This window comes from Vipera ursinii (genome assembly GCF_947247035.1).
Source record: "Vipera ursinii genome assembly, chromosome: 6".
Taxonomy (NCBI): Eukaryota; Metazoa; Chordata; class Lepidosauria; order Squamata; family Viperidae; genus Vipera; species Vipera ursinii.
The window spans coordinates 82,067,506-82,128,453 of NC_139515.1; the positions used below are offsets into that span (position 1 = coordinate 82,067,506).

A 60,948-nucleotide genomic window follows, 5' to 3' on the forward strand; every position below is an offset into this window, starting at 1 on the left:
ATTCCATTGACTATTTGTTCTCAGTGCCAGGAAAGTTCTCCATAGTTCTAGGTGGGATCATTCCTTAATGATCTTTCATTACTTCTTGTTCTGCTCTCACATGGACTGAAGAATAGGTTGACCCCCCTCTTCTCTGTTGCAGCACCTCTAATACTGGAAGGCTGTTATCAGGTCATCCTTAAAGGTAAAGGTAAAGGTTCACTTGCACATGCGTGCTAGTCGTTTCCGACTCTAGGGGCCGGTGCTCATCTCCGTTTCAAAGCCGAAGAGCCAGCGCTTGTCCGAGGACGTCTCCGAGGTCATGTGGCCAGCATGACTAGACGCTAAAGGTGCATGGAATGCTGTTACCTTCCCACCGTAGTGGTCCCTATTTTTCGACTTGCATTTTTACGTGCTTTCGAACTGCTAGGTTGGCAGAAGCTGGGATGAGTAACAGGCGCTCACTCTGCTATGCGGCACTCGGGATTCGACCCGCCAAACTGCCGACCTTCTGATTGACAAGCTCAGCGTTCTAACCCACTGAGCCACCGCATCCCCTTTTCACAACTGTACTGAGCCACAGTTTAGAAAACTATGACTTGTTGATTAACAACAACAAACTGCTAGGTTGGCAGAAGAGGTCATCCTTAGACTTTCTCTTTGTTAGACTAGAACAGGGGTCTTCAAACCTGGCCCTTTTATGATTTGTGGACTTCAACTCCCAGAATTCCTCGGCCAGCATCATTATTCATGATTCAGTTTAGTCTCCATATCCCTTATCACAGGGGTCTTCAGACTTGGCCCTTTTATGGCTTGTGGACTTCAACTCCCAGAATTCCTCAACCAGGCACGCTGGCTGAGGAATTCTGGGAGTTGAAGTCCACAAGTCATTAAAGGGCCAAGTTTGAAGACCTCTGCCTTATCATGTTTGTTGCTGTTATCTTCTAGGGTTTCGACATCTTTTTTGTATTGTGGTGATCAGAACTGGAGGCAGTATTCCAAGTGTGGTCTCACCAGTGAGGTATAAAGTGGTCCTACACATCCAGGCGATGCTGACAGCAGAGCTAATGTCTTCTAGACCGCAATCTAACTAACTGAGATCTGCTTCAAGTCCCAGCATTCCACAGGATCACAGGAATGGGTCAGAAAGAATGGGTTTTACCCCTTCTCCAAAATCTCCTAACTATCATTCCATCAAACTATTAAGAAGTGCTATCTGAGCATTCACACAATCCTTTTCTCACCTATTCTTTTTCTTTCTAGTTTTATCTCTTCGTTGATTTGTAATTCACACTTGGGGGTGGGTGGGTGAATTCCATTCACAGCTCTGATAAGAATACTTTAAAAAAAAAGCATGCCTAGTCAGAGTTCCATCCTTCTTTACAAGAGAGGAACAAAGCTAAAAAAAACGTTTTATTTTAAATGAGCTCTCCAGCCAAAATGTCATATGTCACACATTTGGAGTGTACAAAAACATGCAGATTCTTGCTCCTTCAATAATACAATTGTTGAAATGGACAAGAAATGGGTGGTAAAATCCCTAAACTGGCAAACCTTCATTGGCTCACTTCAAAAATGGGTTCTGCTAATGAAAAGTCCTCCTTCATTTTTTAAGAAAAAAAAATCAACCCATATTTTCTATTCATGAATATGGCCCCTTCAGTGGTTTAATTAGGAGCGTGGCAAGATCTGTTCCATCTCTAGGCCATCAAGTCTTGCCCTGCTACTGGTGCTCTCAAAACTGACATTCTGAAGGTATCATTCATTGGTTTAAATTATTAAGTTCAATTTTGAAAACTCCAGCACCAGCAATATTGATCATAAGGACATCTCCCCAAATATTTCTAGCAGATTTGTTCCAAAAATTAAGTATGAGCTAGAACAGGGGTCTTCAGACTTGGCCCTTTTATGAGTTGTGGACTTCAACTCCCAGAATTCTGGGAGTTGAAGTCCACAACTCATAAAAGGGACAGGTTTGAAGACCCCCTGAGCTAGAAGCTCAGATAGGTCTTTGAAGCAAACTGTCTACACTACAGAATGGGACAACTCGCCTCGGCCAACTCGCCTTGGCTGACTCGGCCTGGCCATCTCACCACAGGACAAATCGCCACAGCTGACTCTCCATGGGACAATTTGTTGTGGAACAATTCAGCAAAGGAAAACTCAAGAGAGGGACAAGTAAAATCAGTGCTAATATGGGACTAAAAAGTTTCATTTAGCATTTGAATAAGTAGCGGATATAATGTATAACTAGCTTGTAGTCATTTTATTAAGAGTTAAAGTGCGATAGAACTTAATATTTTATAGTTGTTTGCATATTTTAGATTATGTTTGTTTGTATTTTTATACCCTGTATTTTGCTCTGGGAAGTTGGGGAGGGGGGGAGGGGAGGGTTGGGGGGGGTTGGGGAGAGGGGAGGGGGAGGGGGGGTTGTATTTTTAAAAATGTATTGTAAAACTTTTCAATAAAAAAAAAAGTAAAATCAGTGCTATTTTTGTAAAAGAAAAAGGTGCCGGAACTCACACACGTCATACAACCCGCCTTGCCTACCCTACAAGGTTCCATCCCAAAAAGGTGCCGGAACTCCGTTCTGAGCGTTCTATGAGAAAAAAAGCCCTGAGTAAAATTGTAGCTTACCCCAGCCTTGAGGACTTCTAACTTGAGAAGGTTCAAACCTAAAGCGAGACAACGCCCACTGCAATTCCACTTGTCCCTCTCTTGAGTTATCTTGCGTTGAATTGTCCCGCAGTTAGTTGTCCCATGGTAACTCATCTGGAGTGAGTCAACTACAGCAACTCAGCCAGGGCGAGACAGCTGGGGGAGAATCGGCCCGGGTGAATTGCCTATGGAAAATTGTCCTAGATTCAACTGTCTATGTGGGCTAAGTTTGCTAAATAAGATGACTAATTAGAATCTAATTGCAATCCAAGGTGATGTGGCAGCACAAACAATTATCTGAAAATAGACATGGGTGGTGGGTGGTGGTTGCTAAGTAGTTCATGCTTAATTTTAAAAATAGAGTTAAAGCATCTGACTGACCAATGTCAGAAAGAGATTGTTAAATCTAAATCTCATGCAAAATGCAGTATAATGAATCTTTAAAAAAACAGTTTACTAACAAATTAAAACCTATAAGGATCTGTAGCCATAGAATTATTATTATTGTTATTGTTATAAAACTTTTATTCATACAACATGAAACTCAGTCAACTGAACACTCAAATTGACTGGCACTAATGGTTGACATGGGCTGCTGCCAGCATCCTAGGTATCAACCAGGAATTTCCTTAAAATGTAAAATGTTCCGAGTAGCGCAGTTTTTTATAGCTTTGCTGGAGTTATTGCAGAAAGCTGCAATTTCTTGATGTATTTTGCAAAGTTTTTGGACATAGTTCCCAGTGCCCCGATGACAATGGGTATCACTGTTACATGTTTCATCCATAATCGCGCAGTTTCGATGGTCAGGTCGCAGTATTTCGTAATTTTTTCCAGTTCTTTTTCTTCGACTCTGGCATCTCCTGGTACAATGATATCAATCAGCTGTACACTTCAGTTCTCTACAACTGTGATATCTGGCGTGTTGTGTTCCAAATGGCGATCTGTCTGTATTCGGAAATCCCACAAGATCTTCACCCTCTCATTCTCGACAACTTTTTCCACCCTATGTTCCCACAGCTTTTCGGACACAGGCAAGTTGTATTTTTTACACAATGCCCAGTGGATTAGTTTAGCAACTCGGTCATGTCTAGCTTTGTAATCAGTTTGCACAATTTTGCTGCACTCACATATTAAATGTGAAACACTTTCAGCTTCGTTGTTGCAAAGTCGGCAATTTGGATTGTCAGCAGATTTTTGTATCTTCGCTTTCATGGCATTAGTTTGTAGTGCTTGTTCTTGAGCTGCCAGTATTAAGCCTTCTGATTCTTTCTTGATGGTTCCCATCTTAAGCCATGCCCATGTCACATTTTCCTTCAATGTTTTTCAGATGTTCATGCAAAGCTTTGGTTTTCCATCTATTTAATCTACCATCCAGCCGTTTTTCCTTATATTTTGCCTTTGTTTCTGTTATTTTGATAATGCTCTCTGTCTTCACAGCCTGCAGCAGTTTTTCTGTACTTTGATTCACATAGTCATTCAAACTCCGTTTTTCTTCTTCTACAGTTTGGTGGATTTGCAGAAGAAGATTGTTGTTGTTGTTGTTGTTGCTGCAGTTTGGTGGATTTGCAGAAGAAGATTGTTGTTGTTGTTATGATGATGATGATGATGATGTTGGAAGGAACCTTGGAGGTCATCTAGTCTAACCCCGAGCTCAGGCAGGAAACCCTATGCCTATACCATTTCAGACAAACGGATGTCCAGTCCCTTCTTAAAAACCTCCACTGTTGGAGCTTTCACGGCTTCTGGAGGCAGGTAGTTCCACTGGTTAATTGTTCTGTCAGGAAATTTATCCTTAGTTCTAGGTGCTTAATATAATATTAATATAGTAAATGCTACCTGGAAGTTTTTAAACCTCTTCAGAAGCACAGAACTCATAATATGTTTGGGGAATGATGGCTAAAAAAAATTGGCTAAAATTGGTCATAAAAACCCATAATGGAGTGTTTGTTTTAAAAGCAAATTCAAATCCTCAGGATTTGCTGGTAGCTGATAAATTCAGCTCAATTCTACCTAAGGGGGGGGGGGGGGGAACACTGTGCTGTAAGATTGGTAGATTATCAGTATGAGCATCACCAATAAAATCAATTTCATAATGAGACCCAAAGGTGATATTTTAAGGCTAGCTGTTGCAAAGTGTTGCCAAAGCGGGCTACCATTTGCAACGCCCATTTAGAAAAAGTCAAACATCTCAGTTTTAACATTCCTCTTCAGATAATTTTAAACATCATTTCATTTGATCTGAAGATCTGGGGGGGGGGAAATATGCTGGTTTTACAGCACAACACAGTTGGCAATCGTTCACTTTCACAAAATGTGGGCTGGAACGTGTCTGACTAACGATTAATGATGCTCATTAAAAAAATGAAGTTCTGGTAAAATTCATTAATGCTTGGCTTGAGTCTTGCTAACAGTTACGCAACATTAGGAGCAAGGCAATTATAGATCTTGGCTGCAACTCACTGGGAGATAAAAGAAGGAAATAATACTGTCTTCTTAGTAACTCACCCCCAAGACCTAAGAGGCATCCTTTGATAGCAACTGGAAAGAGCAGGTGGCACGAAGCACATACAACTTACCTCTCCCAATTTCTTTCTACCTAGTGTCCTCAAAAGATTTTGGGATTGCAATTCTGGCTAGGACTCTTGGAGCACCTCAAGCAAAGAAATGAAACTCCTTATCCAGGAGAAGCTCGCTTTTCGTATTTTCGATCAGAGCTCGGCCGTAAAAAGTTTACTTCAATTTTCAACAATCCAGATTAACTCTCACCAGCCAGCAAGGAATCAGTTCAAGAGACTGAGAAGACACTTGCTCCTAAGTCCCAAAAGAATTTGTGTCACAATTTGCAAGCATTTGGTATGTACACATTCCCAAGGCTTCTTACAAGTGGATGTGAGGTTAGTATTGAGGGACATCTTTTGTGTCCCATATGTAGCTTTATGTGTTAAATAGCGGGTTCTTTGGCGCAGGAATGAAGACGCGGAACAGAGTACAGGGTAACTCATTGTTTATTTCGTGCAGAAACTGTACTGGGGGGAAATGGCTGCAACTAGCCGCAATATATAGTCTAGCCTCTAGGTGGCAGCCAATAGGTTTGAATCAACCATTGCCGCCTAGAGATAGCCAATTGCAGCACAGGAGACTTGTAGTCTGGGTTGTTGGAGAGCCGTTAGTTGCTCCAGCAACCCACGTGGTATTCCTCAATAGCCCAGTACATAACATTATGTATGCCTTATTTCCTGATGTAATCAGGAAAGAGAGATGGCCGGGAAAGGCCAGGGGTTCTCGATATAAATCTAATAAGAGGCCCCTGGTTAATTTTTTAGTCAAATTTTTTAGGGGGTTGGGGAGGGGGGTGGGGAGTAGTGGTTGTCTGGCGGTGGGGGGTAGCCAAACAACTTTGTTGCAGGCCAGGCCTGGGTCTGACGGCGTTCGGGGGGAGCGGGTTGTGGTTACATCTGGGGCTCATGAGCGGGTCGTGGGATTACCAATTCCCACGACGCGGAAAGGCAGCAGGCGGATAGACAGGGGGCCATATCGTTACCGGGAGGGCCGTCTCCGCTGTCTACAAGCGGTGAGGCGCTCCGACCCTCTGGTTCTTCCCCGAGGTCCCGGGAGCGGGGATGTGCAGCCTCCTGAGCTCCGGCTGGTGTACCTGAATGCCAGGTCCGTGGTTAATAAAGCTCCCCTCGTTAGGGATTTAGTTGAGGGTGAGCATGCGGACCTGGCTTGCATCACGGAGACTTGGTTGGGCCTAGAGGGTGGGGTCCCTTTGGTTGACCTCTGCCCACCAGGCTTCCGGGTGCTACACCGGCCACGAGCTCAAGGTAGGGGTGGGGGAGTGGCGGTTACCATTAGGGAGACCTTATGTCCGCGGGAGACCACCGTTCCTCAGATAGTCGGGTGTGAGTCTCTCTTTATGAGATTTGGTCCTGGGGCGCAGTTGGGCTTGCTGCTGGTGTACATTTCGCCTAGTCGCACAGCGGCAGCCCTGCCCGAGCTGCTCGATATCCTCTCGGGTTTGGTGGTTGAGTTTCCCAATCTTATAGTTTTGGGAGACTTCAATCTACCATCCCTGGGAGGTTCATCTGAGCTAGCTCGGGAGTTCATGGCTTCCATGGCGGCCATGGACCTGACGCAAGTAATTTCAGAGCCAACTCATGAGGGAGGCCACACCCTTGACCTGATTTTTTTATCTAGACGGTGGTTGGATGATCTAGGTGGGGGCTCTCCATTTATTATGCCCCTGTCATGGACCGATCATCATCTCCTGCGGCTGGTCTTCCGCTTTGCCACCCCCCGCCGTGGGGGTACGGAGCCAATTAGATGGTACCGCCCCAGACGCTTAATGGATCCTGATAGATTCCAAGCGGCGCTGGGGTCCCCACCTGCCTACACTGCTCACAGCTCGGCTGATGCCTTAGTGGAAGCCTGGGAAAGGGCAGCCGCTGAGGCACTTGACCGGGTTGTACCCTTGCGGCCCCTGACCCGGCGCAGATCCCAGCGAGCTCCATGGTTCTCCGCGGAGCTCCGGGAGATGAAGCGTCGGAAACGGGGCCTAGAGAGCTGCTGGAGGTCTAGCCGATCCGAACCCGACTGGTTGCGGTTAAGAACCTATATTAGGTCTTATCTCGCAGCGATGAGGGTGGCGAGGTGTAATTACTTCTCCACCCTCATCGCGTCCGCAGATAATCGCCCGGCCGCCTTGTTTAGGGTGACTCGCTCACTTCTTAATCAGGAGGTGAGGGAGGATCCCTTGCAAGGTCGTGCCGAGGAATTTAGTCAACATCTGTCGGATAAAATCGCTCGGATTCGGACCGGTTTGGACTCCAGCTGGGCAGAGTCAGGCGATCAGGACACGGGCGGTCTTGTCAATGTTATCTGGGAAGAGTTTGATTCTGTGACCCCTGATGAAGTGGACAGGATTATGAGGAGGCTGAGCTCCTCCACATGTTTGTTGGACCCGTGCCCTTCCTGGCTGGTTTATGCAGCTAGGGAGAGGACACGAGGCTGGCTCCAGGCGGTTATATCTGCTTCTCTGAGTGAGGGTTATTTCCCCACCGTCTTGAAGGAGGCGATGGTGAGACCTCTCCTCAAGAAGCCTGCCCTGGACCCAGCCGTTATGAACAACTTTCGTCCAGTCTCCAACCTTCGCTTTCTTGTGAAGGTTGTTGAGAGTGTGGTGGCGCATCAGCTCCCTTTGGTCCTGGATGAAGCGGATTATCTGGACCCCTACCAATCGGGTTTCAGGCCCGGGTACAGCACGGAGACGGCATTGGTCGCTCTGGTGAATGATCTCTGGAGGGCTCGGGACAGGGGATATTCCTCTGTCCTAGTCCTATTAGACCTCTCAGCGGCTTTCGATACCATCGACCATGGTATCTTGCTGCGGCGTCTCAGGGGATTGGGAGTGGGAGGCACAGTTCTTCAGTGGTTCTCCTCCTATCTCCTGGGACGCTCGCAGTCGGTGTTGGCAGGGGGGCAGAGATCGGCCCCTAGGTCTCTCGTTTGTGGAGTTCCTCAGGGGTCGGTTCTCTCGCCTCTCCTGTTCAACATCTATATGAAACCGCTGGGTGAGATCATTCGTGGTTTTGGAGTTGGGTATCATCAGTATGCCGATGATACCCAACTTTTCTTTTCGACCCCAAACCACCCCAGTGATGCCCTCGCCGTGATGTCCTGTTGCCTGGAGGTGGTTCGGGTCTGGATGGGGAGGAACAGACTTCAACTCAACCCTGACAAGACTGAGTGGCTGTGCATTCCGGCATCCCGGGACATTCAAAATGTTCCATCTCTTTCTATGGGGGGTGAGCTCTTACCCCCCGTGGATAGGGCTCGCAACTTGGGAGTCCTCCTAGATTCACGGCTTACCCTGGAAGATCATATAGTGGCCGTGACTAGGGGGGCTTTCGCCCAGGTTCGCCTGGTGCGCCAGTTGCGGCCCTATCTGAACCGGGATGCCCTGTGTACGGTCACTCATGCGCTCGTGACCTCTCGCCTTGACTACTGTAATGCTCTCTACATGGGGCTTCCCTTGAAGACCACTCGGAGGCTCCAACTGGTACAGAATGCGGCCGTGAGAGTTGTCTTGGGAGTTTCCCGGTACTCCCATGTTACACCTTTGCTCCGCGAGCTGCATTGGTTACCAGTTGTCTTTCGGGTGAGGTTCAAGGTGTTGGTTACGATCTTTAAGGCCCTACATGGCATGGGTCCGGGATACCTCAGGGACCACCTGCTGCCGGCATCGACTCCCCTCCGCCCTGTGCGTTCCCACAGAGAGGGCCTCCTCAGGGTGCCGCCAGTCAGGGAATGTCGACTGGTGGCCCCCAGGGGGAGGGCCTTCTCTGTGGGTGCTCCGGCATTATGGAATCAACTGCCGGTGGAGCTCCGGATGGCACCAGACCTCCGAACTTTCCGTCGGGGCCTGAAGACCCACCTGTTCGAATTAGCTGGTCTGGCCTGATGGGGGATTATGGGTTTTTAATTGTTTTTTAAATTTGTATTACTGTTTTTAATTGGGCATGGGTTTAATCCTTTTTTAATTTTTGTATTGTCTTTCTTTTTATATATGCCCTGTGAACCGCCCTGAGTCCCCACCAAGGAGAAGGGCGGTATATAAATCAAATAAACTATAAACTATAAACTATAATCAAACGTTTAGGGCAGTGTTTTCCAACTTTTAGCAACTTTAAGATATGTGGACTTCAATTCCCAGGACTCCCCAGTCAGCCATGCTGGCTGGGGAACCCTGGGAGTTGAAGTCCACATATCTTGAAGCTGCCAAGGTTGTGAAACATTTTAAGGCAGGGGTCTTCAAACTTGGCCCTTTTATGACTTGTGGACTTCAACTCCCAGAGTTCCTCAGCCAGGCACGCTGGCTGAGGAACTCTGGGAGCTGAAGTCCACAAGTCATAAAAGGGCCAAGTTTGAAGACCCCTGTTTTAAGGTGCCCCTGTGTTTATTACGTTTTGTGTCTTTTCACCCCCTTGAAGATGGGTGCTAGGGCAGACTTCAAATTATAGATTTCACATTATAGTTAACTCACGTGCAAAATAAAAACAGTTTGTTGAGCACGTAAATTAATTGCCTTAAATTTGTGATGTGGTGGATAAAATGCAATAGGATCGGGGAGACCCAGTTCTCAACAATGAAAATGTCTGGAAAACTGTTCACTTTCCCAGTCCAACTTAATTTTCAGGGTTATTGTAGGAAAAAAAAGGGAGACAGGAGTGTGTTGTATGCTATTTCAAGCTTCTGGGATGTATAAATCCAATAAAACACGCTGAACGGGTAGCGTGCCATAAAATACCCTTTTTTGTTCTTGTTTTGATATAGGTTACTTGCATGATATTTTATGAAGTATAATGATTTCTTGGCATCTGGTTAGGGTTTGGTATGTGCCCAAATTATGGATGATTAATGTAATCACTCAGGCAATATTCAAGAAGTATTCTGTTACTTGCAAATTATATTTATATCCAGAACTTTCTAAGTATTTAAGGTGGTATATATGATTCTCCTGATGGAAAGAAACGTTTTCTGTATGTTTTGAGCTTGAAATACTGTAGCAAATTTTAATGTTCCAGGCTGAAAATATAATACCTCAAGATCCTGATCTTTGTCCTGGGTTTGGAACAAATTAAGGCATGTTGTACAGTGCTACAATAAATTGCTTTAAGTGCTCCTCTGATTTAGCATTTGCTTTTAAAAGATATTATTCCAAGCCACAAACTGAGCTCTGGGTAAGTTACCAATTCACATTTGTAATAATATTAGTCTGGTGTAATACTTTTTCATAGGAGATGCCAAATGCAAAACTATGTACTATGTAGCTGCATGGCTGATAGTATCGCTTGGCTGTTGAGCTTTCAGCTTGCCAAATGTGAGACTGTGTTGCGTTGTTTGTTGAGTTTTAGCATCACACACAACAAATATCCATTATACATGGACACTAGGAAGTTCAAAATAGCCAGAAAAATTGTTGTTCATCGATTATATTGAGGTACCAGGCTCTCTTTCACCATAATTAAGTGACTGGATTAGAGAAAGGTCAGATTCTAGGCAAGCCTTGGCCATTGAACTGAATGACTATGGGATGGTTTAACTCCTTCTTAAACCAACCTACCTGATAAGGTTGTTGTGGGGAAAAATAGGAGTGCACTTATATTGTTCCTGATGACTGCTTTGTTTGGAATTAATTCCTCCCGAGTATTTTATCCTGTTTCCTGAGCTGCATTAGCTAACCAACCCATATACTAGATGTACATCAATCATAATTTATTTTATTTTATTTTTTGGGGGGGGAAGAAACCACTGGTAGGCAAAGGCATAATCACTCCTTTTCCCAATGCAGTCGGTTTTGAAGTGTGAGAACTTGGGGACCGAATTCAAGATGTTTATGCCATCAGTGGCCAATCTACATCCAGGCCCTGGAGAACTTTCCCCTCTATGGTTACAAAGCTATGGAACGATCTTGTATCTATAATACACATTTATATCTGTAAAGGTTAATGTCTTTTGCCAAGCTTTTAGTAGCGGTAAGACATTTTTGGTATTTTGAAAAAAACACCACACACAAATTGAGTAGAATGAAATATTTCAGCCGAAAGGCAGAGCTTAGGTCAAGTATTTTTAGGACGATTGCCTACTCTGGCTGATGGCTCCTCCCAAGATCTGTCCTTTCCATCGTAACGTTTCCCCTGATCAGTCAGGTCCAACTCTTAAGGGTGTTCATCTCCGTTTCCTAGCCAAGGGAGCCAGCATTGTCTGAAGACTCTTTCCATGGTCCTATGGCCAGCATGTCTATATGCCAAAGGTGCACGGAACGCCGTTACCTTCCTACCTATTTATCTACTTGCATTTGCATGCTTTGGGACTGAAGGAGGGTAGGAGCTGGGGCAAGAATAGGAACTCACCCCATCACGGGAGGGGGGTACTTTGGTCTTGAATTGCTGACCTTCCAGTTGACTCTGGGCCACTGCACCTAGCAAGTGTCACACCTTTCGCATGAGACACTCTTTGATTGAAGGTTGAGCCTTGTATGTGCAAAGCGTGCACTGAAGCTTTGAGTTACTGTTTCTCCCCAAGGAGGAAGTTGAGCCAAGCACGCTAATCGGATGAGCATTGAGTTGCTTGCGCAAGTAAAACAAAAAAAGCCTCCCGGTGAAGAACTGTTAGTTGATACAAATGCAAGAGACAATTTTACATTTGCTTATGGGGGAAAAAAATAAATAAGAGGTTACTACCAATATTTAAATCTGGGCTTTCATACCAGAAAAATACATTTCAAAGCCGACTAGTAAGCATGACTTTATTTTTCTGATATTAAAAATAACCAACAGAGAAGGCCTTAGGGGCCGCATTTGAGTCAAGGTGTCAATTTATTTCAGAACCGAAACTCTTAATCTTGAAAAAGATTCAGTAGCCAGAAAATGGTTGATTCTGAGAAACATATTTTTTTCTCTCCAAAAAATACAAAAAACTGAAATGCAGTTAAAAACCAGCTTTATTGTTACAACCAACTTTGAATTATTTACATAATATAAATCTCTTTGCAAGATACATTCCTTCATTGAAATCAATGATAAAGGCCTTAATATAGAGCTTCAACAATGCTTAGCTAAAAAAAAAGTTCACTCCAGTACAAGCCAATGAACAGAAAGCACAATTTTTAGTTCCATTCATAACATACAGATGAGGGATTTTTTTCTCTCCCTTTCATTGGACAGGCAACCCTTCACAGGACAAGACTCAACAAACAAAAAAGATTTAAAATGCAAGGAGAGAGAGGAGAGAGACAAAGTGGGGGGAGGTCTCCTCCTATACTTTGTTGTTGTTGTCACACATGGATGGTCAGCCTCAAGAAATGAATCCTTGTAAATGCAAAAAAAAAATAATAATAATTACCCCAAGATGTTAAAAATATTTTACCCCGCTGACACAACTGACAATGAAGGATAATTGCAACTTATGCAACTAGGATCTACCGCTGAAAATAGGTTATTTATCAGAAACACAAGAAGCCACTTTGATAGTTAATTAAGCCCAGCAGTAAATGTTGCGGCTCCTTGTGACTGATATTTTTAATCGGTATTTTCACAGTTGAGCCACTGGGTTTGCTGGTCTGCGTTAGTATTTGTCTTCAAACTGCGAGAATTGCTTTTACTGTCATTTATAATTTATACAGCACTTTCCATCCACAGTCCATACAACTCATTTAAGTGCTTATTTATCATCTCAATCAACCTATTAATTAGCACTTGTAGTATGGGGATGGAGAGCCAAATTGAAAAGAACGTGCTCCAGATTGCCCACCATACTTTGACTGGGTTTCAGAATGCTGTCAAAATGGCAGGCTCCCCCAAAAGGCTTAAGATTTTTTTTTATTTTTTTTTAAATCCCAAATACACAAAATATCAATTAATCATTTAAGCACATCGGATATCAATGTATTCTACCACATGAAGATCTTATATAGCAATATTTCAATAGCAAAACCAAAGTAAGGACTTTCTTCTTTGGAGGCTGGGCAAGGAAACTTTTAACTTTGTTGGAGAAAAATCACCAAAATCAGAATTTGTTTTCTTGCCAACTCATTTAAAACAAGCACGGACTTGGCAATGCATCACTATGGCCATATTTATTAATTTAGCTAACGGGAATATCAACTTTTCTTAGTATTGTCATATGCAAATAATTCTTAGGGATCTTCTCTCTGCCCACCCGCCCACCCCTTCCTAATCTGCATATATAGCAGTAATTGGTAGGCACCATCAGGTGTTTCAAAACTACTTTGTTGTTTTTTGCAACCTTGGCAACTTTAAGATGTATGGACTTCAACTCCCAGAATTCCCGAGCCAATCGAATGCTAGAAATCGAAGTCCACGCATCTCAAAGTTGCCAAGGTTGAGAAACATTGCTCTATCACCTATAATGATGCAGCAGTCAACAATTATTTGTTCCGATTCCCTGTATGTGGCCAATCCAATTAAACAGAAACTGAACGCCAGGCCAGCTCTGCAGAAAAGCTACAGATTAACTATTCATTTCAAGCCCTCACAACTTTTGTAAGTGTCCGTGTGTCGAAAATTTTAAGAAGCACAAGTCAATTCATTTTAAAAAGTAGGCTCAACGGAATACAACTTTTCAGGAACATGTACTAGGACTGACAAGGACAAAATTTCACCTTTAGGTGTAGGGTTTACTTTAAACCAAAAAGGAAATTAGAGAAGAAAAAAAATGTTCAATTTCATCGGTTTTACAGAAGCAGCAAAAGGCACCCTTGAATGCTTGCAACTTTTAACAACCTTCAAGGATGTCCACAAATGCTCTTGCTTCGTATGTACAAGACTTTTTTTTTTTTTTTGAAGAATGTCAATGAATCGGAGGGTGCAAATCCAGATTTTATGAAAAGCTCAGTGTGAAACAGGAGTAAACCATAGTTCTTTTAAGCATGTCTTAATTGAAATTTAAGGATTTGACTGTATCTTTTGCTGCTGCTGCAGGTTTATACTGTATATGTGTATCTTCCTTTTGCTTGAGCTATTTCTATACACAGGTTTTGATGTTGTTGTTGTTTAATTTGCAGGAGCCTCTACTGAAAGGAAAGGAATATGTACAAGGGTTTTTCAAAGCAAGAGTTATCTGTGCAGAACAAGCCGAAATCGGAGTGGACCTTCATTATATCTCAGGAGTCAAAACCGTTTGTCTTCTAATTAGCCAACCTACTTCCTACTAGAAGAATGGATATTGTCACTTAAAAGCAAGTGTTGTGCTAACTCAGGTTTAGATTGATTGGCTCTTCCAACAAAAATGTATAAATACTAAGGCAGACACTACAAACACAATGAAAAAGACACCTTATGTAAGCTAATATTATCCTCAGGTTCTGCACCCTATTTGTTTTCCAACTGGGAGTTCCCTTGAAGGCAGCCCATTTAACAAAAAGAGTTCAACAGATGTCAAGAACTGGATGGATATTGGTTTGCATCCAAATTCTACAAAAAAAGGAACATACAACGAAAATACATAAATTCGTAAATGCGAGGTACCATACAATTCACACTAATTTACAAATGGTTATTTACACTATTATATATACACAGTCAGACCCGGTTACCATAAATTGATTAGCTGATCCTACAAAATTCACATTAAGAATCCCAGGCCGAAAGTTCAAAACAATGCCAATTTTCTTTTAAATCCCCCACCATTACAACCAAAGAAGCTTTGATGTCTGACTCCCATCCGGTAGGTTGATGAAGCTGGTCTGATTGCCAGTGTGATGAAAAATTCACGCATTTCTGCTTTACAAAAGCTACTAGGCCACTATGGTCTGTAGGCTTGTGTTTTTACAGTGTTGAATGCTGTTTCTAGTAACTCCTTATTTTCACTGCAATGTCACTAGTGATGGCATTAGAATCTTTAGCTTAAAAGTACAGGCAACAGATTAGCTTGTTGCCAAGTCACAACCAGAATTACCTGAGGTTGTTTTCTTAGAGCTCTGGAAAATAAAAGTCAAGTACTTGAAAAATGAGAGCAAGATGGAACGTGTGACAAAGCCATCTCAAAAATCCAATAAAACAGGAATAAAAGAGCAGAGAGAAGAAAACGAGAGTTCTGAAATAACAAAATATTATATTAAGCTTTCATGTACTGCTCTTTAAGGTAAATGGACATTTTCTCTTAAGATGATTTAAAACCACTAATTATTTTTATACATCTTTTATGTATTCAGAAACACACTGTGCTGGAATATGTTCAATCTAACACAATTCTGGCAAAAATGGAGACGTGATTGAAATCCAGCCACTTTGGAGACTAAGCCAAAACACATCTCTTCTAAAGAGCTCATTATTTTTTTAAAAGAGAAAAAAACTTTTAATTGGTTCACATTAAGCTCAGTAGAAATGAAATAAAAGTTTATCAATATTTGCAGATTCATCCAGTGATCGTGGAGGCACATTCTTCTCTATCCAGCTCAATAGAGGAGCTGAACCAGCATACTTTGGATATCATTTTTTGATGTAACAAAAAATAAGGAAAATGATAACAATCATTATAATGATGAAGTAAAATAACCTTTCCAGCGTTAAGCCTTGCCAGGATAGGGGGGGGGGGGGGGAGAAACCAAACTAGCTTTAAAAGTAACTTTTACTTTTTCAAACATTCTATAAAGGTTTAATTCAGAGAGTATTTTGAGCAAAGCAGTTCCAGGCTTTTGAAAATCAAAAGCTTTCCATAACTTAATTCCGCCTAATTCCTAAGGGCCTCACTGTAAGATGGCATTAAAGAATATGTAAAATGAATACAAAGAGAAAAAAAAGGAGTTTTCTTATTTTCTAGAGCTCAAGCAACACCCTTCTTTATCCGATAAATTACAAATTTCCTTTAATAATTGGCTCAACACTGATCATCCAGAGAAGCTGCCCAATTTATGTACAACTGTGGTAAGAGCTGAAATGTATCTTAAAAGTCAAACTACCCTTCTCCATGTGAAAGCTTTAAGCATGAGTAGAATATAATTCCTGTTACCATCCAGATCACCTGAAGCTCAGAACTAACCACGCAGTTATGTTCCTCACATCCATACAGCACCACATGGGGGGAAACTGGCCACAGAGGACAGATTCTATCCTATCTTTTCTAAACTAATTTCATTGCTGAATAGTGGGACATCTGAGGTACCGCTATTCTAATTTGGGGGCATTTGAGGACAATGGTTTTAGAGATATCTCAAAATGTACCTTGTCACGTTTTTATTTCTGTAAACAGATGTTGGCAGTGACTGTGGGCTAAAATTTTTATTCATTATCCTACATTAAATCAAATCAGGTTTATTTATTTTTTTTAGCCAAATTTTTTTAGTTTATTTTGGAATCCTTTAAAATATTTCTGAATAAATATTTTTACTGACTCTGGGCAACAAGATTTCCCCACTTCATCACTATTTAAGGTATGTTTGCCTTTACACATAATGCATATGAACACATAAGGTTTCGCATATATGGGCACTTAAGTGACCAAAATGGGACAACAAAATTAAGAGCAACAGAAGCTATTGCTGAACTTAACACCGCAACTTTCAAAGTTTAAAGCAACTTCCCCATTCTTAAGCACACTTACTCTCGCACATACGCTAGCTAAGTAAACATTGTGTTTCACATTTCACATTTTTTAAAAAAAAATTAAACCATTCTCGAGAGGATGGCTTTTGGAAAAAAAAAAAGATCTGTGACCAATTCTCGTTTTTTTCAAATGCCACTACCGTTCACTAAAGAAAGGAGGACGAAGAAGGTGGAATCAAGACAAGGAAGTCAACGAAGAAAATTATGAGCACTCACCAAGCCTAAAGAAATAAAAATTAAGTGATACACTTTTGCTTCCAATTATTACAAGACTGCTCAACAAAAACCCTGTTGGTTTTTACCTACAGTATTTATCAAAGTTTTAAAAAAAAACTTGTTAGGGAGGAAAATACACGACACCTGGATGAGTAGTCATTTAAAGCTTACATTTCAGGGTAAGATCCCTCTTCAAATTTAAAAGCCAAGAGAAAGTGGGTGTCATTTCCTTAATTAATTTTGTGAGCAGGCCTCCAGAAAATTTTTGCTTCCACTATATACAAGAACGGTCATTTCCACCCCCCCCCACCCCCCACCCCCGCCCCAGACAGTAGCTTGCTAGAGCTGAGAGAAACAAAGAGAATGAAAATTATTTTGTTTCCACCCTGATATAATCTCCAGTCAGCACTAGTGGCTTAACTTGAGTTACAAACTGGGATCTGTTGTTATGTAGATTCCATGTAGTTTACTGTTAAACAAATGAATGCTGTAACCAATTTGAGATGTAAAAAAAAAGTTTACAGGATGATCACCTGCACCCTCCTGTCCCTTCAGGAGAGCCGATAAAACAGCAGCAATGGAATGTTAAACTCGTAATAAATAATTCATGTCTCACATTAAAAAAAAAATACAAAAAGGATTAAATTTGTGTTTCAGAAAGCCATTAGCTTCTAATCCTTCCCCAATATCAGAAAAGACCTTCATTTGAAGTTTACCATTGAAAGATTGTTACTTAGAGGTAATGAAAAGCAAAAAAAGAAGAAGAAATAATAATAATACAAATGTAGAGCTGTTCCTATTATGTGCTCATGACAAAAACAGTAAGGAATCTTCTCAACAGGCGGGTAAGCGAGTTCTCAAGTTCTACTCAGGAAGTTTTAATGCCATTACTTCATTCTTCATTTTGAAGTACTGGTTGAAGCGAACAACCGCGTACCTGTGTGACCAAACAAAAGCCTTTGGTGAAATATGATTTCGGGTACAGCTTTTTTCTATGAATCCTAATTTTTTAACTGTTAGGCTCACTTACCTAGTTTTTCCTGCCATCTAGTGGCTATGCGATGTTCTTGTAAAAATTGTCAAAGACAGGCAGATAGCTTTTCCAACTTATTTTTTAAAAAAATATTTTGGGCCAGCTTATATAATATGGATAGTAAATTAAGGTTATATTTCTACAGACCTTTCACTCGGCCAGAGGTCAAATTGGTTAGCGAATCTCACCCATTCAGCATTTATGTTTTGATTTCATGTAGCCAAAACTATTAGTACTATACATTTTTAATTGGTATTTATAACCAGCATGCTTTACCAAGCCTTAATAAGGTTAGGATTATGGTACCAGTAAGCATGGCATATATCTGGGGCTATATTTTGAGACTTCAATTCCCATGTCACTTTCAGCTAATGTGGCACATAATCATGCTGGCTGGGGTATTATGGGAATTGAAATAACACATCTAAGGGATACCTGGTTAGGAAAGGTTGAAGCACTGGATTTATTGGGGGTGGGGGTGGGAAGAAGCATGAAAATTGGACACTTCCTGCATTCTCGCTCTTTAATCTATTTAAATTAATTCAAAATGATTTAAATTAGGCTCCACTTATTGTTGTAATGGGTTTTTAAACATTCTAAAAGTTAATTTGGTTGAGCTGCAATTCTCTGAGAGGGAATAAAAATAGTTTGCATTCATAAATCATTAGCACTTGATCACAAGCACTGTTCATCAAACTTTAATCATTATAATCAAAGAAGCAGCTCTTTCTTTATGTGTTTATGCTTTATTATACTTTTATGCAACCAACTATTCTGGAAAAAAAATATTTGTATCAACAAAAATCTATTTCGCAGTCAGTTACAGTTATTTCAAATTTAAAGATCTGTATTTTAAACCCAAAAATGTTTTTAAAAAGTATTACTTGAAAGCTGAAAACAATATTAATACAGAATCTTGTGAATACAGAAGATTTTTTTATATAAGATAGGATGACTCTGTTACTTACCCTAGAAAATCGAAGTCAATAGTCGAGTATTTGGCTTGAATTAGGGCCCACAATCCCCAGAAGAAATGAGAGGCCTGCAGAGGAAGACAAATAAATCCTGGTCAGTGAAACTAGTCAGAATAGTCTTGTTTTCAGAGACTACTTAGAAAAAGCAGTGCAAGAATAATGAATGCTCAAAGTATGACGTTAATATTGCATTCCATTGTATTTGAGTATATGATGATTTGAGTTTATGGCAATTTGGGCCAACAAACTTCTAAGGCCAAGATTTATAACAGTCTTCCCCAACCTCAAGTTCTGAAGGCTCCCATTATACTATACTTTTGTTTCCTTTGAAGAATGATTTAATACTTCTACAAAGAAAAAAATACAGTAATATGTAATTTAATGTAAACGTTAAAAAACACATCTATTCTATGAATTTTCAATATCAAACCACAATTTAACAGGTATGGTTAACGAGTTTTAAACACAATAATGAAAATAATTCTGTAAACTTAAAACTGAAGAGGTATATTCCATTGGTATGCATAAATATTAAGGTTGCAATATCTAACACCCAAAATATGTTTTGAAAGATATCAAATCTCTCTTATTTACACAGATGATGCATTTGTTACCACTTTATTTTATAATTGCTTAATAACAGTTCCTGTTTTTTCTACATTACCCTACCGTGTGATACCTCATAAAGATCAAAAACAACTTAATTTCTCTAAATTTGTTCACGTGACTTGCAAATTAGACCTCATGCATAATAATCTGAAGTGGTAACATGGCACATATTAAAGCCCTTTACACATACTATACTAAATAATCCTATTCAATTCTACAATCTGACAGCTCTTATAAAATTTGTAGTTCAAAATAAAATTGAAAAGCAATCGAAATCAAATCAAATACACACACACACACACACGTACGTATTGAGCTTATGTAGCCAATAAGCTGTTTTTATGGGAAATATTTTTAGCCAAGCAATTTATTAAAGTCACATCTAAGTATTAGATCTCACATGAGTAGAGTAGTGGTTAAAATTCTGTGAACCCTCTTGAAGTTTTAATAGTTCTCCATAAATATGACCTAAAACAGAGGTCCCCTATCTTTTGGGCACCGGGGACTGTTTATGTCAGGGGTCGGCAACCTAAAAAAGAAAAAGAGCCACTGGGAACCGGTTCCATCACAAATTAAAAAAAGAGGGAGCCGCGTGCGTGTGTCCATGCACGCGCATGCGCAAAAAGGTTTTTTGCGCATGCGCGGACGCACGCGGCTGCCATTTTTAAAAAAATGAGATGGAACCGGTTCCCGGTTGCCCGATGGCGACGGCCCGTCTGCAAAGCTGCCGCTTTCGGCAGCTTTGCAGACGGGCCGTGGCAGCTTCCGCAAAGAGCGGCGCCCCTGCCCATTCCGAGAGGTGCGCGCGCACCTCTCCGAACGACCGGAGGTGCGCGCGTACCTCCGCGCGAATGGGCAGCGGTGCCGCTCTTTCAGGAAGCCCGCCGCGGCCCGTCTGTGAAGCTGCCGAAAGCGGCAGCTTAGCAAACGGGCTGCGGCAGCTTCCGCAAAGAGCGGCGCCCCTGCCCATTCCGAGAGGTGCGCGCGCACCTCTCCGAACGACCGGAGTTGCACGCGCACCTCCGTGCGAAGGGGCAGCGGCGCCGCTCTTTCAGGAAGCTGCCGAAAGCGAAGGGGCAGCGGCGCCGCTCTTTCAGGAAGCTGCCGAAAGCGGCAGCTTCCTGAAAGAGCGGCCCGCTGCCCGTTCGCGCGGAGGTGCGCGCGCACCTCCCCAAAGGTTTGGGGAGGTGCGCGCGCACCTCCGGTCGTTCGGAGAGGTGCGCACGCACCTCTCGGAATGGGCAGGGGCGCCGCTCTTTGCGGAAGCTGCCGCGGGCCCGTCTGCTAAGCTGCCGCTTTCGGCAGCTTCACAGACGGGCCGCGGCGGGCTTCCTGAAAGAGCGGCACCGCTGCCCGTTCGCGCGGAGGTACGCGCGCACCTCCCCAAAGGTTTGGGGAGGTGCACGCGCACCTCCGGTCGTTCGGAGAGGTGCGCACGCACCTCTCGGAATGGGCAGGGGCGCCGCTCTTTGCGGAAGCTGCCGCGGCCCGTCTGCTAAGCTGCCGCTTTCGGCAGCTTCACAGACGGGCCACGGCGGGCTTCCTGAAAGAGCGGCACCGCTGCCCATTCGCGCGGAGGTACGCGCGCACCTCTCCAAAGGTTTGGGGAGGTGCGCGCGCACCTCCGCCCATTCGGGGAGGTGCGCGTGCACCTCTCCAAATGGGCGGTGCCACTCTCCATTTGGAGAGGTGCGCGCGCACCACTGCCCGTTGGAAGAGGTGCGCGCGCACCGGGCGGCTGGGAGCCGCAAGAGACGGCTCAAAGAGCCGCATGCGGCTCCGGAGCCGCAGGTTGCCGACCTGTGGTTTATGTGGAGATTTTTTTCGTGGACTGGAAGAGACATGGTTTTGTGTGCTGCCTGCATCCTGCAGACAGGATTTTGCTCATTTGTGTAGCCCTGTTGCTGGCATGCCACGACCTGGTACCGGTCCACGGACCGGGGGTTGGGGACTCCTGACCACATTATTTGTTCTCCAAACAAGTCCTAAAACTAGAGACAACCCAATTAAACAGAAGACTCAAAAACGTATTTGTTCATTTCTTTATTGAAGAAAATGATCTGAAGTTACATATCTGTGAGGGGGCAAACATATGTAAACCTCTAGGATTATCAATTTATTTGAATGGGAAATTATAGCCAAGTGTTTCAATTAATGGGGGGTAGTAATCAGAGCAAGTGTGGGAGGTCCTACCTTATCAGGGGAGCTAGAGGCAGTCCCTTACCTCTTCGGGGCTGGGAAGGGCCAGGCCTGGAATGGCTTAGTGTGGATACGTGGCTAACGATCAGTAACATTCGCTTAACAAAACTACAGTTAATGCGGTGGCTAAGTTGTGTGTTCATGTGACATCTTATTTTATGACAGCACTGTTAGTGAGACCAAAATTCCACCCCAATTATGGTTGTTAGGATTACCTATACAAATTATGTTACAGGACCTGAAGGAGGCAGCTCACGCAAGGAACTCAACCAACATCTGTGTTCAAGCTGTTCTGTAAGGAGGAAGGGATTAAATCCCCCTATGATGAGGTCCACGTCTGATCAACAGACACTGGAAATGATTAATTGAAGTTATTGTGACCCAAAGTGCTGTGCCACTTACTGAAAACAAAGCTTTTGCCTCACACAAACATGTAGCTTTGATCACTTTCAATAAATAAGTGAAGACATTTGATGTCTTTGACTCGATTTAATTGGATTCTTTTCTGCCTAGCTTTAAGGCCTGTTTGGGGAAGAGATCATATTTTAAGTCAACTTGATGCAGAAGTATTGAAAATTTAAGAGTTCACAAACTTCTAATCATCTCGGTATGCTAGCACTTGATAAATCATCTTTCCTAGGAGTATCTGCATCCTTTGGCAGCCCACACAGCTGCTCTGCGGAAAGGGCGGGCACAATCGGCCACTTTGCTAGTGACCAACCGCTCGGATGAGGCCAGCTTTCATAGCAGCTCTGTGAGTCGCGAAAGGGATGGATTACCTCTTGGAGAGAGATAATTTGTGTCTTCCAACACACTAAGGAGAGCACCTCTTTAAAACCCTTTGCAAAGCCCTCATGTAAATGTACAACAAGATGTATTTTTAACAATAAAACAGCTTTCAAGTAGCAGAAAATATTCAAGTACTTCCCAGTATATGGAAATGACCTTATTTCTATAGCACTTTACTGTACAGCTCTTTTCCAGCGAGTCTGCGATGTTGAGAACTACCGCATTTTGTGGCATACTTTATTTAATGCTATATTTCAGTGTGGAAGATACGGGCAGCCTTTGACTCGCAACAGTACGTTTAGCGACTGTTTTGAAGTTACAGTAACCCTGACAAAAGTGACATATGACTGGTTGCCACACTTACAACCGTTGTAGCATCTCCATGATCACATCATCAAAACTCAAGACGCTCGGGAAGTGGTTCTTATTTATGAGGGTTGCCGTGTCCCAGGGTCACGTGATCCCCTTTTGCGACCTTCTGAACAAACAAAGTCAATGGGGGAAGCCAGATTCACTTAACTGGGTTACTAACTTAATGACCGCAGTCATCTACTTAACAACTGTGGCAAGAAAGGTCATAAAATGGGGCAACATTCATTGAACAAATGTCTCGCTTCGCAACAGAAATTTGGGGCTCAATTGTGGTTGTAAAGTCGAGGACTATCTCTGACACTGCCTGTTTTATGAATAACTACATTCCAAGTACCGTAATTTGGTTCTGCTCTCATAATAATGGCAGAAAATAGAGGCTAGTTAGGAAGGTCGTCAGAAAACAAGTCAACATGGTTAACACTTGTGCATACCATCCCCAGGATCAACTTGGTGACACTTGATAAAAGCCCTAGAAACTTTTTTGTCTCTGCAAATGAACAGTGTACAGATGGTAGTAAGCAATTAAAACAGACCCATTCCTATTTTCTAAGGATACCTTGGTTTTGACTGGAAATAGGTGCTTTGGAACATATGGCAGGGTAAACACAATTGTCGGTGATTATCATTAAAGCAAGGGACGCGGTGGCTCAGTGGGTTGGGACGCTGAGCTTGTCGATCAGATGGTCGGCAGTTTGGCGGGTCGAATCCCGAGTGCCGCATAACAGAGCTAGCGCCTGTTACTCGTCCCAGCTTCTGCCAACCTAGCAGTTCAAAAGCACGTAAAAATGCAAGTCGAAAGATAGGGATCACTACAGTGGGAAGGTAACAGCGTTCCGTGCGCCTTTGGCGTCTAGTCATGCCGGCCACATGACCACGGAGACGTCCTCGGACAAGCGCTGGCTCTTCAGCTTTGAAATGGGAGATGAGCACCGGCCCCTAGAGTCGGAAACGACTAGCACGCATGTGCGGGGGAACCTTTACCTTTATCATTAAAGTAGCGGTCTCTGTATCCATACCCTGAAGCCTCACAGCAGGTGCACTGTCCCGGAGTCAGACACAGCTGCTTTAATGACCACAAAGCAGATCCTGCCTTCAAGCTGCCATGTACTCCTAAATTACCTCTTCCCAAACTGCACAACCCTATTTATTTTATATCTGCATACGACGCTGTAAAATGCTTGTGAGTTTACCTTTAACTGCCACTTCTTTTGAGTCATCTGTGAATTCACACGTTATGCCCAGTGCAAAAGTCTGTTTGACACTTTTTAGAATTGTTGGGAGGAGCTGACTGCACCATGTACCTAAATAGGACTCTTCCTGAATTCATTATCTAAGACTCACACAGGAGATCTGAAGGAGTGGTGAAATACGCCGAGACAAGTGGGGCAGGAAGATGTGTTGTCTGAATTCAAAAGGTAAGGACTGAGGAAAATGTGGTTATGGCTTAATAATAAGTTGTCGTCCCCTGTTACTTTGGTGCTTCACTAAGATGAGTCGCTAATAAACTGCTTACTTGGAAGAGAATTGTTGTTGTTGTTAGCTGCGAAGTCGTGTCCGACTCATCGCGACCCTATGGACAACGTTCCTCCAGGCCTTCCTGTCCTCTACCATCTTCTGGAGTCCATTTAAGCTCATACCTACTGCTTCAGTGACTCCATCCAGCCACCTCCTTCTCTGTCGTCCCCTTCTTCTCTTGCCCTCCGCCTTTCCCAGCATTAGGCTCTTCTCCAGTGAGTCCTTCCTTCTCATTAGGTGGCCAAAGGATTTTAGTTTTAGCTTCAGGATCTGGCCTTCTAAAGAGCAGTCAGGGTTGATCTCCTCTAGGACTGACCGGTTTGATCGCCTCACAGTCTAAGGGACTCGCAGGAGTCTTCCCCAGCACCACAGTTCAAAGGCCTCAATTCTTTGGCGCTCAGCCTTTCTTATGGTCCATCTTTCACAGCCATACATCACAACTGGGAAAACCATGGCCTTGACTATACGCACTTTTGTTGACAGGGTGACGTCTCTGCTTTTTAGTGTGCTGTCTAGATTTGCCATGGCTTTCCTCCCCAGGAGCGTCTTTTAATTTCTTGGCTGCAGTCCCCATCTGCAGTGATCTTGGAGCCCAGGAAAATGGAAGAGAATACGGTTGTATAATCAACCAAAGAGGGTATTTTTCATCTCAGTCAGGAAAGAAAGGCAGAGCCTATGTGTCTGCTTAATATAATTCAACTAGGAAAGAAGCTCAAGGTTGCAGATGCACACTTGTGGAGCAAGTATGGATCAGAAGGGAGCATTTCTGTTGGGTAAGTTCATAGTAAAGTTTGATTGTTACCTCTACTTATTTAGCAAGATGTTTGGAGAAAGATCACACTCTTTGGACAGACTTTGAAAAGTCTTAAAAATCAGGATTAAATGCTGGTACTGGTAAAAAAAAAAGTATCATGTGATCACAATAAAAACAAAACTAAAACAGGCATATAAGAAATGAAACGATGCTTCCAACGCATTGCAAGTAGTCCTTGACTTACAGCCATTTGTTTATCCTAGTGCTTCCGCTGAGCCCTGACAGCCCCGTAGCTCCAGCCATCTGTCGCTCCCACTACTACTTTTCTAGGATGGTCGCGTACCACCTGCCAGGTGCCAATGTACCACAGGTGGTACCCATACCACTGGTTGAAAAGCCGTGATAAAAGGGGCAAGTTTGAAGACCCCTGCCTTAGGGTCTTCAGCAAGACTGAAAGCACTAGAATGTGGACAATGGGAACAGTATCATCTTAAACTTAGCATTTTATCATCAGAGGAGACAGTAAGAGAATTTGCTATCTCATTTGTTGTAGGAACATTCTAATTTAATGGATATAGACCAGGTGATCAGCAAGGTTCTGCTTAGAATTTAATGGAGCAGATACCATGGATTGATGGCAATAGTAAGAATTTAAGCTTAGTAGTTGCAGCCTTCACTAAGAATAAGACAGTAATCTTGGACCAAAAGAATGTTGGTTGTATCTCAAATATGGGATCTGCCTGAATAAAAAGTCTTTAAGAATATTCCCGTGACTAACGGAGAGATACTTGGAAAAGGGATCCAGTGGTTGATCACAGACATGATCGGGCAGCAGTCATGCCTTTGACCAAGAATATGGAAGGAAAATAGTACACACCTGCTTCTTTCTATCTTAGGCTATTTCAAAGAGTATACTGTAGATCCACATTGGGATCATGAAAGAGGATCTGGTAGGCAGGGAGGCAATTGAACTAAGAGAAATGGAACCTTTGGAAGCTGAATACTCATGAGATGGCTATTTACAATCTTGATGATCTCTATATAACTTAAGGGAAAGGTCTCAATTTTGACTATCCTGATGAGTAAGACAGTAGTGCAAAAGAGATCACAGTTGTCTCAGACCTCTTTTCTCAAATCAACAGTCTAGGGGGGAAAAGGCTAAATGAGGATTGAATAGTATTAATTAGACAGTCTTATGGTAGAACTGGTGGTAATGGAGTCGGAGGTCATTATGAAGGGGCTAGTGATGACGAGCACTGATGGTATTACCTAGTTTGGGCAATGAAACATCTGCAAGAAAACAACCAAGCTCAGAGAGCACCAAGGACCCCTGATACAGCAGAAGGATGACCACCTCAAATATGAATGTGCTGAGAAAGTGGTGGTCGCAAACACACTGAAGTGTGAGTAGGAAGTGTGGAAGGTCCCTGCCAAATAATTTCATGAAAGCCAGAAGATTTTGGAGAAGGCTTAGCATAGATACATAAACAATGTGTGCAAATCACAGAGACCACGCTGAAAAACCTGCTTGTTCAATAAGTAAAATAGCTGAAGGGCACCAGGCAAGATGGGCCTCCTCTACACACACACACACACACACACACACACACACACACACACACGAACAAAATCATAGTGTTCTTGCCAGGAATGCCATGATTTAAAACCATTTCTCTAGGACAAAATCCCCAACTGAAATTTTATTTTTGCTCCTAAAGAATAAAAAAAGACCAGAATTTTCATAGAAATAGCAAAGATGACAAAAGCATAGCACTTGTGAAATTGATATGGTCAAAAAAAAGAGAGACAGAGAAATCACGACAATCTTTTTTTAGGCATATGTTCTGGAAAATTTGAGAATGTTTTATTTTGGCTTTGAACTGTCATTCTGGAAGTAATTGAGCAGTTTTCTGAAAATTATTTCCACAAAAACTCCACCAAAGAACCCCTTGCACAATGAGTATGATCTGGAGGAAAAAAAACCCAAACATTCCACAATCCTACAGAACATTTTTTTTTCCTCGTAGGTTTTGCATGTACCAACTCAAATCTAGGAGCACTGAATTTTCACTGCCACAAAAGAGGAACAAGAGGATCTAAAACCTTGTCAAGATCACTTGCACCCGGTCCTGGTGTTAGCAAAATAAAATCTAAACTTACCAGAGCAAACTGGTTCACTTGGACATAAAGCAGCTCAACTTCTTTTTCAGTGACATCTGTTCCAAATCCTTTACATTCCTTGTAAGCTTCCAAGTAAGATCTCAACCACTGTTCTTGCAGCTTTCTGCTTGGATAGAGGTTGTAGTCAACCTCACTCACTCCTACAAAACAGTAACTCGTTAAAAAGGAAAAAAAACCTGAAATTTCAAAATGTTTAAAACAAATTCTGCATTCCCGTGTTCTACTTTGCTCTTTTATCTACCTCGGAATCTGAAACAGAAATGATGCGCTCGTTTGATCCATGTCTTGGCACCTAACATTCTTTAGTGTTCATCACACTTCCCAGCCTATTTTATTTAACATTATTTGTATTTAAAAAGATAGGGGGGAAAAGCAAAGGAGTAGCATTAAGAGTACTCTTTTTTAAAAAAAATAATAATAATTCCTTAGGCACCCATGAACATCCAAGAAACATTTTTATAAAATGAAATTGGGAGATGACTAGCCAAAGCTTTTTTTTTGCCTCTTGGTGCATGGGGGGGGGGTCTGACTGTGTGCAAAGAAGGTGGGGGGGACAGAAGAGCAGTTGGGAGGCAAGTGCTAGACCAGGGGTAGGCAACCTCGGCTCTTTTATGACTCATGGACTTCAACTCCCAGAATTCCTGAGCCAGCTTGGCTGGCTCAGGAATTCTGGGAGTTGAAGTCCATGAGTCATAAAAGAGCCGAGGTTGCCTACCCCTGTGCTAAACACAAGAAAGGAATAGAAAGGTAAGTATATCCACAGCTACTCTTTAAAGATTCCACAGGCAGGGCTTAAATCCAAGCGCAATCTCATTTCCCGTTTCACTCTACAGTTTTTAAATATTAAATTATAATGTCCCACCAAAAGACATTTAAGTCATTTTAGTATGGCCTTCTCCAATAAACTAGTCTGGAATGACAAGGTCTTAACTGAGGAAATTTCTTTTCTTTTACAAGAACTGCCCCCTTTATTTCTCACCCAACATTCTTATTTGGAGGTCAGAGGGGGATAGCAAACTTCAGGGCCTTTCTGAAGGGTTCAGGGGTTCATAGGGAATAGAGAGGTCTGCCAGCTTTTTATTTTACCTTTCATTTTCTCCCTGCCTTCAACTTGTGCTCTTGATACTGCTGCTCCTAAGCCCCAGCCATCTTTTCAAAGTCTCTATGGTCATCAGGCTAAGAGGCTCAAAATATTCACCCCCTAAAGATGAGGTTTCCACAAAAGGAGCTAGTGATTTCTCTTCAACACACGGCCATAATTATCACAGCAGCCGTTTTATAGCAGCAATAGTACATCGCATGTTCTTTACAAAATGTTTTCTTAGTTAAGAGATGGAAACTAGGTTAGCAGCCTTAATGGAGCCTGCTGTCATATGCATCATTCCCTACTACACGCTATCAGTTAAGTTTTGACACAAATTGGCCAATATAGCACTACCAAAATTAAGCTTTACTCCAGGACTGCTTGCATATCCTTTGTAAGCTCTGTACTCTAAACTAGTGGGTACTTTAGCGGCAAAAAATAAAAAGGAAGGAAGCAGGATATGGATTTAGTGCCAGGATGGCTCTTAAAAAACATAATGTAGTGAATAGTATGGATATAACTAGGGACGCGGTGGCTCAGTGGGTTAGGACGCTGAGCTTGTCGATCAGAAGGTCGGCAGTTTGGCGGGTCAAATCTCAAGTGCTGCGGAACAGAGTGAGCGCCTGTTACTCATCCCAGCTTCTGCCAACTTAGCAGTTCGAAAGCACGAAAAAATGCAAGTAGAAAAATAGGGACCACTACGGTGGGAAGGTAACAGCATTCCGTGCTCCTTTGGCGTCTAGTCATGCCGGCCACATGACCACGGAGACGTCCTCGGACAAGCGCTGGCTCTTCGGCTTTGAAACGGAGATGAGCACCGGCCCCTAGAGTCGGAAATGACTAGCACACATGTGCGGGGGAACCTTTACCTTTACCTTTAGTATTGATATAAACTTGATTTAGGCACATTTTTCACACCTCATTCATTTTATTAGTTTCTCCAATTTGTGTAATACTGCATGGCAGGTAAATATACAGTACATATGCCGACAGCATACTGTCAGAATTCAAAATTGCCCAACAATACACAAGTTACATAGCAACAGGTGTGAGTATTAGTAATTAGTTTAAAAAGGCTGACCAAGTAACTTTAATAGCAATCCTTGTCCTACTGTACTGCATTTGTCATAACAATGTAATCCTTATCGCTCTTCACTTAGCAAAATACTCCAAGCAATTCTGATTTTATATTCAGCTTTTATTATCAAGCCAGTATGATTCAGCTTCAATGAGCATAGCCCAATTTTGCTACGCTGTTGGTAAAACCAGACAGACTTTGATTACATCGTGATCTAGCTACTGTTTTATTCTGTTTAAATTACTGGAAAATACTTGAATTTTGCTCAATGACCATAATAAAGAATTAAAATGCAGTTCTCTCAAGACTTTTTAAAAAAGGAATTGTTAAGGTCAATTCAAGGTGCCAATGCAAAATTATCTAAAAACACAAGGAGATTCCCCAGATACAGAAAACATTTTGGGATACATTGTACATTGGTACAAAAAGTACCCTAAAATATCCTTGTGACATTTTTAAAGAAAACACCAAGAGATGACATTTTACAAAAGCCGATCGGGACACTCTTTAACTATAGATGGGAACCAAACCCAAATATTTCAAGATGTCTCTCCAGCAATGCTAAGAAAAAGATTTTGCATTTCTCCCAGAAATACTAAGGAGCAAGCAAATCAGATATAAATGGAAAATTCCATTTGTTCTGTAAGTCATCTTGGAAATGGAAAAAAAGTATTAAAATGAATTTTTAAAACAGTTTTGTAACCCAGGTACTTCTTTTTTGCAGATTACATTCCTTCCTCTAAGTAAATGGAGCACAAAATGCAGATAACTTCCAATTTACATAATTTCACATGCATTATGGCACAATTTTCATACCTGAAATTGGGATATTAAACCCTGAAGAATACTTTGTTAGAATGTATTCATACAGACTTTCATATAATCATAATTAAGTTTTAATGCTTCAGCAGGAATATCTGCTACATTATCTCCCTGTTGAGGAGCAAAAAGGGAAAGGTATTCCTCCTTCTCATTTCCCCCCACAATTCTATGGGAGAGGGCTGATCTTGTGAGCTTCTGCCATCAAGGATGGCCCACATCCTCTCTTTTCCCAGGAATTCAAATTCTATACTAAATTCTAAATGGAGAACCCCACACTGCCACTATAGGCACAATGACGAAAGGGAAATGATGATTAGAGGTCTGAAGGCTAAAACATATAAGGGAAGGTTGCTGGAATTGGGTATGTGTAGTTTAACGAAGAGAAGGATGAGGGGTGACATGATAGCAATGTTCCAGTATCTCAGGGGCTGCCACAAAGAAGAGCAACCTAGAACTAAGGAGAAACTTCCTGACAGTTAGAACAATTAACCAGTGGAACAACCTGCCTCCAGAAGCTGTGAATGCTCCAACACTGGAACCTTTTAAGAACAGACTGGACAGCCATTTGTCTGTTTCCTACCCGTGCAGGGGGTTGGACTAGATGACCTCCAAGGTCCCTTCCAGCTTTATATTATTATTATTATTTATTATTATTATTATTATTATTATTATTATTATTATTATTATTATTATTATTATAAACTTTTATTCATACAATGTGAAAGTCAGTCAACTGAACACTCAAATTGACTGGCACTAATGGTTGGCATGGGTTGCTGCCAGCATCCTAGGTATCAACCAGGTATCTCCTTAAAATGTAAGATGTTCCGAGTAGTGCAGTTTTTTGTAGCTTTGCTGGAGTTATTGCAGGAAGCTGCAATTTCTTGATGTATTTTTGCAAAGTTTTTGGACATAGTTCCCAGTGCCCCGATGACAATGGGTATCACTGTTACACGTTTCATCCATAATTGCGCAGTTTCGATGGCCAGGTCGCAGTATTTTGTAATTTTTTCCAGTTCTTTTTCTTCGACTCTGGCATCTCCTGCTACAGCGATATCAATCAACTGTACGCTTCCATTCTTTATTATTATTATTATTATTATTATTATTATTATTATTATTATTATTATTATTATTTAAATCCAGGGATATTTCAGACTGACAAGAGAGAGGATTTATTTTAGGTCATTGAATCTTCTTCCCAGGAAAGTAGCTGTGTGTGTAAACACATAGAAGCTGTCAGAACATGTCTCAAAGCACCCGCGCAGGCCTTGCAAAAGATGCTTTAAGAAATCTGAGAAGTGGCTCTACTTGTACAGCCGCATATTATGAGGCACTCATCCAATCCTGATGCAGCTCTAACGTCCAAGCCATTAGCAGCCAGGTTACGACCATACCTGCAAACTCATTGAAGTGGTTCCCAATATCATAAGCGAGGTAATTATATCCGGAGTACTCGTAGTCAATGAACTGAACGTCACCTACACGAGACACAAAAATAAAAATTTTTAAGAGTAAGAGCAGAGCGCTGTGAATCTGCACTGTGCCACTTAATACCTGCCAGTGTGTTCCACTCTGCTGTGCTCTGTAGCATGCATTTTAGGAAATACCAAGATTGCTTTTGTTTTGTTTTGTTTGTTTTAACAAACATAATAAACTTCTTTACCAAAGATACCTGTTCTTAATTACTTAGGGAGAGAACCTCTGCTTTTGTACCACAGGGGGGCATCAGTTATCTTAAATTCCATTAGTTAGAGGGACTTGGTCTCCGAATATAACATTCAAATCATTTTTAAACTATTCCTCATCCAAAGTTAGCAGGGATGAATACAAAATAAGTTAGTACAGTTACAGACAGGAGGTTCTTTAACAGAACACTTATCATTTTGCAAAAGGGGGTATACGTGCTGTTATTTTGCTTCCTTTATATAAAACATGTTCATTTTGCTTACATTTACAGCACATCTTCCCCAGGTGTTTACCTACTGTCAGAACAACTGCAATAAACCATACAAGTTGTAATCAAATATGAATTCATATTGTCCTTAAGTCTATCCTCACATATATCTCAGATTAAAATGTATGAAAAGGAAGCAGGACTATATGTTTCCAAGCAATAGAGAACGGACGTTGAGCCCCTGAACAATTAAACTGCTTTTCTTCACCTTAAGTGTGTCTAATAAACATACGTGGCGATACAGTCATAGAGAGTAGTTTATATTATGCAGTGCAAGAAGAGGCATTAAATGTTCTCACTGCTAGAATATATTGCCAGCAATCCTCATCAGTCATTCCAAAGAAGCTCTGGGAAATAATTGTTCCCTAAGGCAGCTGAGGATATTTCTGTCTATATTCCAAATATTCTACCTACAGTTACTTATTTCAGGATTCTTTGTGAAATGCAGTTATAGTTCACTGAGAAAAATTCACATCAGATCCATAATAAATTTGTATCTTTAAGATGCCACAAGATGTTTTGGGGGCTTGGGTCATGGTGGAACAAATTAATATATAGTTAAAACATATACAGAGGCTTCTCGTAATAGTATCTTACAAGCCAGGGAGTAAATTTATACCATACAGGCAGTGGTGGGATTCAGCCGGTTCGCACCGCTTCAGCAGAACCGGGAGCTAATTTTTTGTTGCCCAGGCCCAGAATGGACTTCCGGATGTGGCATCCACACAGAGAACCAGTTGGTCACATATCTGAATCCCACCACTGCATACAGGCAGTTCAGAAAAAATATTTTAAGTGGCCTCTAAACAGATCCTGTTTCCCAAGTCACTCATCTTATAAAGATGATTCAGTAAAAACAGGCAGTTCAGAAAAAATATTTTAAGTGGCCTCTAAACGGATCCTGTTTCCCAAGTCACTCATCTTATAAAGATGATTCAGTAAAAAAACAAATGCACGCTCAGGTTTAAGTCTTCTTTTGCCATCCAAATACGGCTGACCTTTAACAGCACTCTACTTTTATCTGAATCTTTGCAGTTAAAAAAAAAAAACACCAATAAAGATAGCAGGTGAAAGACCTGCCTGCACAATACTAAGCAAATCAAACATTATTTGTATTCAAGATATACGTTAATTATGTCTGCAATGCTGTTATCACCATACGTTAACCCCCTTTGCTAACTTTCCGGTTATAATTAACAATATTACAAAACGAAACGAAAAAAGACAGAAAGAAAGAAAATGAAGCTAAGATACAGATGTGGCTGTTACCAGGCTCCGTGCTCTCCTAGGGGGAGGCGCATGCGAACAAGTGATGCGATAATACCTCCAGTCAGTGCCTGTAAGTAGCACGGTGCACGCCGCCACTTGGCAGCAACAATGGCATACCTAATCTGTAGCAGATGAAGAAAATTTGGCAAACTCATATTTGACAAGACACAAAACTTTAGAGAGAAAAGTTCTGCATTTCACCGCTCTTTCTTTGACAGACCGACATGACAGTGGAACTCAGCCTTAAATTTAAGTATTTTGCAAGAAATTCAATCCCCGCCGTCAAGGTGCACGGCTCCGTTTCGTTTTGGAGTTCAAGGAAATAAGGGCTGATGCAAGCAAAGTGTTATCATTTGGATGCAATATTCCTCTTTTTTTTATTCCTATAGCGAATCATCATTACGGGCAAAGGCGTTGTTTCCCAAATATTCATGGGGATGGTATGTAGTACAGTCCCCCAAAATTCCTCCAAGAGTAATTAGAGCCCTACTCCAAATAGGTTTTTTTTTAAAAAATCCTGATTAAAATTCTATTTATGGTGTGTGAGACATTCAAAGCAATATGAGCATCCAGCATGTAGCAAAGGTTTATGCAAAAACAGTTCGGGCTAATTGCCTTTGTCAATTTCCTCTTAAAGAGTAGGGATGCAAACAACTATACAAATAACATGCATTTGTAGTCAATGCAAATAAAATTGACAGTATTTCTTCAGGAAAATTAGAAAATGAATGTCAACATTACTCTATTCCCACTTCTTCAAAATTTTGAGTACTTGTTACTAATTGCGAAGCACTAATGCAGCTTTGCCTGTTATTTTTTAGAGATAATTATAGATGTATTATGTAAGGTAACACTATTTAAAAAACAAGGTTGCTGCTAGCTTGAATTCGTAAAGTACCAACAACCAGATTTAAAAGATTATGCTTGGTTTACTACATCTTTAGAGATCATTTAAAAAGTTTTAATTTTCAACTGAGTAAGCTACAATAACTAAATTTAAGAGCTTCACTTATATAAGTTTTTATATAAAAATGTAATCAGGAAAGAGGAATTTAGACTGTTAACATCAGATGTACTAGAACTGGAATTTTATTTGAACACTTTGTTATTATTAACAAGATAATGCAGTATCTTTACCAATAGCACTTTTTCTGTTTTATATAATTAAAAACTACAGGAGAATTTTTTGACATTAAAATAAAATAATCTTCCAGTAAGAAGCTTCAGAAAAATTATAATACAACTCAAACATAAGACACTGATTGCATATTCCTCTTTAATTCTATAGTTAAATTTTCTCTTCACATCTGCCATCTGCACCCTGTTTAACAGCCTATTAACTGGATTCAACTATAACATTTTGCAGGAATTATTTACTTATTTATCCAAAAGGAAGATTTACTTCCCCCTTGTCCCCCTAAAAAAATTAAACTTCCAAAAGGAAAAGTCATCTTCAAATTTGCTGAGATTATAGTAGCAGCCAATTAATTTTTTCTTCTTAATAATTGGGGCAGGGATTTCATATATCTTATAATCACTTCAGAAGTTGTGCTATACTTTTAAAAGGGTTTAGAAATTTTTATGGACAAAGACTAGATGAACAGCTGATTACATTTTGAAATGATCTAGTCACATTTTAAGTTCAGCTCCTTTGAGTACTAAAAACGAATAACAAGACTAAATTAGAAATTAAATGTTTCCTACAGTTGCTCTAATAAATGAGTCACAACAAATGTGTTTTGATTCCTTTTTCCTTGTTGCTGCACTACAGGACAAAGGAGGAAGCAACCAAATTAAGGTTTGTTTAGTATTATATCTGAATTGTTTGGTTCTGTCTCAATATGAGTTGGGACAACTAGTAATTAAGTTTAAAATGTGACTCGAGATCCGGACTTGTTTGCACAAAACTATAGATTAAACAAATCAGGGTTGTTGTTTTGTCAAATTCATACTCATCTGGAGACATTTCTTCAAAAAATTTCTAAACAATTTTCTCGGGAAAAGATTTGTTACTGACAAATTAAGTCAATAATAGTAATAAGGAGAGAGCAGTGCATCAAAACTTGATTTTTTTCAAGTCGCTTGCAAAACATTTCAGCACGAGTGATATATTAACAGCACTGTACAAAAATTTACCTTCTACTGCACAAAAAAACCCTTAAGTTTAAGTTAAAGTTAAAGCTGAGTTTCCACTGCAAAATTAAATGGTTCCTCTATAACACTGTTACGTACCAGTTTCATAAACACTGTTGCCAAGTACAAGACAATACACAGTTTTTGGTTGGGTTTTTTGGTCATTTTACTTATTCCACGGTTAAAGCAATACTCCATATTTCAAGCAATGCAGGAGTCTTAAGCACCATCAGGGGTTGCTCACAAGACCACTTAAAATCAGAACTAACAAATAATAAGTTATGCCTATTACTTGTTAGCTTCAACTGCCATCACATAATCAGCTTGTACTCTGCCCTAACTGTGTATGTGTTGTGCTGCAACATTTAAACACGTGGGTTTTAATGGTACACTCTACCTACTATATAACGCTTAGTACTTTTCCCCGCCCCCCCCTTTAAGAAGTTGCAAGCAATTTTACATATTGAGAATTCTCCCTCTCCCCCTCCCTGTTCCCAAATACTAAACACTCACACACGGGTTTTTGTAGAAATGCTCTTAAATGATGTACTGCTCTCACTGATTTATTCTCCATTCTGTTCACAAAACAAAATGACAGCAGATTTGTTTCAAAAGTAGGCATGCGACGCCTAGAAACTTTGATATCGTGTTCTGAACTATTTGTCACGATGCTTGTTTCAAAAAAGGTTCCATCAGCTCCACAGGAGACACTTTCCTCAGATCTGATGAGATAACTCTCAGTTACGTGAATTAAGTTTACATCTCTTATGCAAACATGCATTAGGACTCAAAAAGTCAAATCTAAGGAGAGTAATCTAGACAGGTAGCCAATAAGTCACATTCACATATCAACAGGTAAGTGTCTTGGCTGCAAGAGAAGAGCTATGAGGTACTTAAATTTCTGGCTGGGATTAAAATCTCACAGATGGGTCAAAAGAAAAAGCAATAATTTCACAGGTGTCTCTTTAATCTAGAGTTTGGATTGAACTGGGGAAAAATAAAATAAAATGAACATTACTGTCATTGTTATGGCTTGCTTTAAAAGTATAATTTCCAGATAGGAGAAAGTATAATTACTTGAATTATTTATAATTGCTGGAGAAAACTGAAGTCATATGATCGTCTAGGAATTTCATATACTACTTCAAGTTTTTAAGGAGCTGCTTGCTTCAATATCAGTAAAGAAAGAGAAAATATTTTTTTAAAAAAAGTTCCATGCACTTTAGTTATATCAATTTAAGGGGGACATTCTGTTTATTTTTATCCCCTGAGAAAGCAAGCATCAGCTTCAAGGCACAATGATCTATGATTTGTGTCATCCCATCTATTTCCTACATTCTTGAATTTTGTTGATGTATTTAATTCAGAAAAGGTCTTGGTCCAAGTTAATGCTGGTTAAACAGAAGTTGTATTTTGAACTTGGAAGGGAAATCAAATTCCCTCCATAGTAATTTCCTTCTCTATTCCAGTATGAACTACATTTGTATTGATTTTAATGCAAACAAAGATCTCTTAAATAGTCTTGAGAAGTCCAAACCATCCTTTCAGTCTTAGGTTTATATTAAGACCATAATCTGAACTGGTGTATATGTGATTCAAAAATACAATGAATATGAAGGGAGGGAAACAGGCATGCATTGCTAGCTTGTCCACATTATTATTAAATATTAAATATTATTAAATAACCAAGTTATGTCACTGAAAACAGTAAGCATTACAATGTTTTAACACCATTGGATCATGTTATAAATTATAGGCAATTCTGACAACATAATACTTTTCAGAAGTTGAGTGCCTCTGAAATTGATGGCAAGTTAAGTCAAAAAGCCAATTTTCAAAACACTTCCAACAGAAAATATATTTACAAACAGATGCTCAACGTTAAAGATACCTATGTACCTCATCGGCAGGTATAAACAGAGACTTGGAAAGTATCTTTTCAGATACTTCACCATGCAGAATTCCTCCAGGGCATCAATATATCTGATAATTCAGAATACAAAGATAATACACAATAACCCAGAGACATTTGCTCCCAAAGCTATCAGAAATAATAAGTCTGGATCAAAGATAGCTAAGACAACAATTTAGTCTTAAACTGCTGCTGCATACACACTACTTAGAATAAAAATAGCTCCATGGAAAATAATATTCTTTACTATATTATACATCTTCGTATATTAAAATATCAGTTACGGCTACTAAAGCAATGTATAAGCAACATTTAGAAATACTCTAAAATAGTTTTGAAACTATCCACCCCCACAACCTCTTGCTCTATATCAGGCAGTATAAAACAATTTTTAAAAAGTTACTTACAGCTGTGTTCCATACCTACCTTGTTTTCCATTGTAGATTATATTTTTACACAAGAGATCATTATGACAAAGTACCACTGGCGAACCCAGTTTAGACAGTCTGTCCTTCATCCATGCCATTTCATCCTGTAGAATTTGACGACTTGGCACGTCACGTAGAAACCTTTTAGAATTTGAGAAGAGTTAAGAAAAGTTTCAGTCATACTTCTCAGAACTTTACGAAGATTTCTCTTATTTCGGTGATGCAAGTTGAAACTTTCTGAACTCCACATAGTCTAAAACTATACTTTCACTTTACGTTTTTAAACTAGAGAGGAATGCTACTATATATATATTCATGTATGAGCTCGGAAATAATCGCCACAGCTATAGTTTAAAATACCTACCTCATGTGCAACTCCTCATCTGCAAATTCTGTAGGTGCAAGAGAGAAGTACTTTCCCATCTTTATCCATAAGTTCGACTTGGGTATCCATCCATTGTGAGCATGAATAGCATGTATTTTAGCAAGCTGTCTTGCTATCAGTCTGAAATAAAATGAAATTTACATTAAAAAATCATTGTAATTACACAGTGTCTTTTAGCGGTCTCAGCTCAGAACAATGAGAAATCAGTTAGCTGTATATTATTAGGACAGCAGTGGCACAGAAGAAGGAAATCAGCAAATTATTTTGTTTTAAATGAGAAACTTCACAGTACCATGTTATTTATTTTTTTAAAAAGAGTCTTGTACATATGACAGAAAGCGGTATGAAAGAGGATGTTGAACGAGAGAGGACTTTAGTTCAAAAGGATTAACTTCATAGCAGAAAGATATCTTGATGGCTGGAACATCACCTGTTCCATTTTGTGAAAGTTTCCATAATGTTCCAAAGGGTTCGGGTTATGACTGGTACCGAAAATTATTCTTCTACTAACTGCATTGCTTCTACACCAAATAGATGATTCTGTATTTTCAGCACCTGGCAGCCACCTAATAAAACCTGAACTATAGGCCTGTAAGTTTTTTGCAGAATGCAGATAGCTACAAAGGGGGACAAGAACACCATTTTTCTTCTTGTAAGAAGCAGGAATATTAACAAAAGAGCAAGGAGGATCCATTATATAATACCCCAACAATTCTACAAGCCACAAAACCCAAACTGACTCTTTGCAGTAAAACCTATATGACATTTATTTTTCTAAAGTCAGCTCATTCAATCACCTTAGCTTAGAAGAAATTGTATACAATTTACATCATGTTAACCAAGTATATTTTAGGAGAAGTATATCTTGATGTATGTTCCTAGGACAGGGGTCTTCAAACTTGGCCCTTTTATGACTTGTGGACTTCAACTCCCAGAATTCCTCAGCAATTCTGGGAGTTGAAGTCCACAAGCCATAAAAGGGCCAAGTTTGAAGACCCCTGTTCTAGGATAACTTAAAGCAAGCTGGAGCAAATGACTAAGGAAAAATATACTAAGAAGCCTTGAGTATTATAGAGAATTCAGACATGGTCTGAACAAAGAAAGCAAAAATATTTGGCAATAAAATTATATAAAAGGAGATACACTATCACTCAATCACAAAATAGTACTGCAGAACAAAAGTGACACTGGAATAATTGTGTAAGATGTTTCATCTATTAAAGTCTACATCATTAATTAAAATTTTAAGCTATTAACTAACTGGATTTTAGAACAATAATTTCTTTTCTCTGGAAATTGAGATTTATTTAATCAAAAAATACTGCAAACACAATGTTGTAGCTAACAACTTCTTTGAATAAATTGTTCATAAAAGAATTACAAAACGCTTACCGAAATATCTCTGGGTTGCAAACGTGTTCTGGGTCCAGAGCTTCTCCTTGCATGAACTCATAGCACAGGCCATTGCTGAAGGTGCAGTAAAGTTGGGGTGCACAACCATGGGCCTGCAGTACACGGAAGCTCTTCACTTCCTCTTCTCGATCAACTAAAAGTTCCGTCTTATTCCCGTAAATTCTAACAAGGACAACATCATCCATTTTTTCATCCACGTAACAGCCAATAAGTTTATTTGTGATTCCATCTGTAAATATCTGCAAAGAAAAAGCAATATGTTTGGTTTAGTGAAATAGCTGTTTATAATAATAATAATAACAACAACAACAACGATGATTAGGGGGCTGGAGGCTAAAACATAAGGATCAGTTGCTGGAATTGGGGATGTCTAGTTTAATGAAGAGTAGGTCTAGGGGGGACATGATAGCAGTGCTCCAATATCTCAGGGGCTGCCACAAAGAAGAGGGAGTCAAGATGTTCTCCAAAGCACCTGAAAGCAGGACAAGAAGCAACGGATGGAAACTAGTCAAGGAGAGAAGCAACCAAGAACTAAGGAGAAACTTCCTGACAGTTAGAACAATTAACCAGTGGAACAACCTGCCTCCAGAAGCTGTGAATGCTCCAACATTGGAGGTTTTTAAGAAGAGACTGGACAGCGATTTTTCCAAAATGGTATAGGGTTTCCTGACTGAGCAGGGGGTTGGACTAGATGACCTCCAAGGTCCCTTCCAACTTTATTATTAACAATAATAATAAAGTTGGGACCTTGGAGGTCATCTAGTCCAACCCCCTGCTCAGGCAGGAAAACCTATACCATATCTTAACTACTGTTATACTATGTTTGGGTGATGGCCTTGAAAGTAGTTTGCTTGGCAGAACCTGGTTGTAAACTGGATCGGGCCTGGCTAATACAGTTAATTCTTGACTTACAACCATTCATTTAGTGACCATTCAAAGTTATACCACCACTGAAAAAAGATGACTGGTTTTCACACCCATGATTGTTGCAGCATCCTCAAGGTCATGTGATCAAAATTTGGGCACTTGGTAACTGGCATTTATTTATGACAGCTGAACTGTCCCAGGGTCAGGTGATTGCCATTTATAACCTTCCCAGTTGGCTTCCGACAAGCAAAGTCAATGGGGGAAGCCAGATTCTCTTAACTACCACGATTCATATAACCACCGTGGCAAAATTAGTAAAATGGGGTACAACTCACTTGACAACCATCTTGCCTGCCAACAGAAATTTTGGACTCTATTGTGGTCGTAAGGCAAGGACTAACTGGGAGACTTTAGGTCATATGTTAACCAAGGTTGCATGTCAATCAGGAAAGTAAAAGCAAAACATTTCCATGCTCTTCTCAAGATGGATATGGATGGATATGGATGCGTCTGCTTAACTTGTCTAAAACTTAACTTTTCTCAATAAATAAATACAACCCACTTTGCAGGATACAGAACAGCTGAGTAAAATCACTTCCCAATTTAGAGATCTCAGCTAAATTTAAACATCTTTGTGAATGATGGCACTTTAGAGTCCAGTTTATCATAAAATTTATTAGCCTAATAGAATAACCCTAATCCAATAGCAACAAAATGTAATTAGAGAAAGATTCACTAAGTGTAAAAGTATGCTGTCAAGTAAAGAGAATTATTTTATTAAGAGCAAATCCGAGTACCGGTAAATAGAAAGAACAAAAGAAAAAAAAGAAAAGAATGCTAATAACAAAGTCATTAGGCAAGGATGAGAATGTAGTGAAATTCAATACTTGAATCAAACGTAAATCCAATATCTATGCCAGTTTAAGTTTTAATTTATTGGCTTTCAGCCAGCCCATTAACAAATTTAGATATCTATTCAAAAGAGCCTTATTTAGTTTAGATCAGGGGTAGGCAACCTTGGCTCTTTTATGACATGTGGACTTCAACTCCCAGAATTCCTGAGCCAGCTATCTGGGAGATGAAGTCCTCGTTATAAAAGAGCCAAGGTTGCCTACCCCTGGTTTAGATGAAAAGAAATAACATCAGGAACTATAAGGAAGCCACATCCCAAAACTCAGGACGAGATCTCTTCTCCAGTGGGTTCACGTATATGAGAAGCAGCACAGATAAAATAGAATCTAGCGGTCATCTACAACAAAATGTCAATGAAGGTTTAGTGACCATTTAGAAGTTACAATGACACTGGAAAAAAGTAACTTATGAGTTTTTCACACTTATGACTGCTGCAGCATCCCCATGGTCACATGACCAAATTCCAGACGCTTGGCAACTGGGCATGTATTTATGATAGCTGCAATGCCTTGGAGTCATGTGATCAGCTTTGCGACCTTCTCACAACTAAAGACAATAGTGAAGCCAGTTTCACTTAACACAACCACGTTACTGACTTAATTGTGGGTGATTCACTGAACAACTGTGGCAACAGAGGTCATAAAAATGGGGTAAAATACACTTGACTGTCTTGCTTAGCGATGGAAACTTGGGGCTCAGTTGTGGTCCTAAGTGGAAGAGTACCTGTACTCTACCTGCTTAATATAAAACATTTTTGTAATAGTGTCACTTTTCCAGAATATATTTCTGTATTCCACCTCCCGCCCGCAGTTAGGTCTTTTAGACAGCAGAGGCTGCTGTGGTGCTTTTCAGACTATCCCAGTACTATGATGTCAGCAAATCCAAGTGCGAGAAGTTCAAGAAATGGTTGCCAGGAGAGAATATTAATAAAAGAGGAAATGATGGGTTGATGGTATAACCTGCCTCATGAAACATCAATCTTGACACACCCCTATCTTTATGCTACAGACAGCAAGCATTTCCATAGGGACTTAGCTATTGCTCCGTCATACACACAGAGAAAATATAATTTCTTTTCACCCCTATTTAAATAACATAATCCCAGGCTTTATCGTTTTTAGTCATTTGCAGAAATGTCCTAGGTGTGAATGAGTTGCTTACAACTACTGTAATAACCGTATTTAGTAATTACTAGTGCATCCCAATAAGCTATATAAGAAAACTTATTCTCTCCCGCCTCCAATGAGTTCAAATTCTCCATTAAATTTCTATACAACCGTCTGGCATTAGCTCAAGTCAGTCGAGTGGGTTTCTTTGTGGCTCTAGTATATTGAGTTCTAACTACATTTTAATCTTACTATTGCGCTGCCAGGACTGCAATGAAGTGGGGAACTACACAGGCAGAAATATTTCCGCTTGTCAGGAAGAAAGCCTAACACAATTGTGATGCCTATCTATCGAATTATTTATAAATATAGCTTTAAGCAATTAAATGTGCAATTATGTTTCACTTGGATGCTTATGTTCCACATTTTGTATAGCATACCACGGATTTATGTCAATTAACAGTGAACAACGCTTACAAATGAACTATAAAGTCTGTCTCCAAAAATAATCTTTTACCCAAGGATGCAAAATTACAGATAAAGATGCTTGCATCAAATGAACTAGAAACTACCAAAATTAACACATTTTAGATATACAGACGCATTTAAATTATTAGTATTTCTAGTACTTGCTGCCTGTCCAATAAAAATAGGAAGGTCAAGTTACAAGTAACCCCTCTTGTATCCAGAGCACCTGGACACAAACCTTCTGCCCTAGAGCTCCTTCTTTGGATTAGCTTACCTCTGAAACGAAGATGGCCTTACCCCTCTTGAGGTACTAGAACACAATCCAGACCTGGCTCTTCTTCAGGACTTATGCAAGCTGTTCCTGAGGCTGGAGAGAGGGTGCTTAGTGAACCAGTTTACCACACCGAGTTGTTTTTAAGTCTAATTACTGTAACTGGAAAATTACAGTATTAGCTGCTCAGCACCGTTGGACTGAAAAAAGGGTTTATCAAATATCTATACAGATAACTGACTTATGATCACAATTGAACCCAAAATTTCTATTGCAAAGCAAGACAGTTAAATGAACTTTGAACCATTTTACGACCTTTATTGCCACAGTTGTTAAGTGAATCACTGCAGTTACTAGTAACATGGTTATGTGAATTCAGGCTTCCTCGACTGACTTTGCTTATTAGAGGGTCACCATGGGACAATGCAACTGTCATAAATATGAGTTACTTTCCAAGTGTCCGAATTTTGATCACCTGACCATGGGGATGCTGCAACAGTTGTAAATGTTAAAAATTAGTCACTTCTTTTTTCAGTGCTGTAACTTTGGTCACTAAATGAACTGTTGTAAGTCAAGGACTACCTGTATTGCCCATCTCACTTTCAGGACTCTGGGTACAAATCTTTACAAATAAAACGGGTAACTGAATAATTCGATTTTTGAATTATGTTCTCAGTTTGTGGTGTGTGCATATGGATAAACTCCCTGTGCTTCAGTGGCAAGAACTGCAGTGACATCTTGAGAAGATCAGGGCCAACTCTGTGGAATGCAAGTTTAAAAGCAAGAACGGTAGTTTCTCAAGGTGCTTATGCTTCCATTCCCATCTTTATATTGCAGTTTCTCTGACTCAACACCTTCCTGCTGAAATTTCCTATAATGGTGATGTGATTTAGGATCACTTTGAGATTCTTAAAGGCTGCTTTGCTTTGGAGAGTTTTTTAAAAAAATAATAATAAAACTAGTCTCTCATCTTGTATTCTTTCATCCTTAACCAAAGAATTTACTATAGCACTGAAATTGAAGGGTCATTTTGTCAAACCCTTCTCCTTCCCTTAAGGCTCCTTAATAATCTCTCTTCCATGCCATCAAGAAACTTAAAAGCTCTTATGATCCTTACAAGCCAATTTTTTCTATGTGTGTAAACTATTATTTACAGGGGTCAGGTCCCGTCCTCACCTCAGCTCCTGCCAACCTAGCAGTTCGAAAGCATGCAAAAGCAAGTAGATAAATAGGTACCACTTCGAGGGAAGGTAACAGTGCTCCGCAACGTCATGCAGGCCACATGACCACAGAAAAATGACTTCAGACAGTGCTAGCTCAATGGCCTTGAAACAGAGATGAGCACCACCCACCACCCAGTCGGCAACCAGACAAGTGGAGTAAAATCTGAAGGGACTCCTTTACCTTTTTTACACTATCATTAGTCCTCAATACAAAGCCACATTCGCTGATCGATCACCTTTGTGTATCAAATCTAAAAACCTGAAAGCCAACTAGGGCAGGGCTTTTCAACCAGTGGTATGGGTACCACCTGTGGAATATTGGCACCTGGCAGGTAGTACGTGACTATCCAAGAAAAGTGGTAGCAGGGGGAGGGGAATGAGCTGAACTGGTGGCAGCACCGCACAAGCCTGAGTGAGAGATAGTTGGAGCTGCAGGGCTGTCAGGGCTGAGTGGAAGCGCCAGGATCAGCGCCAGGCTCCAGCTGGAGCTCGGCGCTGATCCTGGTGCTTCCGCTGAGCCCAGAAGCGCCAATCAGCTGGAATGTTGCAGCATCTCCAGGGTCTTGTCATTTACATTCAGATGCTTGGCAACTGATTCATATTTATGACCGTCACAGAGTCCCAGGGTCATGTGAAGTGACCAAAACCTGCTGCAACCATCCAGCGGGGGGGGGGGAATAAAAACCAAACGCCCCACCACCACCACCACCACCACCAATCCTCAACAGAAATGCTCACAACAATGAAAACCTCGGACAGGAGGAAGAGCGCCGCCGGGCGGGCAGGCAGGTGTCTTGCTCGGCTGTGGCTTGGGGGAGGCACTTTTTTCAGTGCCAATGTAACTTCGAACAGTCACTAAGCGAACTGTTGTAAGTTTGCCAGGCGACTGGTGGTACTCAGATGTTGCCATATCCTAAAAGTGGTACAATGGGTGAAAAGGTTGAAAAGCCCTGAACTAGGGGATCTTAGACCAGTCACTCTCAATTCAACACATCTCACAGGGTTGTTGTTGTGGATAAAATGGGAGGAGGAGGAAGTATTAAGTATGCTGTCAGTTATTTATAAAAATAAAGGCGGGATACAAATAAATATTTCACATTTGTCTGATGTAGTAATGAGTAATTGATTGTCTGATACAACAGTAGATCCAGTAGATCCTCCAGACTGAGGGGTTTTAATTAATTTAATTGGGTTTTAGTTTAACTTCAGGGACTGTAATTTAATCATAGTTTTAACTGATTTTAATTTTGTATGCAATGTATTTTAATTTTCCCTGTCAACCGCCCTGAGTCCTACGGGAATAGGGCGGTATATAAATTTAAATAATAAATAAATAAATTGCAAAGTGACTATAATATAATGTAAAATACAAGTCAGTATAGTCAGCAATAGGTATGCTATTAATAGCATAACATATTTTCCATCGTTTTTGTTGCCCTAAGCATACACCTACTCGTAATGAGTAACTGGTGTGTCAAAAATTGTCAGCCTTTATTCACAAACAAGGTATTTTTTACTAATCCACTTAAATTCTTTGTGAAGATATAGCTTTATAGCTTAAAATACTTTAAGATACCAATATTATTAAAAGAGATATGTTAGTATAATGTAGAAGTGTATTTTACAGATTTTGAAACACTTCATTATGGTAGCTATAAGTTCCTGATGAGGACTAGTAAACATTTAAGAAAGTTTAAATGTACACAATATATATTTGTAATTTAACACAACTATAAACATATCAATTTGTATTAAAATATATAGCATAAATATTTGACCTAAATGAGGAAAAAAGGTTCTAAACATGTTTAAACAGTAATTCAATTATCCATGTTGAGTTGTAGGAAAACTTACAAGGGATACAGGTCTCCACCACTGCTTTAAATACATTATTGCTTCTTTTTCACTTGTTTATTGTGAATCTCAATTTTGTGATGACTTTCAATTTTCTTTTTGGCAGAACACACCTACAGTTACAATATGCAACCTATTTTTCTATGTTTATTATTTAAATGTATATGCTGCCTGACTCTCAGAAACAGTATGGTCAAAAATCTAGCTAAAACCAATAAAATAGGTAGCGCCCAAGTTCATAATAACACTCAGCTTCCTAAACTGATGTAATGTAGTAAATTATTCTTTTCCAAAGCAACCACATTATCGCCTAGCCCACGTATAAAAAAAATTATCTCTAGTCTTATCTTTTTCTAAATGTGGTCATTGAGGCATAGGAGCAATTCCCACTGAAACAGCAATATGAATGAACAAATGCAATTAGTGTTGGAACAGATATCTGCTTGTAAAATGAAGTACAAATGTATCTATTTCAAACATACCCAAACTTATACATGTTCAATTTTTAGCTGTAAGTGAAAGCCATTGTTTGGGATTATAATGTTCCAGGGTTTAGAATCAGCAGAAGAAATGTTTTGGATATGCTTTATAGAGTTTTACTTTCCTTGAGAGCACTCTAACTAAAATATTTTTAGCACTTAACAAGTACAAGAAATCAGTGCTCCCTATAATATGCAACATGGGTAAAAATCTCAGTATATTGGATGGTTAATTGACCACTTAAAGTCTACTATGTTAAAAATATTTTGTATTCGAAAAAAGTTCTGCAAATCTTGATATTAAAAATTCCATAAAAGAAAATTACTTTGAAACAATGTAGTGAAAAAAACAAGTGATTAAAAAGTTACCATAAAGCTCATCATAGTACCTTAAAAAATACAAGTTTTTGCATAATTTTTGTTGTCTATGAACTACATTTGTAATAAACCTTTTCACGGCCCTGAAAATATTTAGTGTAAACTGATTAATCGTATTCTTCTCAGAATTTTATTACGCATTACTTTTAACTTTCAAATATAATTGCTATTTAAAATGGATTATATCCCATTTAAAGTTTCATTATTATTACTTTAATGCGAATATGGAATTTTACTGAGAACAAGCCACATTTCAAGAAGTCTTTTATATATGCAGCACAAAAGAAATTGGATAAGTGAGGTTCTCTGAAAAGAAACTGAAGACGGGAATATAAGGCTACATTTACAGTCTGTTATTTTCCAGCTATGAAAGGCTAGGAATTCATCTTTAGTCAAGCACATCTGCAAGAGAAGAAATTTTATTGGAACAAAGGTAAATGGCCTAAGCTTGCCCAGGTGCTTTCCTCCTGGTGAATACAGCTATCTCTGGAAAGGCTAACATTTTATTTTAAAGTAAAATAATTAACACCTGCAGTTAGCATTCTAATACACATTATACCCATACTAATATACATGGTATACATTACACCATGACAACTTTAATATATAGGAGGATTTATTTTGTGGAGATAGTGGTGCTCTTTGAGGCTTGTCTGCTTGCAGATGTTTCATTACCCAACTATGTAACATCATCAAATCGCCAAGCCCAGAGAGCACCAAAACATATTTAAAGGGTACAATCAGGAAATCCTCCATTCTTCCTCATTCACACTGAGTTCCCCCCCAGATGTGCACGCGTATGACAATGGCAGAACAATAGCTTTAACGCTTAAAGATTAACGGGCACGAACCTAGAAGCATCTTAAAGATTAACAGAGCTATGATGCAAGCTCAGCTTCGGTAGGTAAGGGTAGAAAACCGTTCAAACTCGATCGGAACCAAATACTTCGAATGAAACAGGCGGCTAACCGGGACAATGGGTGCAAAAATAAAAGACTTGTGCTTTTAACACACCACACTTTTCAGTCACTTTCTCTGGAAAGAGATAAAATATAGGCTGCTGTCATGACACTCCCAGAAGCCGGGATGGCTAAGCTGCTTTCTCACCACTACAGAACTGGATGCTTTAGAGGGGTTGGGGGGGTGGGGTGGAGAGATGAGAAGCCCACATTCCTTCCGCCTAAACTTAGCTGGTGTGTGTGTGTGTGTGTGTGTGTGTCTGTGTATCCGTGTCCCAAGCCACTAGCCAGGGCACATCATCCTTTTCGAAATGGGTGGAAAAGCCGTGCCCAACTTCCAACCATCCCAGTTTGGGCGATTTGGGGGGGGGGGAAGGGGGAGGGGAGAGAGAAGAAAAAGAGGAAAATGATTTTCCTTTTTTCCCCCTTTGTGGGAAAGCAGCAGCAGCAGCAGCAGCAGCAGCTGAGAAACGGAAAGGCAGGCGAGCCAAGCCGCTCCGTTCCCCACCCGCCCACCCACCCATCCACCCGCCTCCAGACACGCTCCCTTGACACGCGTCGCAGGCGAGCCAGAAAGGCGACGCGGCGGTGCCTCCTCCTCCTTTCCCCCCCCCCCGCCACCGCCAGCCCAGCCCGGGTCGGCCAGGGGGCTTCCCGGGGAAAGGGGGCGCCTCCTTCCCTCCTCCATCTTCCCAAGGCGTTCTTGCCCTCCTCCCCGCCGCCTGCCAGAGGCGCCAGACGCCCGACTCCCCCCGCAGCCCACACTGGGCCGCGGCCGTCCGCGAGGGGCTTCCGACTGGGGAGCGGCGAGGCCTGGCTTGGCTGCTCAGCCTCGGAGCGACGAGAAAGACGACCGAGGAGGACGGTGGGTGGGTGGGTGGGTGGGTAGGTGAGGAGACTCGGCTTGGTTCAGCCCAGGCCCGACCGCCCCTCGCAGGCCGCCGCCACCGCCGCCGCGCCCCCTTCGCAGCCGGCGGGCCGCCGCCCTTGGGCTCTTTACCTTCAGCGTCACCTCCTCAGGCTTCCAGTCGGGCCTAAGCCGGCGGAGCAGTTCCAGGGCTCCGCGGCGGTAGCCCGGCTTGCCGCCGCCTGAAGGGTCCCTCTCGCTGACGAAGATGTCCAGCTTGGGTACCTCAGGCGAGCCCGACGGGACGTGGATGTAGTTGGCCATGGAGACGAGGAGGAAAGGGGAGGAAAAAAAAGAGAGAGAGAGCGAGAGCGAGAAGAGAAGCGAGCGTGTGAGGCGACTGAGGAGAAAAAGCAGCGGCGGCGACAACTGCGGCGTCACGCGAGCGGCGCAGCCGGCAAATGAAAGGCGCGAGACCGGCGGGGAAGGGAAAAGGAGGGGGCTCGCTGGTCTCTCCTGCCCCGCCCCCTTTGCGCTACCAGCGGAGGCTCCGCCCCTTTATTGGAAAGCCACCACGCAGGCGTCGCCGCCGCCACCACCACCATCACCACCACAACAACGTTCCGGCGCAAAGCAGCCTGGGAAAACGAGGAACGGAGCTCCAACCCGGGCTTCCCGTTCCTTGCTTTTTCTTTGCGGCAGAGGGGCTGCTTTTCGCCTGGAGCGGGAGGGGAGGTGGGGAGAAAAGGGGGGGGGAGGGTGTCTCTGAGATTGGTTCCCGTGCTAAAATGAAGAGGTTTGTTTATTTTTTTTTTCCTCCTGGCATTGGGAATGCGGAGCGAAACGTGCAATTCCGCTGACGGGCAGTGTTTCCCAGCCTTGGCTTCCCAGAATTCTCTAGCCAGCCGTGAATTGTTAAAGCAGCCTGGGAGAGAAGCTGTGGGTGGGTCCGAGTGATGATATAGCGCAGGGGTCTTCAAGCTTGTCCCTTTTATGACTTGTGGACTTCAACTCCCAGAATTCCTCAGCCAGGCACACACGTGCCTGGCTGAGGAATTCTGGGAGTTGAAGTCCACAAGTCATAAAAGGGACAAGCTTGAAGACCCGTGATACACTTATTATTTTTTTTATTTTTTTTTATTTTTAATGCCATTTATATCCCGCCCTTCTCCGAAGACTCAGGGCGGCTTACAAGCTTAGCAGTAGCCTTCATTCTATGTATATGCCTGCTTATTAGGGCTTTCACACACACCCCAAGCGGCATTATTACAAAGTCAGCTTAATTGCCCCCAACAATCTGGGTCCTCATTTTACCTACCTTGGAAGGATGGAAGGCTGAGTCAACCTTGAGCCTGGTGGGATGCGAACCTGCACTAATTGCAGGCAGCTGGGGTTACTTAAGGAGGCATTAGCCCACTGCTCCACCAAGGCTCTTATATAGCACTTTTTTGAGAGAAGGAAAGAGTCCCCCAAGCCTCAAAGCGGGCGGTGATAGAACTCAATTCTCAATTGTTATCCAGTTTCCTTTCTCAGCTCCTGCAATGCCAGCAAGTTATGGAGCTGCTCAGAAAATAGCTGAAGATGCCCAACTGTCTAGTGATGAGATGAAAATCGGAGCACGTCATAGTATGTCCAAAGAAAGGCATTGGTTGGATTGCGTTTCTGACCAAAATAGCATTCGAGGCATTATTTTTTTGAACTCCCTTTTGATTGATGAAAGTTTACCTGCTTCTCTGGTTTAAATGTCAGTCAGTATTCATCAAGCAGTGACAAAGTTTTAGGATTTCCAGCATCTTAGTCAGGGGTCTTCAAAGTTGGCCCTTTTATGACTTGTGGACTGGCTGAGGAATAAAAGGGCCAAGTTTGAAGACCCCTGAACTTAGGGTTTCAGCTTCTGAGCATTTTAGCCACAGGTGAACAGGTGTATGCTTTCGGAGAGGGCAGGAGAAACCAAATACAGTTGCAAGAAAAAGTATGTGAACCCTTTGGGATTACGTGGAGTTTTGCATGAATTGGCCATAAAATGCGCTCTAAACGTCATGTAAGTCACAACAATAGAAAAACACAGTGCTTAAAATAATACTACACAAACATTAGCTGTTATGTTTTAATTGAACATAAGATGGAAACATTCACAGTGCAGGGTGGAAAAAGTATGTGAACCTTTGGCCTTAATAACTCCCTCCTTTGGCAGCAATAACCTCAACCAAATGTTTCCTGTAGTTGGAGATCAGACCTGCACAACGATCTGGAGTAATTTTGGACCACTCCTCTGCACAAAACTGTTTCAGTGTAGCAATATTCTTGGGATGTCTGGTGTGAATTGCTCTGTTAAGGTCATGCCACAGCATTTCAATCGGGTTGAGGTCAGGACTGACTGGGCCACTCCAGAAGGTGTATTCTGCTCTGTTGAAGCCATTGTTTTGTTGAATTACTTGTATGCTTTGGGTCATTGTCCTGTTGCATCACCCATCCTCTGCGGAGCTTCAGTTGGCGGACAGATGGTCGTATGTTTTCCTGCAAAATGTCCTGATAAACTCTGGAATTCATTTTCCCATCAATGACAACAATCCGTCCAGGCCCTGAGGCAGCAAAGCAGCCCCAAACCATGATGCTCCCTCTGCCATGTTTTACAGTGGGGATGAGGTTTTGATGTTGGTGTGCTGTGCCTTTTTTCTCCACACATAGTGTTGTGTGTTTTTCCCAAACAACTCAATTTTGGTTTCATCTGTCCACAGTATATTTTGCCAGTAGTGCTGTGGAACATCCAGGTGCTCTTTTGCAAACTTCAAACGTACTGCAATATTTTTTTTGGACAGCAATGGATTCCTCCGTGGTGTCCTCCGATGTACTCCATTCTTGTTTAATGTTTTCCTTATTGTAGATGTGTCAACAAAAATGTTAGCATGTGCCAGAGATTTCTGTAGGTCTTTAGCTGACACTCTAGGATTCTTCTTTACCTCATTAAGCATTATGCGCTGTGCTCTTGCAGTCATTTTTACAGGACGACCACGCCTAGGGAGAGTAGCAACAGTGCTAAACTTTCTCCATTTGTAGACAGTCTGTCTTACCATGGACACATGAACATCAAGGCTTTTGGAGATACTTTTGTAACCCTTTCCAGCTTCATGCAAGTCAACAATTCTTGATCGTAGGTCTTCTGAGAGCTCTTTTCTGCGAGGCATGGTTCACATCAGACAGTGCTTCTTGAGACCAGTAAACCCAAAACAGGTGTGTGTTTTTAAAGGGCAGGACAGCTGTCAGCAACACATCCAATATCATCACACTGATTGGAGTCAAGATTGGCTCACTTCTGGCTCCAATTAGCTCCTGGAGAAGTCATTAGGCTAGGGGTTCACATACTTTTTCCACCCTGCACTGTGAATGTTTACATGTTATGTTCAATTAAAACATGACAACAGCTAATGTTTGTGTAGTATTATTTTAAGCAGACTGTGTTTTTCTATTGTTGTGACTTACATGACGTTTAGAGCGCATTTTATGGCCAATTCATGCACAAAACCACGTAATCCCAAAGGGTTCACATACTTTTTCTTGCAACTGTACACCAGTACTTCAAGATCAGATCTATCTATTTTGGTAGAACTGATACTCTGGCTATTCATTCATTTGAACAATAAAAATGTTAGGAATTGCATGTTCATTAAATTTGCAGCCAGACACAAAATACGTGATTTATTTGTTTATTAAGCAAAATTAACTGTCTAATTGTCATGACTTGCATAAATGCAGCGGCTTGCTACGCTTTGACCCAAATGGAGCTTCCAGATGCTCCAGTAGTTGCATGTTTGTCTCAGTAACTACTGGAGCATCTGGAAGCTCCATTTGGGGGGGGGTGGAGAGAGGAGAACCCCACATTCATTCCGCCTAAGCAAAAGTGATGTCCAATATTTGCCCATATCCATTTGCCCCATCCTGATTACAAAATTCAATCCCTACCCTCAGAGTCGGTTGCTATTCTAAAACGAGACTAGAATAAACTTGGTTGTAACCAAAGCCATGACTTAACGGAGGAGGATGGGAGAGAGAGTGCAGCACATCACAAAATGGGTCCAGTTGGGTTTTAGGAAGAAAGGGCGGGGGTCCGAGTTCAGGGATCTGTATATTTTAGCATTTGCACTACAATGTTCATCTTCCCCACTTCAGAATGGTGTGAAACCACCTCAGTTTTCAGCAGTTACGGCCAGAGGAATCACCTAGAATTACAAGTTGCTCACAGTTGCTCTACAGCAGGGGTGTCAAACTTAATTTCATTGAGGGCCGCTTCAGCATTGCGGTTGCCTTCAAGGGGCTGGGTGGGTATGGCCAGGGTGGGCGTGGCCTACTGGGTGGGCGTGGCTAGAGTGTGTGTGGCCTACTGGGTGGGCGTGGCCAGCTCTACATCGTTCGCATCAAGGGTGCCTATGGGGGCCTGGGCAGGAGTGGGACAGATCTGAGGGTCTCTGGCAGAAGGAGGGTCTCTGGGCCAAGGCAGTGGGGGCCGTTCCCTCACTGTTTCCAGGGTGGCTTCGCGGGCCACATGAAAGCACTTCACGGGCCGGATCCGGCCCCCGGGCCTTGTGTTTGACATGTCTGCTCTACAGAATGCACACTGCGGCCTGAAATTGAAGGAGAGGCTCAGGCTAAAAGCTCCTAGATATAGTCCTGGCCTCCTAAGGGGCTGAGAAAGGTTGCATATTAAAGTCCCAAAAAGCTTTTGCTTAATAGAGTCAGGACGCAGATAGATTAATGAACAGTCTGGCTGGGTAAAAAAAGTTTCCCACATTTCCATTCTAAAACACTTTTCAGCTAACAAATCATGAGGAATAATCAACTGTATGAAAAAGGTGATATTGTAAGAAAATTTTTAGAATGCTGTGTGATGTTTTCTGTTGTGGGATACGGCATGGAACTATAAACACACAGAGAGATACTGGTCTCTACGCTTCACCTGGTAGTAAAAACACCAGTTTTGTGACATGGCAAAAATAAAAATAAAAGCTTAAGCCAGGAGTCTTCAAACTTGGCCTGTTTATGACTTGTGGATTTCAACTCCCAGAATTCCTCAGCAATTCTGGGAGTTGAAGTCCACAAGCCATAAAAGGGCCAGGTTTGAAGACCCCTGTTCTAGGATAACTTAAAGCAAGCTGGAGCAAATGACGAAGGAAAAATATACTAAGAAGCCTTGAGTATTATAGAGTATTCAGACATGGTCTGAACAAACCAGCGTGCCTGGCTGAGGAATTCTGAGAGTTGAAGTCCACAAGTCACAAGTCATAAAAGGGCCAAGCTTGAAGACCCCTGGTTTAAGCCATAACGAACATTTTAGCTGTCTTAAACCACTAGATGTTGCATCTATCTCTGTAACAGGCATTCCTTAATTAATTTAACCTAACTTGAATGCATTTTTCTGGGTTAACATGTTAATTAATCAACCTTAGGTTGTTGTTAGCTGCGAAGTCATGTCCGACCCATCGCGACCCCATAGACAACGTTCCTCTAGGCCTTCCTGTCCTCTGGAGTCCATTTAAGCTCACACCTACTGCTTCAGTGACTCTATCCAGCCACCTCATTCTCTGTCGTCCCCTTCTTCTCTTGCCCTCAATCTTTCACAGCATTAGGCTCTTCTCCAGTGAGTCCTTCCTTCTCATTAGGTGGCCAAAGTATTTGAGTTTTAGCTTCAGGATCTGGCCTTGTAAAGAGCAGTTGATCTCCTCTAGGACTGACCGTTTTGATCGCCTTGCAGTCCAAGGGACTCGCAGGAGTCTTCTCCAGCACCATAGTTCAAAGGCTTCAATTCTTTGGCACTCGCCCTTTCTTATGATCCAGCTTTCACTGCCATACATTACAACTGGGAAGACCATAGCCTTGACTATACACACTTTTGTTGACAGGGTGACGTCTCTGCTTTTTAGTGTGCTGTCTAGATTTGCCATGGCTTTCCTCCCGAGGAGCAAGCGTCTTTTAATTTCTTGACTACAGTCCCCATCTGCAGTGATCTTGGTTTACAGTATAGCTAGGTTCTGGTTCTTGAGTACCAATGGGTCAAAGTAGATGACTGGGAAGGCCGTTGCCCCCATCTGCTGCCTTGCAGAGAGAGTGATTGCCAGTGGAGGTGGGACACAGGTGTCCCTGAAAGAGCCAATGGGAAACTCCTCACAGGATCTTACCCTTTGGTGACAGAGTTGGCTAATCCTGTTTGGTTAATCCCTATCATTTAGAAACCTCTCCATTTCTGGATTAACATGAAAGCTGCTTCTTTGAAAACAGCCATTGAATAGTTATCTCCTTGTGTACATATAAAAGACCGGCATGCACGTTATAAAGTTCCAAAACAACTTTAAAGAATTCAAAACTCTGGGAGTTGCCAAGATTGAGAAACACCACTCTATTCTCTTTTTCAAAGACTTGTGAAAACTTGGCTCTTCAAAGAATTATTCGGGGCTGTTTGAAGATTCGGTCGCCCTTAGCATATTCCACAAATCCTGCATGCATTTTTCACATAATTTTCAAACTACGTAGATGGACTGGCAAAAATGTGAACAACTCATTACTGCTATGAAAATTATTTATCCATTAGTTCAGCAGACATGCTTGCTCCATTTCTGAAGACTCTGAGCAACTTAGAAATAACAACATACAGCAGACATGTCAAACACAAGGCCCGGGGGCCGGATCTGCCCCACAAAGTGGTTTCATGTGGCCCGCGAAGCCATCCTGGAAACAGTGAGGGAACGGCCCCCACTGCCTTGGCCCTGGCCCAGAGACCCTCCTTCTGCCAGAGACCCTCAGATCTGTCCCACTCCTGCCTAGGCCCTCATAGGCACCCTTGATACGAACAATGTAGAGCTTGCCATGCCCACCCAGTAGACCATACGCACTCTAGCCACGCCCACCCAGTAGGCCACGCCCACCCTGGCCATACCCACCCAGCCCCCTGAGGGCAACTGCAATGCTGATGCGGCCCTCAATGAAATTGAGTTTGACACCCCTGAAATACAGTATAAAAAAATCAGAAATATAAACTACAAAATTCTGATGGTCACCATTTGGGCGAAGGGATTCTGGGAGTTGAAGACTACAGATCTCAGAATAGCTAAAGTAGATAGGTAGATAGATAGATACTTGGATAGAAACCACCCCAAAGTAGGAATTAGACTGGGAACTTGAAAACCACCCTGCAGAAAAAAGCATTTTATATTGCTACCAGCAAAATAAAGTGCCTGTCTATGGAACATATGACGTTGAGGTTCCTTTATGTTATAGTGAAAATCAGAAAATTTCCTTCTGACTCCTTAGCTTCTTCTAAAGAAGTATTTCTCTCCACTCCCCACCTTCTTCTCAACAGCTACTTTGCCAAAATGATCTCAAATTGTGATTTTGGCTTTTGATATATCATCTCTAGGGACACAGTGGCTCAGTGGGTTAGGATGCTGAGCTTGTCGATCAGAAGGTCGGCAGTTTGGCGGGTCGAATCCCGAGTGCCACATAACAGAGTGAGCACCTGTTACTTGTCCCAGCTTCTGCCAACCTAGCAGTTCGAAAGCACATAAAAAGGCAAGTAGAAAAATAGGGACCACTACGGTGGGAAGGTAACAGCGTTCCGTGTGCCTTTGGCGTCTAGTCATGCCAGCCACATGACCACGGAGACGTCCTTGGACAAGTGCTGGCTCTTCAACTTTGAAACGGAGATGAGCACCAGCCCCTAGAGTCAGAAACGACTAGCACACATGTGTGGGGGAACCTTTACCTTTACCTATATCATCTCTGACTGTGGGAACAACAGTGACAAATATGACATGGCATGTAATAAGGACTGAAACAGATCATCTTTCCCTATTCAGTTGAGATTCATCATTAAATAGATAGATAGATAGATAGATAGATAGATAGATAGATAGATAGATAGATAGATAGATAGATAGATAACCTTTATTGCCAATTTTTTACTGTGAGCACAATGGCACACATTAAAAATGAAATTTAGTTACTTCCTCTCAAAGTGTACACATACACAACACATATTTAAACATACTGTATACAACATATGTATAGACCTACACCCTTACATATAAGTAACATATAAATATTAATCACTGTCCAACTTGAATACATAACGGAAGGAGGAAGCTAAGCCTAACACTGTAATAAAGAATTGCACAGACCAGCCAGCTTTCCTTTTTCCTAAAAAGGGTACGTAGATTAATCTTAAGCAAATTTATTCTAAACCAGAAGCTAGCACTAATTAAGACAAACATCAAGCAAAGGACGAAGGTGTGATATGATTGAATGTTTACATTTGACAGACGGATGTTCCACATTGTTTTATTTTGTGTAATTTTGATACTACATATATTTTATTGGGCGGCTATTATTTCTGAGGGGTGTTTTGCTTGGCAATGTTTGGATGGTTATCTACTCACAGCCTTTAGGAATGGGTGGCATACCAGATAAATAAATATTTTAGTAAAACTTATTTCCAAAGCTTAGAATTTACTTTTCTGCACTGATCATAATATAGAAATCAAATTCAGTTCCTCATATAACAGTATTTTCTACTCTGCAGCTGAACTCAAGCAGTTAAAAATATCATTGGGGTTAGGGAAATGATTAATGAAAGTTGATCATTATCTGGTGGAAAAATATGTGCATTTACATAGAAAAAATTAACCCTAAAGGAATAATTCAAGCAAGCTAGCATCAACTCCTGTTCAGTTATTACTGGTTTCAGAGTAATTTACAACCAACTGACACATCTTAAGTTATTGGCAGAAGCCATGCACAGTTGTATAATAGTTAGCGCCTTTCATTTTTATTTTAATATGATTATAGATTTTTGAAACATCTTCCAGTTTAAAGTTCTTTTCTTTTGTTGTGCTGATACGATTCTTGCAACTGTCCCTGTTGTTATGTATGCAGGCACCTGCATAGCAACAGCCACCAGGGGGCATTGGCCTGAACGGTTTTGGCGGGAAACCCAGTTTCGGCGGGAAACCTAGGGCCAACCCCATTGGATGTCCGCTTACCTGGCCACGTATTTAAGGAGGCCAGGTAACCCTCATCCCCCAGTATGCTACCCCCCTTCCAATAAAGAGCTTAACACGTACTCCGGCTGGCGTCTCTTCCTTGCGTCGGACCCACTACACAATAGTGGCGACGAAGGTGGGATCGCTGCCGACAAGGAGCTGAAGTCACTGGGGGAGTGCTCCGTGAGCTGAAGGGAAAGGCATTTTCCTCCCTTCGTCCCCCCCCCCACGACCGCCAGCCGACCAGACCACGCCGATCATCACATCCGCGACCGAGACCGCACCAGCACCGCAATGGCAAGAGCCGGACAACCCCGCGAATTCGACACCCGTCACCCCGAGACATGGGCCCGTTACCTGGCTCACGCAGAACTGTACATGCGGTTCAATCAGATCTCAGAGGATGGCGCGAAGGCAGCCGCTCTGCTCTGCATCGGGGGACCAGCGCTCCTGGAGATCGCCGCGAACCTGTTCGCCCAGGAGGCCATCAACACTGTCGCCTACTAGGACTTCATGGCCAGGCTCAATGCCCACTTCAAGCCCCGATGCTCCAAGGTGGCCGCGCGGTCACAGTTCGAAAAGAGGGACCAGCGCCCCGACGAGTCCGGCGCCGAATTCCTCGCTGCCCTTTGTGAAGCTGCCGTCGCCTGCAGGTTTTCGAACTTGGAGGAGCGGCTACAGGACCGGCTGATTTGCGGTCTACAAGACAGGTGGCTGCAAGAGCACCTGTTCGAGAGAGAGGAGGTTTCGCTCCAGGAAGCCGAGGATGCCATCCTGGCCCACGAAGCGGCCTGCGGGGCCGTCCAAGCAGTCCAGGAAACCCAGACCGGCAGCCAGGTGGCCAGCATCCACTGGCAAATCGCTACAGCCGAGGACGACCAGAGCATCGACCTCCACCCCCGACCAGCGAGCCAGATGCCCATACAAGCCCAGGCCTCCCAGCAACACCACCAACCCTCAGAAGTGTGCAGGGTGTGGTGGGAACCACGTGCGCAGCCTCTGTAAGTTCCGGTCAGCCATGTGTCGGGCCTGCAAGAAAACAGGCCACATAGCCGCGGTCTGCCGTAGCCGCCGTCCCCGAGAGGAGATCCACGAGCTGCAACCGGAGGAAGCGCCGTTCGAAGGTACTGGGGCCCCGACCAAAACGCGAATTGGCTATGTTGAGAGCCAGCTGGCCATTAACCACACGGGTAGCCGCCGACTGCTCAAACCCAAAATTAGACTAACAATCCGCTTGCAAGGCGTCCCTTGCAGCATGGAGCTTGACTCCGGATCAGCGGTCTTGATCATTTCGGACGAGACCCTTAACTACGTAAATAGCCGGAGCAAGCAGCGGATTAAATTACGGCCTACAAATTTAACCCTGACCGATTTCCAGAATTCGCCGGTCAAGGTAAAGGGGGAGGCTACCGTCTCGGTGGGGTTTAAGGGTCGCGAAGAGCACCTGCACTCTGGCGCATCATTAGCGGGGACTGGCATCACAGACTGGCAAAATTCCTACTCGCCCAACACACCACACCATGCGTTGCTACAGGGAAGAGCCCAGCAGAACTTCGATGGGGACAGCGTCTCATCACCAAGCTGGACCGCTTACACCCGGACCGAATAGCAGCTGAGACGGCTAGACCAGCATCGGCATCAGCATCATCACCATCACATGGTGGTCATGTGGCCGTCATGACTGGACGCCAAAGGCGCACAGAACGCTGTTACCTTCCCACCGTAGTGGTCCCTATTTTTCTACTTGCCTTTTTACGTGCTTTCTTACTGCTAGGTTGGCAGAAGCTGGGACGAGTAACAGGCGCTCACTCTGCTACGCGGCACTCAGGATTCGACCCGCCAAACTGCCGACCTTCTGATCGACAAGCTCAGCGTCCTAACCCACTGAGCCACCGCGTCCCTTGTATTCAATACATTAGGACTCTGAATTAAGAGTTTCACTCAATATCTTCTTGGCTTTCCACATTAGCAACCTGAGGCTCTACATCACCCTACCTCCTCAGGCAACTTTTACAAAATCAGGGATACCTTCACTAACTCTCCTGAATTTCTTTGTTCTGCCTTTCACTCCCACACTGGGTCAGTGCTTATTTCAGGACGGCTATATCCCATTTATTCATCCAAATCATCCATCCAAACAATGAATCTTTTTTGTTTTGTTTTGTTTTACAAAGAACGCATACAGAGATTTAAGAAACAAAGCAGCTTTCTTTCAAAATGCTGAAAAAGGCTTATCCAAAGAAAAGCCAGTACTATTTCTGGTTGAAGTTCGACGAATGGTTATGTCTTGGGGTAGCCTAACCTGTAGAAAGGAAGGCGCAAGGAAGGCAAGAGGCCATAGGGAAGGATGATGAGGGAAAGTTGTAAAAAAAAACAATAAATACTATATTCCTGAAAAAGTCTCCGGAAGCTCCAGTTGGCTCGAAATGCAACAGCCCCATGGTTTTGTTCAAGTCTAGGTTTGCACATATGTCATCTCTCTTTAGAGGTGCCGATTTGTTTCCGGTTCCAATTCAGGGTGTTTGTTGACACCTTTAAAACTCTACACGGCTTGAGGCCAGGTTATTTGAAGGACCGTCTTCTCTCAGTTACATTTACCTGATCCATCAGAGCAGGAACTCAGGCATCGTTATGGGTCTATTCTCTTAAGGAGGTCCATCTAGCAGGACCAAGGA

General features: G+C 41.9%; 1 protein-coding gene across 1 annotated transcript; it reads right to left on the reverse strand.

Moving 5' to 3' along the window:
- Window positions 1–17,306: 17,306 nt before the first annotated feature.
- ETNK1 (ethanolamine kinase 1) lies at window positions 17,307–49,717 on the reverse strand. Its single transcript, XM_083365264.1, has 8 exons — window positions 49,401–49,717; window positions 39,863–40,122; window positions 38,450–38,590; window positions 38,084–38,226; window positions 31,784–31,867; window positions 27,382–27,542; window positions 18,978–19,051; window positions 17,307–17,913 (listed from the first exon to the last, which is right to left on the reverse strand). The coding sequence occupies exons 1-8, from the start codon at window positions 49,569–49,571 to the stop codon at window positions 17,841–17,843; spliced, it is 1,107 nt and encodes a 368-aa protein (XP_083221390.1). The 5' UTR covers window positions 49,572–49,717; the 3' UTR covers window positions 17,307–17,840.
- Between the last annotated feature and the right edge of the window lie 11,231 nt (window positions 49,718–60,948).

Coding starts and splice junctions, on each gene's coding strand:
- ETNK1 (XM_083365264.1), bottom strand. CDS start 49,571: ATGGCCAACTACATCCACGTCCCGTCGGGCTCGCCTGAGGTACCCAAG. Junction 38,591..39,862: donor TGCAACCCAGAGATATTTCG/GTAAGCGTTTTG, acceptor ATTTTATTTCAG/ACTGATAGCAAGACAGCTTG. Junction 27,543..31,783: donor CCACTTCAATGAGTTTGCAG/GTATGGTCGTAA, acceptor ACTGTTTTGTAG/GAGTGAGTGAGGTTGACTAC.